Here is a 72,089-nt window from a genome sequence, read left to right on the forward strand (position 1 = left end):
ATAAGCTCCTTTTTGTATGCAACTTGCATGTCTTTCTTAATTAATTGTTTGTTTATATCATGTTTTTCAGGAAAAAGAAGAAGTTAAAGTCAAGTGGAAGCCTTGCTCAACATGGTATGTAGTAACAACTTTGTTGGACAGGAACAGACATTCATATTGTTGATAAATAGTTATCACCTCAATTTGAATTCATGTATTTGGACTAAAGTAAATTGAGAGCTTTTAGCTATCGAGCTCCTCTTCTGTGAGGAGCTTGATAGCTGTCCACCTCCAAAGTCCATTATGAGATTTGGAGGTGGACATGGTCAACACTTTTAAGAGTAGGCATAAGACTTTACTTCTTTATAGAGCTTATAGTTAGGGCTGGTTCAGCTCAGCCCTTAGTTATGCTGTAATGGGACCAGACTGCTGGGGGTTAGTGTCCCCCCCCCCCCCCCCCCTCTCTCTGTCTGTCTCTTTCAGGGTTATGCAGGCTCAGTATTGGTTGAAGATGCAGTCGCGTCTCGTTTTACTGAAAACTCTCCCCCTCTCCCTCACCATCTGTAAACATACATGTCTCAGTAATGCAGTTCATGCATGTTACTAACTAAACTTCTTCCCTGGAGTTTCTGTGCTCTCTCATCCAGCAGGTTCCGATGGATCGTGGCTGCTGCTGTGGTCCTGCTTGACATCTACTACATATATTATTACTGTCTGACTTGATTTGATTCATTTATATTACAATGAAGGTGTATAAAGCATGACATGAATATAGAAGATATTTCATCCTAAAAAATTGTCATATGTCACAACCTAAATTGTCCTATTTTGTGTGTGGTTGTTCTTTGTTATGTTTTTCTCCTGACAGTGGCAAAGTGTGGGATGACACATGGGAACCTGCACAGTTTTACACACAGTAAACCAGGCACCACAGGTCGCAGAGATCGCACAGTTCACAGCTTGTAGTTCAGCATAAAAGTTCAAAATAAAATATTTACTATACATTTCAACCAGTGTCAGTCTCTGTTTCACTCTCTAATTGTGGCTTAAGTACCTAACACATTCATGAATCTGATCCATCAATAATATCTTCCCTGCACTCGACATCTCATAGTTTTACATATCAGCCAACATTATTGTCTACATCCTCATAAATATAGAAGTGACTTGCTTATTATAACATATTACAAGGTAAAGTAATACTGCACTGCACGTAAGGTAAGTAACACCTACTGTGTATGGGAGCCTAAAGCAAAGTTAACTGCACCAGTACCAGCTTCAGAACATATTGTATATTATATGTTTCTACCTTTTTGTAATATGTCATGTTTAGATGCAGTGACAATTGCACATTTGGAGTTGTGGTCATATGTGGTTTTTATATACAGGGTATTAGAAAAAAATTGACATTTTTTGCTATTTTTCTTGTTTGTTTGCACATTATTATTGTGTACATATTACATATGTAACATTATTGTTAATATTATTATTAGATATCAAAGATACAATTTGATTAAGGGTTTTCCTGTCATAATTTCAATAAAAATGCAATTACACACGTAAACAATAGGATCAAAATAAACTTTTAAAAAGTCTGTTGATCAAATGCTGATTTTCAAAACATTCTAGAGGAAAACAGAGATGAAATAATCTGAACAGTAACAGTGATCGTGGATGATGATGGAGGCTTCAATGGATTATTCTGTTTCAATCAATAGGTTCGTATCTATGACAATAATTTGATAAGTTTAACAGGTTGGTTTAGGCCTGGCAATACAGCAAATATTCACAAACTTTTGTTTTTGAAGAATGTTTATCTTTTTTGGGATGAAGCTATCTGGCAAAATGATACAACCCCTTTAACCTCATCTTTATGTCTATGATACTGGATTTTGGTTTGATGCATATGCAGGTTACAGCTGGGGAATGGCAGTATGTTGTGGATTGATTTGGCATGTTCAACCACTGTTACACCAAACTCTCTCACTTATAACATGATAAAGGCCTCTTACTCAGTGTCATGGATTTTCTATACTTTTGGGGACACAGGGCCAAAGTCTGAGGCAATAAGTCAGATCAAAGAAGGCAATGATTGTAAAATGGGACTTTACTTATGTCATCATATATATCCAGGAATATGTGCCTGAGGATAGTTGTCATGAAATCAATATTAAATCAAAGTATTCCTTAATTACCACAGCTGACACGAGTTCTCCATAGCTGCCTGCTGTCTCAGGATCTGTCTCCAAAAAGGACCAGGGAGCGCTAACATGTTATGTTCAAAACTGATGAAGAAAATGCACATTAAACATAGTATAAACTTACTGAGTGAAGTAATGTCAAGAGGATTCCTTTAGCTCCTATTGGGTTGGTTCCTTGATCAATGCAATACAGAATCATTAATTTGGTTTTATGTAATGTTCTTAAAACATGTCAAAATGAGGCTCACTAGTCTGTGTGGCCTCCACATGCCTGTATGACCTCCCTACAACACCTGGACATGCTCCTGATGAAGTGGCAGATGCTCTCCTGATGGATCTCCTCCCAGACTCCAGGACTAAAGCATCTGCCCACTCCTGGACATTTTGTGGTGCAGTTGGTGGATGGAGCGAGACATGATGTCCCAGATGTCCTCAATTGGATTCAGGTCTGGGGAATGGGCGGGCCAGTCCACAGCATCATTGCCTTCATCTTGCAGGAACTGCTGACACACTCCAGCCACATGAGGTCTAGGATTGTCTTGCATTAGGAGGAACCCGGGGCCAACCGCACCAGCATATGGTCTCACAAGGGGTCTGAGGATCTCATCTCAGTACCTAATGGCAGTCAGGCTACCTCTGCCGAACACATGGAGGGCTGTGCAGCTCCCCAAAGAAATGCCACCCCACACCAAAACTGACCCACTGCCAAACTCATGCTGGAGGATGTTGCAGGCAGCAGAAGGTTCTCCACGGCGTCCCCAGACTCTGTCACAAGTGCTCAGTGTGAACCTGCTTTCATCTGTGAGGAGCACAGGGCGCCAGTGGCAAAGTTGCCAATCTTTGTGTTGTCTGGCAAATGCCAAACATCCGGCACGGTGTTGGGCTGTAAGCACAACCCCACCTGTGGACGTCGGGCCCTCATACCACCCTCATGGAGTCGGTTTCTGACCGTTTGAGCAGACGTGCACATTTGTAGCCTGCTGGAGGTCATTTTGCACAGCTCTGGCCTTTCTTTCCTACCCCACAGTACCTTCCCTTACCATTTGTTTCCTACTCTTTTACTTCTTCTTTGATGACGGTTGTCTTTCTAGATAAGCAATTTCATTTGCTCTGGGGCGAGTCACTGGCTCGGGTGCATTCTGGGACTGTCACTTCACCGGTGTGCTGGCATGCTTCTTAACAAACACACCACTACAGCAAACATCTCAATTGTACTTGTTGATTTCTTCGACAAAACACTGAACAAAAAATGTACTTGTGAGTGTGCTGCCTGGTGCTTTTAAATTTTGTGATCATTTGAGCAGCCCAGAAAGCATCCCATAAATTAAATTATGTTATCGTATCTGAACATGTACACTAGTCATTAAATTAGATGGGAAATAATGATTCAGGGTAAACAACTGCACCAAGGAAATTCCATTTTTCTTCTCAAAATGTAAAATGTCTGTTGAAAAATCACATTAAACAGAGATGTGATTAACTTTTTATTTTACCAAACATAACATCAATGATGACACAATCAGTCTTCAGCAGAAGTGCTCAAATCACTCTCAGTGGCATCGTCTGGAATGTCCTCCTCCGAGTCCATTTCCAGGAGTGGTTGGTGGCTGAGGATTCTCTTGTACACGTCCTTTACTTTGAGCATTTCAGCTTTCAGTTCACTTTGTTTTCTAAAACCAGGCTACAGAGTCCCTTCTGTGCATCCTCCGACATGCCAACAAAGGAGGCTGTAAAAAGAACAAAACAAATAAATATGAGAAAAGTTAAAAAACAAACAAACAAACAAAAAAAAAACCTCACCTCATAAACACAAGGAATTAGGATGCTGTAATTAAACATTTTTTTAAAAGGGAGAAGGCAGTGTTAGCTAGCAATCTAGATATAGGTAAAAGATCCAGTAAGACTTTAGCATCTGCTCTTATTTTCAATCGATTCATCAAAAAATTAATAAATAAATAAAGTGCTTACAGTCTGAGGAGATTGTTCCCAACACCACAGATGGCATTCGCAACACTGTCCAGTGATGCCGCATCTCCCTGCAAAGGATCATCTCCTCCTCTCTCAGGCGCCTCACAGCCATCACCTTCTCAAAGACTTTTCTCTTTGTCCGGAGGTCAGCAGCAGCTACAGTTTAACAACATCAGATGGGAAAACATAGTAGCATATTATGATTCAAGAACAAAACATTCAACTACTGCTCAGATACTGGGAGTTTGTTTAAAAAGGATATTTATATATCAAGAGCTTACGTTCACTTGTGCTCTGCCAGGGCCAAATATCGGTCTGCATGAGGGCATCACTGGATACGTGTATGTGTATATGGTTATGGCATTAACGTCATTTTAACAAGATTAACGCTAACAGCACTAATATATATATATATATATGTGTATCTTACATGATTTGTGTGTCTCTGGATGTATTTCACAAACTCAGCAACTTCCTCATCTTTTTCAATGAAGACACCTTCAAAGTCCCCCTGCTCTGAAGTGCTGAACGAACACAGTGACAGTTGTTTGAAAAGAAACATTAAAATACATTTTTCTACAAATCCATATTTGACTTATGTACACAATGCATAACGTACCTTGCATTTGACTGAAAGCGATAAAGCTTGCGGTTTCCATCAACTGAGACGGCAAGCATGTCTGGAGTGCAGGCAGGGCAGCTAAAGCATGGCTCCTTGCACATCCTGTCCACCTCAAACTTTACAGCACTCCACTCCACTCCAATAAATATACAATAACAGCACCCACTCATACTCATACAAAGCAAGAAATGCATAAGACTTAAAAACCGTACCTATTGGCTTGTGAAACTCTGATGAAGGCTGCAAAAACCCTCCTGTTACTGCCTCTCTGTTGTGCAGGACAAAGCGTGTGTGAACTGCAATATCACAGTCAGCACAAAGGAATGGAAGAGGCAGGCAGTCCAGACACCTCACAACTACTTGTTTGCCACACTGACACACACGGTGTGACTGTGGATCCAGAGTAGCTAACATATTGTCTATAAGACAAGGCCTGGCCTCTTTCCACTTTTGCAAGGACACCATATTTCTGATCGCCCAGTGAGTAGCAGCTGACTCAGACGACGTCTCACAAGTCATGGCTGCATCCTCTTCTCCATCCTCCAACAACTGAAGGAGCTCCTGATGAAGCACCATACACTAACAGAAAAAAAAGAAAGAAAGGAAGAAACTCTTCCACAAAGTGAAAAACACTCTAGGCAGTATGTTTCTTAGGACTGCACAAAAGCCCTGCATAACTCAACTATAACAACAAATATAAAAGTAAACAGAAATCACAATAAATACAAGAAGGTAAAGTACCTTTTGTTGGGTTGACACTGGCAACATAACTAGGTTCTTCACGTGGACATTGATGCTGCTCTCTGGACACTGGAGGGGGAAAAAAATTGAAGAATATTTACTTACTGAAATTCTTTGGTGAAAACAAGTTGTGAGATAAAATCAATGGTTGTGTGAACACTGAGCACGTGGCATGCAACTAGTACTTCGAGTGGTTGATGATCTTTGAGGAATAAAAGCTCCCTGTCTGTCACGTTTTTTCCAGCGCACTGGTCTTGGCTGAGGTTCACTCTGCATCATTCTACGCAATTAACAAGGAAAAAAGGGAACGCCTAAAATACAGTCTATGATTAAAGCAAAGATTATCAAACAGCTTAAGTTAACCAACTTAATGTGACATAAACTTTAAAAAAAAAATTAAAATAATATAACGTTTACTCCGTACAAAATATTAGACAAGCGTGTTCCCTCTTTAACAACTGATTCCACTAAAAATGTTACCTGCATATCTTGAAGGAGTTCGTCAGCAGCCTGAAGCTCAAACTAACAGGAGTGGTGAATGAATCTATAAATGTTTTACGTGTGAAATGAAAATAATAAACCTAACAAAGGATTATGTACGTTAGATCTGCACACTTTCAGATCGTGAATCAGTTCGGAAAACACTGTGTGGTGGCCAAAACATGAAGCGATTATAATTCAATTCAATTCAATTTGATTTATATAGCGCCAAATCACAACAAAAGTCGCATCAGCATCACTCTGAGACAGGATATTTCTAATTTTAGAGATGTTGCGCAAATGGAAGAAAGCAGTCTTACATATTTGTTTAATATGTGCGTTGAAGGACATGTCCTGGTCAAAAATGACTCCAAGCTTTTACTGTTGAATTATCAGTGATACTTTCATGTGTTTTTGTTGAGAAATGTTAACGATGTCATTAAAAGAAAGCATTAAATTAGGGAGAAAAACCCGTTCGCGGAGAGGGTCCCCGGTTCTCCAGTTAGATTGTGCTTCACGGTGTCATGTTTCGCCGTGACGGGGTTATTATTGGAGTAAAAGGATGGCTGGAGCCTCTGCTCGAAGCGTCTCCGATCGCCGCGAGCGGGTTCATATTGGAATGAATTGACAACCCACAGCGTCACATAAAAATGTGGAAGGGTACCTTAGGTGTCAGCATGAGAAGTTAAGGGACGTGACAAATCGTCATTATTTTACGCGTCCGGAGTGAGAACGAGCTGTCTCAGCATAAGCTGCTGTAAAGAAGAGAGACGCTTTACACACGTGTGTGGAAAGTGTCCATGTGGATAAATTAAGAATGTGAATGAAGAGAAGCTGTGTAGTTGAATAAAACTCACACATCAGCCTGCTGAGTTCATCCTGCGGCAGTGCATTGAAGGCATCGTCGTTGGGAGCGAAGAAGGTAAACACCTTCTCCTGGTTCAAAAGCTCAGTCATACCTGCTGTCTGGATGGCACTGACCAGCATGCAGAAACAGCATTAAATGATGTCAGCTTCAATAGAAACTACACAACAACACACTAACACCTCTGTTTGCTTTCAGTCCATATGCTACACCTGTGGGAAGCAGAAAGCTTGATGTGGTCTGCAGAGTTCATTACTAAGCAGACAACCACCCACAAACCAGACCTGGGACATGCTTCCTTTAGTTAGTTTGCCAAGTTCACACAACACAATACACAGCAAACTACCACTGACAATAAAAAAAACCCAACTATTTAAAATATTTTAAATGAACTAACTGAGGCAAAATTGACTCCAAAACAACTATAAAACTATAAAAACAGACGATTCTGTCCACGGGTGCAAGAAGAACAACCTCAGGCCTTGAAATTAAAACAGGAGTACCAGAATTAAAAGCCAAACATCTAAAATCTTCAACGTAAAAACCAAAAAAAACAACAGGAAGTATAACTGAAGAAATCGACTTTCTCCCTGGAAGGGCAGGAAAAGTCTCCTGTATCGGTTACCTGTGTCCTCTGGGCTTTGCTGCATGTATTTAGTGATTTCATGCGAACACGAGGATCAATTATTGTCCTGTGAAGGTCTCTGTAGCTTACAAAGAAAAATGAATTAAAGAGACACACACACACACACAGAGGCAGCTAGACGAGGTAAAAACACTCCTGACTTCCTCTGTGATTTGTGGACAGCTGCAGTGAAGAGCAGCGCTGTGTCTGATCAGACCACCTCAGTCGAGTTCAACACAAGTCCAGATCTGGAGTCGAGTATGAAGACCGAATGTATGAATCTCTACATGGCACCTCTCAGCGGTGCCTTGTAGAGATTTCTCAGTGGGGCTATTTTCCTGCTTTTTGATTGGACTGAACATGCTGAATGTTCACAAACTGTTTGTTTAGTCTGCTGCACAAATATCAGTAGCAGCTTCCACCCTAATAAAGACATGCAGAGACTCTGCTCTGATTCCAGTCATCTACAAACATGGGGCAAAGCAAGTTGTGGCTTATAGCAGAGCTTAGCATGAAGAAGGAAATGTGATCAGACCTGTTTGTGTTTCTGTGTCCAGGTGACCCTCAGCAGCTGTCAGGTATGCTCAAGTATCACCTGGGTGAGAGCATGCTGTTGAGCGGTGGCGTCTCTTCTCACACCAGATTCCAAACTCTGCAGGGGGAGAAGCAAGATGATCAGCCGGAGGCAGTAATGCTGCCAAGTGGGGGGACGAGAAGAAGAAAAGCAGAGGTTCTCTAGAGAGGGTCAAAGGTCATGTGTTAAATCCTCTGCTGCATTGCCATGAGAGGATCTGAAAGTGATTTTCTGGTGTCATTCATGTCTGGAGAAAAAGAAATGTGTGTGAAAACTTTTTAAATTGTTCCTTTTTTTGTTTAATCAAACCAATGTTGTGTGTGTGTGTGTGTGTGTGTGTGTGTGTGTGTGTGTGTGTGTGTGTGTGTGTGTGTGTGTGTGTGTGTGAGAGAGAGAGAACAGGTCACATGACAGCACAACATTTTCTACCCACAGTTTGAACTGAGTAAGAAATAACAAATGTATTTATTCAACTTACAGACAATAAAAAAACAGAAATCAGTGTAAAATTTAATAACTTTTATTGATGTTAACTTTTTTTTAAAAGTTATTAAAAAGAAAACCCCAACAGAAAAACCCCTCTGAGCAAGCACTTGGCGACAGTGGGGAAGAAAAACTCCCTTTTAAGAGGAAGAAACTTCCGGCAGAACCGGGCTCAGTGAGGGGACAGCCATCTGCCGCGACCGTTCCAAGGGCTTTCAAAAATATATAATCTATTTAAAGCCAATTTAAAGTCCCAATTTACTAGCCCCAGCAGGGGGGAGGTTATTACAGAGTGTTTTGATACAATTCATTCTTCACTGCCAAAATGTGTTCTTTGAAAACTAAGGCAACTAAAGCCATTACACCCTCTTCCCCAGATACAATTAATCTATTACAAAGATCAGTGGAAATGGCTTTAGCGATTCTGTCGCAATGTTCCTGGATTTCTGAGGGTAAATCTGTTCCCTGTAGTTCAGCCCTGATTGAATCCAAAAGACATTTTTGGAGAGAATCAGAAGGGTTGGACATTGATATCTTAGCAAGCTGTGAAATCACAGCCTGAATAAGATCTGTCAGCCATGCATTATCCTCTGAAGTCTGTGTAAGTTCTGGCGCTGTCTCTGTCTCCTTTAAGGCCAGTGCTTTTCTGCTATTTTCTGTGATGTTGAACATATCAGTGCTGGCTTCATGTTGAGCAGAGGATTTCTTTGGGGTTACATCCTTTTCCAAAGAGGTTCCTGCTTTATCTACAGCCTGAGTGTCATCACGATCTTTCTTGTCTACTGGAGTATTGGGCATGACAGTTATTTTTTCGGTTTTTCGTATTGAACTGAATTCCAGTTTTTTAAAGATGTTAAATTGAAAAACTTTGACATTATTGGTATTATGGATATTAGTGATATATGTGGCACCAGGGCAATTTTCTGCTGTGCTGTGAAAGTTGACTGTTGTTTTCTGTGAAATATCAGCTGGTATTTCCGTGTTACGGTCAACTGTGTTAGAGGTCTGTGCAAGTTCAGGAGCTGTCTGTGTCTCCATTGAGGCCACTGTTGTTGTGCTAGTGACAGCAGTGTCCTGGCAAAACCTCATTTCTGCACCTGCCGACAGTGAGCATAGGGCTATGACATTATCTACAAAATTACACAGCCTTCCTATGGTGCCATTTTCGGCGTAATCAGACCGCAACTGTTGCCACTGCTCATGTGTAACATTATTTAGCAATTCCTCTAGCAGTGGCCTAACATCATCTGCAGGAGTGGAATCACTCCTGACATTGTCTGGATTGCTCCTAGCTGTGCTGTTGTCCATTTTGCTTCAATAGCTATTTGTTTGCTGTTAATTTATTCTCTCCGTTTGTTAACGCTTGTGTTAGAAATTCAGAGTTGCAGAGGGCTATTTATAGACTTAAATCCTTTGAAGTGTATGACGTCACTGAAGGCTTTGCTCTAAGCCCCGCCCACTTCGAACCTTCCAGTTATTGGGAGGCTGTGATGAAATTAAGGGCGGAGACAAACACGCCACACACTTCGAGCGCATTCTTTTTTTTTCTCGAAGTGGGCGGGGCTTAGAGCAAAGGCTTCAGTGACGTCATACACTTCAAAGGATTTAAGTCTATAAATAGCCCTCTGCAGGAACGGATTTTCAAACGCTAGTTTTAACAAACGGAGAAAACAAATTATCTGCAAATAGATATTAAAACGCAATGGCCAATAAAGCATCAACTGTCACCAGCCCAACACAGGAGACACCACCTGAACTGGAATCTAGATTTAATAATCAAAAATGCAAAGTTGATGGCCAGTTGATGGCCAATAAAGCATCAACTGTCACCCACACACCGTCACCAACACAGGACCCAGCTCCTGAACCTGAATCTAGGCCAAACAATCAAAATTGCAAAAACCTGTTTGCATGCTTGTGTGTGTGCTGTATGGGGAGCCCAGATGACTCAGACACAGAAGATTCAAACCAGGGGCAACCTGCTATTTCACAGCAAAGTACGGTTGTGAACATAGTAAACAATTCCTTTGGTGGCACTAATACCATTAATGTCAGGAATGAAAATACTGCCCGGAATATTCAAGTTGATATCTTTAACAATCTGCAGCTAGGGCTCCCTCCGGGTTTAATGTAGTTTGCTTGAATCCTAGAAAACTAACGGGATTTTAAATTGGTTATTTTTACAATTAGAATGGCTCTTTTTAAATTGATCGAGTCACTTATGAGAACCCATTGACCAGTCGAGGCAGATGGCTGTCCCCTCACAGAGCCCGGTTCTGTCGGAGGTTTCTCCCTGTTAAAATGGAGTTTTTCCTTCCCACTGTCGCCTATTGCTTGCTCAGAGGGGTTTGTCTGTTTGGGTTTTCTTTTCTTTTTTTCCTTTCTTTTTATTTATTTTTACGATTTTTTTTTTACTTTTTTTTTTACTTTATATGGGTTTTCTTTTTTTAAATAACTTTTAAATTAACATCAATAAAAGTTTTCAAATTTTACTCTGTGATTTCTGTTTGTTTTCAGTTTGTGTAGGTTGTGTTATTTGTTATTCAGTTCAAACTGTGGGTAGAAAATGCAGAGAAAATGCTGTGCTGTCATGTGACCTGTTCTGTTGCGCTCTCCTCTCTGATGAGGTCTAGCAGCTCATCATTTCGGTCTCTTTTCCTCTTTCTCCCTGTTGTGGGCGGCTGACTTTTGGGAAACTCTTGGTTACCCATTGCTGCGCTTGGACCTGGAGTGTCCTCAGGGAGAGAGGAAATTAGGACAGGAGACAAATTATACAACACAACAACTCTTTGGAGAATACTGTCTGTACCAACCCGTTCTCATGCTAGCCGGCTAGCGACCCTTCGCTAAAAAACACCCTTTCAGTGAGGCTCCTTTCACCCCCGATCGCTCGCAAACAGTGTTTGTCTTAGCTGGACTTATTTTTCGTTTATATGGGCCGATGATGCTGGTCGATGTGGAAAAAATAACTGAGCTTTTTGGTGGTGGCTAACGCGGAGCTACAACACAGGGCAGCTAGCCACCGGCGAGGCGGCCGCCGATCGACCGGTGGTGGCTAACGCAGAGCTCAATCCCGGATCAGGGAAACCGAAGGCAGGAGAAGCAGGCGGCTGCCGGTCGGAGCGTGAGGTGAACTGAATTTCAGGTAAGAAGTTATGAACTGCACTCTATTTGGGTCAGATATAAACCGAGTTTAGGTGTAGTTTATTTTCGTTGTGCTGACAGTTACAATGACTCATACTGCGTGCTAGCTAGCACGACAGAGTTTCAACGCTACCCGATCCTTACCGGAAACCCGATCGGTACTTCCTCTCTTTGCCAACATTTTTTTTCCAAAATATTAAACTTTATTAACCCTTTACAGCCGATCGGAGCGGGCACGCTCTGTTTTGCGTAACTATTTTTAAATCCCGGTAGCTCTGCAACCAAGTAAGCTAGCGCAATACTTTTTTTTGCATATGAAACTGGAGGAGTTGTACTTACATCTTATGCCATCAGCTTGTCCTAGGTCACAGTTTCCTTCCACATATAGCTTTGCAAAAACTGCATAAAAATCACTTGCAGCAACAAAAACATGATATTCCAGAAACAGGCTTCGCCGATCCATCAGCTGTTTGTAACACTTCCTACGTCCATCAGCGCGAACTATCACATGACCGCATGACCTGCCCGAAACCGGAAGTGACGTAATTTTGCGGAAATGTAGTTTTTTACGATCGGGGCCTTATGAGCTTGTGTTTTACTTGTTATGTGTTTTAAAAAGTTATGTTTGACTTTATGACTTTCTGTGTCGTTTCTGGGATGCTTAAGACTCATATTGCACTGCTGGAAATAGTTTATTTTGATGCATATGCTGTTATTTTGCAAATTTGCACTATAATATTTATTTTCGTTTTTCCTGCAGTATATAAAAATTGGTGTATTTCAAAAATAAAACTATGAAGACACTCAAAATAAATTTCCTGTGGTGGGAAACTAGTTTGTGTAACTTTTTTGTATTTACAGTTTTGAGGGATAAGCCTCTTAAATTTCTCTAACTAGAAATATATGTTAAAAAAACAAAAACGATTTTCAATTTTTTTGTAGTTTATTGCACTTTTTTGCAATTTATGTAATTACTATGCACCTAATGCAGACATATTATTAAAGTTTGGGCTACTTATTATGTGTTTATGTGTACTGTACATTTTTTCAACCCATTTTAATGAATGTTTAATATTTAAAATTTTTCAGAATTACAAGCTTCACCTCCTGCTAAAAGGTCTACACCAGCAGCTGGACCATCCTCTGCTGACAGTGTCGATGCTGGACCAGTCCCAGACCCAGAGGCTCTAAACGAGGAATTTATTCTTCATTTAGAGCCTGTACCAACATCTTCCCTCTGTCAGCCTCCTGCATCCTCCTCTTCATCTCTGCTTCCTCCTGCATCCTCCTCTCCATCTCTGCTTCCTCCTCTTCGTCTGTGCTTCCTCCTGCATCTTCCTCTCTGTCTGTGCTTCCTCCTGCATCCTCCTCTCCATCTCTGCTTCCTCCTCTTCGTCTGTGCTTCCTCTTGCATCCTCCTCTCCGTCTCTGCTTCCTCTTGCATCCTCCTCTCCATCTCTGCTTCCTCCTGCATCCTCCTCTCCATCTCTGCTTCCTCCTCTTCGTCTGTGCTTCCTCCTGCATCCTCCTCTCTGTCTCTGCTTCCTCCTGCATCTTCCTCTCTGTCTCTGCTTCCTCCTGCATCCTCCTCTTCATCTCTGCTTCCTCCTGCATCTTTCTCTCTGTCTCTGATTCCTCCTGCATCCTCCTCTTCGTCTCTGCTTCCTCTTGCATCCTCCTCTTCATCTCTGCTTCCTCCTGCATCCTCCTCTCCATCTTTGCTTCCTCCTCTTCGTCTGTGCTTCCTCCTGCATCCTCCTCTCCGTCTCTGCTTCCTCCTGCATATTCCTCTCTGTCTCTGCTTCCTCCTGCATCCTCCTCTTCATCTCTGCTTCCTCCTGCATCCTCCTCTTCATCTCTGCTTCCTCCTGCATATTCCTCTCTGTCTCTGCTTCCTCCTGCATCCTCCTCTTCATCTCTGCTTCCTCCTGCATCCTCCTCTTCATCTCCACATCCTGCATCTCCCTCAATTTCTACTGTGTACACCTCGGATGTCCCAAACAAAAAAAGGACAAGGAAAGGTTAGACGTTATGGTATTGTAAATGTACGAAACACATGACATGTTCGTTAAGTTTGTTAAGATCTCTTTTTCTTAATTTTTGCATTTTTTTCCAGTTTTACAGAACTCATGTAAATATTTCATTTGTTATTTTTCAGAATGCCGAAAACACCGTACACAGAAGATTTTCAAATATGAAGAGATAGTAGACAGGAGAGTTGTAAATGTAAGTAATTTAGCCTGCTGTTGTGCAGATTTGTTTGCGTCTTTGGACTTCCCGGATTTGAACTGTGCCTGACTGAATATCCATAAGCTTTTGTATTTGATGAATCTACACTAATTCAGCCACTGAGTCAGGATTTCACTCCAAATAGGACATTAAATAAGAACAGACCACCTGATACGACCTAGTCGTGCTGCCTTCCTGATGTTTACGTTCTTTAAAGTCCTCCTGACATCATGCTCAGAAGGAGTGATTGATGTGGAGGTGCTCCTTCCCATTCAGTAACATCTGCTTCAGTTAGTTTTGCTTGTGAGCCACAATGTAAGCAGTGTTGCTTTGCTAACATGCACTCGATGCTGGCAGTACACGCATTGTAGTGGTTCTTATGTTTTTATTGAGCCATTCAATAGTACACAAATGTTTATAAGCTCCTTTTTGTATGCAACTTGCATGTCTTTCTTAATTAATTGTTTGTTTATATCATGTTTTTCAGGAAAAAGAAGAAGTTAAAGTCAAGTGGAAGCCTTGCTCAACATGGTATGTAGTAACAACTTTGTTGGACAGGAACAGACATTCATATTGTTGATAAATAGTTATCACCTCAATTTGAATTCATGTATTTGGACTAAAGTAAATTGAGAGCTTTTAGCTATCGAGCTCCTCTTCTGTGAGGAGCTTGATAGCTGTCCACCTCCAAAGTCCATTATGAGATTTGGAGGTGGACATGGTCAACACTTTTAAGAGTAGGCATAAGACTTTACTTCTTTATAGAGCTTATAGTTAGGGCTGGTTCAGCTCAGCCCTTAGTTATGCTGTAATGGGACCAGACTGCTGGGGGTTAGTGTCGTCCCCCCCCCCCCCCCCCCCCCTCTCTGTCTGTCTCTTTCAGGGTTATGCAGGCTCAGTATTGGTTGAAGATGCAGTCGCGTCTCGTTTTACTGAAAACTCTCCCCCTCTCCCTCACCATCTGTAAACATACATGTCTCAGTAATGCAGTTCATGCATGTTACTAACTAAACTTCTTCCCTGGAGTTTCTGTGCTCTCTCATCCAGCAGGTTCCGATGGATCGTGGCTGCTGCTGTGGTCCTGCTTGACATCTACTACATATATTATTACTGTCTGACTTGATTTGATTCATTTATATTACAATGAAGGTGTATAAAGCATGACATGAATATAGAAGATATTTCATCCTAAAAAATTGTCATATGTCACAACCTAAATTGTCCTATTTTGTGTGTGGTTGTTCTTTGTTATGTTTTTCTCCTGACAGTGGCAAAGTGTGGGATGACACATGGGAACCTGCACAGTTTTACACACAGTAAACCAGGCACCACAGGTCGCAGAGATCGCACAGTTCACAGCTTGTAGTTCAGCATAAAAGTTCAAAATAAAATATTTACTATACATTTCAACCAGTGTCAGTCTCTGTTTCACTCTCTAATTGTGGCTTAAGTACCTAACACATTCATGAATCTGATCCATCAATAATATCTTCCCTGCACTCGACATCTCATAGTTTTACATATCAGCCAACATTATTGTCTACATCCTCATAAATATAGAAGTGACTTGCTTATTATAACATATTACAAGGTAAAGTAATACTGCACTGCACGTAAGGTAAGTAACACCTACTGTGTATGGGAGCCTAAAGCAAAGTTAACTGCACCAGTACCAGCTTCAGAACATATTGTATATTATATGTTTCTACCTTTTTGTAATATGTCATGTTTAGATGCAGTGACAATTGCACATTTGGAGTTGTGGTCATATGTGGTTTTTATATACAGGGTATTAGAAAAAAATTGACATTTTTTGCTATTTTTCTTGTTTGTTTGCACATTATTATTGTGTACATATTACATATGTAACATTATTGTTAATATTATTATTAGATATCAAAGATACAATTTGATTAAGGGTTTTCCTGTCATAATTTCAATAAAAATGCAATTACACACGTAAACAATAGGATCAAAATAAACTTTTAAAAAGTCTGTTGATCAAATGCTGATTTTCAAAACATTCTAGAGGAAAACAGAGATAAAATAATCTGAACAGTAACAGTGATCGTGGATGATGATGGAGGCTTCAATGGATTATTCTGTTTCAATCAATAGGTTCGTATCTATGACAATAATTTGATAAGTTTAACAGGTTGGTTTAGGCCTGGCAATACAGCAAATATTCACAAACTTTTGTTTTTGAAGAATGTTTATCTTTTTTGGGATGAAGCTATCTGGCAAAATGATACAACCCCTTTAACCTCATCTTTATGTCTATGATACTGGATTTTGGTTTGATGCATATGCAGGTTACAGCTGGGGAATGGCAGTATGTTGTGGATTGATTTGGCATGTTCAACCACTGTTACACCAAACTCTCTCACTTATAACATGATAAAGGCCTCTTACTCAGTGTCATGGATTTTCTATACTTTTGGGGACACAGGGCCAAAGTCTGAGGCAATAAGTCAGATCAAAGAAGGCAATGATTGTAAAATGGGACTTTACTTATGTCATCATATATATCCAGGAATATGTGCCTGAGGATAGTTGTCATGAAATCAATATTAAATCAAAGTATTCCTTAATTACCACAGCTGACACGAGTTCTCCATAGCTGCCTGCTGTCTCAGGATCTGTCTCCAAAAAGGACCAGGGAGCGCTAACATGTTATGTTCAAAACTGATGAAGAAAATGCACATTAAACATAGTATAAACTTACTGAGTGAAGTAATGTCAAGAGGATTCCTTTAGCTCCTATTGGGTTGGTTCCTTGATCAATGCAATACAGAATCATTAATTTGGTTTTATGTAATGTTCTTAAAACATGTCAAAATGAGGCTCACTAGTCTGTGTGGCCTCCACATGCCTGTATGACCTCCCTACAACACCTGGACATGCTCCTGATGAAGTGGCAGATGCTCTCCTGATGGATCTCCTCCCAGACTCCAGGACTAAAGCATCTGCCCACTCCTGGACATTTTGTGGTGCAGTTGGTGGATGGAGCGAGACATGATGTCCCAGATGTCCTCAATTGGATTCAGGTCTGGGGAATGGGCGGGCCAGTCCACAGCATCATTGCCTTCATCTTGCAGGAACTGCTGACACACTCCAGCCACATGAGGTCTAGGATTGTCTTGCATTAGGAGGAACCCGGGGCCAACCGCACCAGCATATGGTCTCACAAGGGGTCTGAGGATCTCATCTCAGTACCTAATGGCAGTCAGGCTACCTCTGCCGAACACATGGAGGGCTGTGCAGCTCCCCAAAGAAATGCCACCCCACACCAAAACTGACCCACTGCCAAACTCATGCTGGAGGATGTTGCAGGCAGCAGAAGGTTCTCCACGGCGTCCCCAGACTCTGTCACAAGTGCTCAGTGTGAACCTGCTTTCATCTGTGAGGAGCACAGGGCGCCAGTGGCAAAGTTGCCAATCTTTGTGTTGTCTGGCAAATGCCAAACATCCGGCACGGTGTTGGGCTGTAAGCACAACCCCACCTGTGGACGTCGGGCCCTCATACCACCCTCATGGAGTCGGTTTCTGACCGTTTGAGCAGACGTGCACATTTGTAGCCTGCTGGAGGTCATTTTGCACAGCTCTGGCCTTTCTTTCCTACCCCACAGTACCTTCCCTTACCATTTGTTTCCTACTCTTTTACTTCTTCTTTGATGACGGTTGTCTTTCTAGATAAGCAATTTCATTTGCTCTGGGGCGAGTCACTGGCTCGGGTGCATTCTGGGACTGTCACTTCACCGGTGTGCTGGCATGCTTCTTAACAAACACACCACTACAGCAAACATCTCAATTGTACTTGTTGATTTCTTCGACAAAACACTGAACAAAAAATGTACTTGTGAGTGTGCTGCCTGGTGCTTTTAAATTTTGTGATCATTTGAGCAGCCCAGAAAGCATCCCATAAATTAAATTATGTTATCGTATCTGAACATGTACACTAGTCATTAAATTAGATGGGAAATAATGATTCAGGGTAAACAACTGCACCAAGGAAATTCCATTTTTCTTCTCAAAATGTAAAATGTCTGTTGAAAAATCACATTAAACAGAGATGTGATTAACTTTTTATTTTACCAAACATAACATCAATGATGACACAATCAGTCTTCAGCAGAAGTGCTCAAATCACTCTCAGTGGCATCGTCTGGAATGTCCTCCTCCGAGTCCATTTCCAGGAGTGGTTGGTGGCTGAGGATTCTCTTGTACACGTCCTTTACTTTGAGCATTTCAGCTTTCAGTTCACTTTGTTTTCTAAAACCAGGCTACAGAGTCCCTTCTGTGCATCCTCCGACATGCCAACAAAGGAGGCTGTAAAAAGAACAAAACAAATAAATATGAGAAAAGTTAAAAAACAAACAAACAAACAAAAAAAAAACCTCACCTCATAAACACAAGGAATTAGGATGCTGTAATTAAACATTTTTTTAAAAGGGAGAAGGCAGTGTTAGCTAGCAATCTAGATATAGGTAAAAGATCCAGTAAGACTTTAGCATCTGCTCTTATTTTCAATCGATTCATCAAAAAATTAATAAATAAATAAAGTGCTTACAGTCTGAGGAGATTGTTCCCAACACCACAGATGGCATTCGCAACACTGTCCAGTGATGCCGCATCTCCCTGCAAAGGATCATCTCCTCCTCTCTCAGGCGCCTCACAGCCATCACCTTCTCAAAGACTTTTCTCTTTGTCCGGAGGTCAGCAGCAGCTACAGTTTAACAACATCAGATGGGAAAACATAGTAGCATATTATGATTCAAGAACAAAACATTCAACTACTGCTCAGATACTGGGAGTTTGTTTAAAAAGGATATTTATATATCAAGAGCTTACGTTCACTTGTGCTCTGCCAGGGCCAAATATCGGTCTGCATGAGGGCATCACTGGATACGTGTATGTGTATATGGTTATGGCATTAACGTCATTTTAACAAGATTAACGCTAACAGCACTAATATATATATATATATGTGTATCTTACATGATTTGTGTGTCTCTGGATGTATTTCACAAACTCAGCAACTTCCTCATCTTTTTCAATGAAGACACCTTCAAAGTCCCCCTGCTCTGAAGTGCTGAACGAACACAGTGACAGTTGTTTGAAAAGAAACATTAAAATACATTTTTCTACAAATCCATATTTGACTTATGTACACAATGCATAACGTACCTTGCATTTGACTGAAAGCGATAAAGCTTGCGGTTTCCATCAACTGAGACGGCAAGCATGTCTGGAGTGCAGGCAGGGCAGCTAAAGCATGGCTCCTTGCACATCCTGTCCACCTCAAACTTTACAGCACTCCACTCCACTCCAATAAATATACAATAACAGCACCCACTCATACTCATACAAAGCAAGAAATGCATAAGACTTAAAAACCGTACCTATTGGCTTGTGAAACTCTGATGAAGGCTGCAAAAACCCTCCTGTTACTGCCTCTCTGTTGTGCAGGACAAAGCGTGTGTGAACTGCAATATCACAGTCAGCACAAAGGAATGGAAGAGGCAGGCAGTCCAGACACCTCACGACTACTTGTTTGCCACACTGACACACACGGTGTGACTGTGGATCCAGAGTAGCTAACATATTGTCTATAAGACAAGGCCTGGCCTCTTTCCACTTTTGCAAGGACACCATATTTCTGATCGCCCAGTGAGTAGCAGCTGACTCAGACGACGTCTCACAAGTCATGGCTGCATCCTCTTCTCCATCCTCCAACAACTGAAGGAGCTCCTGATGAAGCACCATACACTAACAGAAAAAAAAGAAAGAAAGGAAGAAACTCTTCCACAAAGTGAAAAACACTCTAGGCAGTATGTTTCTTAGGACTGCACAAAAGCCCTGCATAACTCAACTATAACAACAAATATAAAAGTAAACAGAAATCACAATAAATACAAGAAGGTAAAGTACCTTTTGTTGGGTTGACACTGGCAACATAACTAGGTTCTTCACGTGGACATTGATGCTGCTCTCTGGACACTGGAGGGGGAAAAAAATTGAAGAATATTTACTTACTGAAATTCTTTGGTGAAAACAAGTTGTGAGATAAAATCAATGGTTGTGTGAACACTGAGCACGTGGCATGCAACTAGTACTTCGAGTGGTTGATGATCTTTGAGGAATAAAAGCTCCCTGTCTGTCACGTTTTTTCCAGCGCACTGGTCTTGGCTGAGGTTCACTCTGTGCATCATTCTACGCAATTAACAAGGAAAAAAGGGAACGCCTAAAATACAGTCTATGATTAAAGCAAAGATTATCAAACAGCTTAAGTTAACCAACTTAATGTGACATAAACTTTAAAAAAAAATTTAAAATAATATAACGTTTACTCCGTACAAAATATTAGACAAGCGTGTTCCCTCTTTAACAACTGATTCCACTAAAAATGTTACCTGCATATCTTGAAGGAGTTCGTCAGCAGCCTGAAGCTCAAACTAACAGGAGTGGTGAATGAATCTATAAATGTTTTACGTGTGAAATGAAAATAATAAACCTAACAAAGGATTATGTACGTTAGATCTGCACACTTTCAGATCGTGAATCAGTTCGGAAAACACTGTGTGGTGGCCAAAACATGAAGCGATTTTAATTCAATTCAATTCAATTTGATTTATATAGCGCCAAATCACAACAAAAGTCGCCTCAAGGCGCTTCATAGATACAGAGAAAAACCCAACAATCATATGACCCCCTATGAGCAAGCGACAGTGGGAAGGAAAAACTCCCTTTTAACAGGAAGAAACCTCCGGCAGAACCAGGCTCAGGGAGGGGCGGCCATCTGCTGCGACCGGTTGGGGTGAGAGAAGGAAGACAGGATAAAGACATGCTGTGGAAGAGAGACAGAGATTAATAACAGATATGATTCAATGCAGAGAGGTCTGTTAATACATAGTGAGTGAGAAAGGTGACTGGAAAGGAAAAACTCAATGCATCATGGGAATCCCCCGGCAGCCTACGTCTATTGCAGCATAACTAAGGGAGGATTCAGGGTCACCTGGTCCAGCCCTAACTATATGCTTTAGCAAAAAGGAAAGTTTTAAGCCTAATCTTAAAAGTAGAGATAGTGTCTGTCTCCCGAATCCAAACTGGAAGCTGGTTCCACAGAAGTGGGGCCTGAAAACTGAAGGCTCTCCCTCCCATTCTACTTTTAAATACTCCAGGAACAACAAGTAGGCCTGCAGAGCGAGAGCAAAGTGCTCTAATAGGGTGATATGGTACTACAAGGTCATTAAGATAAGATGGGGCCTGATTATTTAAGACCTTGTATGTGAGGAGCAGGATTTTGAATTCAATTCTGGACTTAACAGGAAGCCAATGAAGGGAAGCCAAAACAGGAGAAATCTGCTCTCTCTTTCTAGTCCCTGTCAGGACTCTTGCTGCAGCATTTTGGATTAGCTGGAGGCTTTTCAGTGAGTTTTTTGGACATCCTGATAATAATGAATTGCAGTAGTCCAGCCTGGAAGTAATAAATGCATGAACTAGTTTTTCAGCATCACTCTGAGACAGGATATTTCTAATTTTAGAGATGTTGCGCAAATGGAAGAAAGCAGTCTTACATATTTGTTTAATATGTGCGTTGAAGGACATGTCCTGGTCAAAAATGACTCCAAGCTTTTACTGTTGAATTATCAGTGATACTTTCATGTGTTTTTGTTGAGAAATGTTAACGATGTCATTAAAAGAAAGCATTAAATTAGGAAGAAAAACCCGTTCGCGGAGAGGGTCCCCGGTTCTCCAGTTAGATTGTGCTTCACGGTGTCATGTTTCGCCGTGACGGGGTTATTATTATTTTTTTTTTTTTTTGCCTGTCCCATTTGGTTCTTTAGCCATCAGAATTGTTGTCTGAAGACCAACAAGGATACCCAATGGATTTACTTTGCCAAATGGATCATCGTGGCATTGCCGTATTGGTCCATTTGGTCGATCTTTGTTTTTATTATTTATTATATTTTATTTTCAGATGTTACAGATGGGACAGACATGAGTGAGGGATAGGAAAGGGAGAAAGAAAGAGGAAGGAAAGGAAAAACAGAAGGGGAGAGGGACAGTGAGAAAGGGGGGGAGAAAAAAAAATAAAAATCTCCTGGATCACCTGTTGAGAGAAAAATAGAAAACAAGCAAAAAAAACCAAAGCAACATACTAAACACAACACCATCGCATTAATCTAGCTAAGTGTAAACAGCAGTAAATACTAAATATTCAATGTTGTTGTGCAGCACGCAGGACAGATGTGCTTCGAAGTAGCGGCCAAGAAAGGTGTAATTTGGGTCTACGAGCAGTGAACACCCGTGTGCATACCTGTGTGGATCAGCGCGCTTGTATTCCAAAGGTTTCTCCATGTAACGATCTGCTAGGGAGTGTGGGGGGGCCACAGCCCCGTCCTCCAGGGTGTGAAGCGGGTATGGAGGAGATCAAAACTCCAGACATCCAGAGGCCCCCAGAACACAAGAGACCATGGAAGACCAACAGAGGGGCAGCCGCGCCAAATGACTCCAAGCTTTTATTGTTGAATTATCAGTGATACTTTCATGTGTTTTTGTTGAGAAATGTTAACGATGTCATTAAAAGAAAGCATTAAATTAGGGAGAAAAACCCGTTCGCGGAGAGGGTCCCCGGTTCTCCAGTTAGATTGTGCTTCACGGTGTCATGTTTCGCCGTGACGGGGTTATTATTGGAGTAAAAGGATGGCTGGAGCCTCTGCTCGAAGCGTCTCCGATCGCCGCGAGCGGGTTCATATTGGAATGAATTGACAACCCACAGCGTCACATAAAAATGTGGAAGGGTACCTTAGGTGTCAGCATGAGAAGTTAAGGGACGTGACAAATCGTCATTATTTTACGCGTCCGGAGTGAGAACGAGCTGTCTCAGCATAAGCTGCTGTAAAGAAGAGAGACGCTTTACACACGTGTGTGGAAAGTGTCCATGTGGATAAATTAAGAATGTGAATGAAGAGAAGCTGTGTAGTTGAATAAAACTCACACATCAGCCTGCTGAGTTCATCCTGCGGCAGTGCATTGAAGGCATCGTCGTTGGGAGCGAAGAAGGTAAACACCTTCTCCTGGTTCAAAAGCTCAGTCATACCTGCTGTCTGGATGGCACTGACCAGCATGCAGAAACAGCATTAAATGATGTCAGCTTCAATAGAAACTACACAACAACACACTAACACCTCTGTTTGCTTTCAGTCCATATGCTACACCTGTGGGAAGCAGAAAGCTTGATGTGGTCTGCAGAGTTCATTACTAAGCAGACAACCACCCACAAACCAGACCTGGGACATGCTTCCTTTAGTTAGTTTGCCAAGTTCACACAACACAATACACAGCAAACTACCACTGACAATAAAAAAAACCCAACTATTTAAAATATTTTAAATGAACTAACTGAAGCAAAATTGACTCCAAAACAACTATAAAACTATAAAAACAGACGATTCTGTCCACGGGTGCAAGAAGAACAACCTCAGGCCTTGAAATTAAAACAGGAGTACCAGAATTAAAAGCCAAACATCTAAAATCTTCAACGTAAAAACCAAAAAAAACAACAGGAAGTATAACTGAAGAAATCGACTTTCTCCCTGGAAGGGCAGGAAAAGTCTCCTGTATCGGTTACCTGTGTCCTCTGGGCTTTGCTGCATGTATTTAGTGATTTCATGCGAACACGAGGATCAATTATTGTCCTGTGAAGGTCTCTGTAGCTTACAAAGAAAAATGAATTAAAGAGACACACACACACACACACACAGAGGCAGCTAGACGAGGTAAAAACACTCCTGACTTCCTCTGTGATTTGTGGACAGCTGCAGTGAAGAGCAGCGCTGTGTCTGATCAGACCACCTCAGTCGAGTTCAACACAAGTCCAGATCTGGAGTCGAGTATGAAGACCGAATGTATGAATCTCTACATGGCACCTCTCAGCGGTGCCTTGTAGAGATTTCTCAGTGGGGCTATTTTCCTGCTTTTTGATTGGACTGAACATGCTGAATGTTCACAAACTGTTTGTTTAGTCTGCTGCACAAATATCAGTAGCAGCTTCCACCCTAATAAAGACATGCAGAGACTCTGCTCTGATTCCAGTCATCTACAAACATGGGGCAAAGCAAGTTGTGGCTTATAGCAGAGCTTAGCATGAAGAAGGAAATGTGATCAGACCTGTTTGTGTTTCTGTGTCCAGGTGACCCTCAGCAGCTGTCAGGTATGCTCAAGTATCACCTGGGTGAGAGCATGCTGTTGAGCGGTGGCGTCTCTTCTCACACCAGATTCCAAACTCTGCAGGGGGAGAAGCAAGATGATCAGCCGGAGGCAGTAATGCTGCCAAGTGGGGGGACGAGAAGAAGAAAAGCAGAGGTTCTCTAGAGAGGGTCAAAGGTCATGTGTTAAATCCTCTGCTGCATTGCCATGAGAGGATCTGAAAGTGATTTTCTGGTGTCATTCATGTCTGGAGAAAAAGAAATGTGTGTGAAAACTTTTTAAATTGTTCCTTTTTTTGTTTAATCAAACCAATGTTGGTGTGTGTGTGTGTGTGTGTGTGTGTGTGAACAGGTCACATGACAGCACAGCATTTTCTACCCACAGTTTGAACTGAGTAAGAAATAACAAATGTATTTATTCAACTTATAGACAATAAAAAAACAGAAATCAGTGTAAAATTTAATAACTTTTATTGATGTTAACTTTTTTAAAAGTTATTAAAAAGAAAACCCCAACAGAAAAACCCCTCTGAGCAAGCACTTGGCGACAGTGGGGAAGAAAAACTCCCTTTTAAGAGGAAGAAACTTCCGGCAGAACCAGGCTCAGTGAGGGGACAGCCATCTGCCGCGACCGTTCCAAGGGGTTATCACAATTTTTTCTACAGTGCATCAGGGGCGATCGTGGCTCAAGACACTTCACCCTACGCCTACTGGTGGTGGTCAGAGGGCCCGGCGGCGCCAGTGTCCGGCAGCCTCGCCTCTGTCAGTGCGCCCCAGGGCGGCTGTGGCTACAACGTAGCTTGCCATCACCAGTGTGTGAATGTGTGTGTGAATGGGTGGATGACTGGACGCGTGAAGCGCTTTGGGGTCCTTAGGGACTAGGAAAGCGCTACACAAATACAGGCCATTTACCATTTTACAGTGCATCAACCTTGTTTTGTCTCCTGGTGAAACAAAACAGTCGGCCTATAGATGAGAAAAACCGACGTATGCAACTTGGCTTCTTCGAGAGTTTGGCTGCCTCTTCTGTGAAAATTTTAACAATCGTATTGTCGACTGTTGGTTCATTTAATTCCATGTTTCGCAGAACTACTTCTGCCTCTTGCCACTGTTTACACAGGGCTTTGAAAATCACCTTCTCAAAGTTTTTGAACTTCCTTAAGGGGATTTGATCAATTTCATCCCCGATCTTAGCCCAGATCTTTTTGCTAAGCCTCTTGTAGATGGCTAAAACTCTTTCTGGACTTGTGACTTTACCTGATTTTTTTATAACCCGCTTAACTAGTTCTTCCATACATATTTCCACAAAAAATCTGTATTTTTCTTTGTTTTGAGGCAATTCATCCTTTGCTGCCAAAGGGTGTTTTTTGAATTGATTTTGCATGCTGGCTTCATGTTGAGCAGAGGAATTCTTTGGGGTTACATTATTTTCCAAAGAGGTTCCTGCTTTATCTACAGCCTGCGTGGTGTCACGGTTTTTCTTGTCTATTAGAGTTCTGGGCTCGTCAGTTGTATCAATGATATTTGTGGCAACATTTTCTGCTGTGTTGTTCATGTTGTCTGTTGTTTTCTGTTGTTCAGGAGCTGTCTGTGTCTCCTTTGAGGCCACTGTTGTTGTGCTATTTTCCCTGATGTTGAACAAATCCCTTGTTTTCTGTAGAATCACAGCCTGAATTTGATCTGCCAGCGATGCATTATCCTCTGAGTTTTCAGGTCTTTCCGTGGTATTTTGGACATTAGTGATAAGTGTGGCACCAGCGGAATTTTCTGCTGTGCTGTTCACGTTGACTGTTGCTTTCTGTACAATAACAACTGGCACACAGATTAGATTTTCCATGATGCGGTCAACTGTGTTAGAGGTCTGTGCACGTTCAGGAGCTGTTTCTGTCTCCTTTGAGGCCACTGTTGTTGTGCTATTTTCTGGGATGTTTAACAAATCCATTTCTTTCTGTAGAATCACAGCCTGAATTTGATCTGCCAGCGATGCATAATCCTCTGAGTTGTCAGGTGTTTCCGTGGTATTATGGATATTAGTGATATATGTCATATACAAACACGCCACACACTTCGAGCGCATTCTTTTTTTTTCTCGAAATGGGCGGGGCTTAGAGCAAAGGCTTCAGTGACGTCATACACTTCAAAGGATTTAAGTCTATAAATAGCCCTCTGCAGGAACACCCCGGCCTAGGCAACCGGAGTGCAACACGAAAAAAGTAAAAATAAAGGAAAAAAAAAACACACACAAAAAACCCCCACTAAAGCTCACCACCAAAATCCCGAAACGAAAGTATCGACAAATCTATTTACAACAAACTATTTATTTACAACAAAACACCAAACTATTTACAACACGGGGGAGATCGCGACCATGACACACTGAAACACAGGGTTTAAATACCTAGAGGGAGCAATCAGGAAAATGGACAACAAGAGGGAAACACAGCTGGGGCAACTCAGAACTGACGAGACAGGGAAACGTAAACAAAAAAGACTAAGATAACACAGACTTTCAAAGTAACACAGGAAACACATAACAGTCACGCCAAAAACAACACACTGACAACACCGAAACGTAACAGTTCCCCCCACCCAAAAATCAAACATTTAACACCAAGTGAAAAGTTTGATCCAGACAGACGAAGCCGACGAAGGCTGGAGCGGTACCACGGACCCTCCAGCGAAGGCGGATGAAGGCTGGAGCGGTCCCACGGACCCTCCAGCGACGACAAAGGCTGGGGCGGTCCCACGGACCCTCCCCTCAGCGAAGGCAGACGAAGCTGATGAAGGCTGGAGCGGTCCCACTGACCCTCCAGCAGACGACGAAGGCTGGAGCGGTCCCTCGGACCCTCCAGCGAAGGCGGATGAAGGCTGGAGCGGTCCCACGGACCCTCCAGCGAAGGCGGATGAAGGCTGGAGCGGTCCCACGGACCCTCCAGCGACGACAAAGGCTGGGGCGGTCCCACGGACCCTCCCCTCAGCGAAGGCAGACGAAGCTGATGAAGGCTGGAGCGGTCCCACTGACCCTCCAGCAGACGACGAAGGCTGGAGCGGTCCCTCGGACCCTCCAGCGACGACAAAGGCTGGGGCGGTCCCCAGACCCCCCAGCGAAGGCAATCCCGGACGAGCCCCCATATGTTACACCCCGGCCATGACACACTGAAACACAGGGTTTAAATACCTAGAGGGAGCAATCAGGAAAATGGACAACAAGAGGGAAACACAGCTGGGGCAACTCAGAACTGACGAGACAGGGAAACGTAAACTAAAAAGACTAAGATAACACAGACTTTCAAAGTAACACAGGAAACACATAACAGTCACGCCAAAAACAACACACTGACAACACCGAAACGTAACACGCTAGTTTTAACAAACGGAGAAAACAAATTATCTGCAAATAGATATTAAAACGCAATGGCCAATAAACCATCAACTGTCACCAGCCCAACACAGGAGACACCACCTGAACTGGAATCTAGATTCAATAATCAAAAATGCAAAGTTGATGGCCAGTTGATGGCCAATAAAGCATCAACTGTCACCCACACACCGTCACCAACACAGGACCCAGCTCCTGAACCTGAATCTAGGCCAAACAATCAAAATTGCAAAAACCTGTTTGCATGCTTGTGTGTGTGCTGTATGGGGAGCCCAGATGACTCAGACACAGAAGATTCAAACCAGGGGCAACCTGCTATTTCACAGCAAAGTACGGTTGTGAACATAGTAAACAATTCCTTTGGTGGCACTAATACCATTAATGTCAGGAATGAAAATACTGCCCGGAATATTCAAGTTGATATCTTTAACAATCTGCAGCTAGGGCTCCCTCCGGGTTTAATGTAGTTTGCTTGAATCCTAGAAAACTAACTGGATTTTAAATTGGTTATTTTTACAATTAGAATGGCTCTTTTTAAATTGATCGAGTCACTTATGAGAACCCATTGACCAGTCGAGGCAGATGGCTGTCCCCTCACAGAGCCCGGTTCTGTCGGAGGTTTCTCCCTGTTAAAATGGAGTTTTTCCTTCCCACTGTCGCCTATTGCTTGCTCAGAGGGGTTTGTCTGTTTGGGTTTTCTTTTTTTTTTCCTTTCTTTTTATTTATTTTTACGATTTTTTTTTTACTTTTTTTTTTACTTTATATGGGTTTTCTTTTTTTAAATAACTTTTAAATTAACATCAATAAAAGTTTTCAAATTTTACTCTGTGATTTCTGTTTGTTTTCAGTTTGTGTAGGTTGTGTTATTTGTTATTTAGTTCAAACTGTGGGTAGAAAATGCAGAGAAAATGCTGTGCTGTCATGTGACCTGTTCTGTTGCGCTCTCCTCTCTGATGAGGTCTAGCAGCTCATCATTTCGGTCTCTTTTCCTCTTTCTCCCTGTTGTGGGCGGCTGACTTTCTGGAAACTCTTGGTTACCCATTGCTGCGCTTGGACCTGGAGTGTCCTCAGGGAGAGAGGAAATTAGGACAGGAGACAAATTATACAACACAACAACTCTTTGGAGAATACTGTCTGTACCAACCCGTTCTCATGCTAGCCGGCTAGCGACCCTTCGCTAAAAAACACCCTTTCAGTGAGGCTCCTTTCACCCCCGATCGCTCGCAAACAGTGTTTGTCTTAGCTGGACTTATTTTTCGTTTATATGGGCCGATGATGCTGGTCGATGTGGAAAAAATAACTGAGCTTTTTGGTGGTGGCTAACGCGGAGCTACAACACAGGGCAGCTAGCCACCGGCGAGGCGGCCGCCGATCGACCGGTGGTGGCTAACGCAGAGCTCAATCCCGGATCAGGGAAACCGAAGGCAGGAGAAGCAGGCGGCTGCCGGTCGGAGCGTGAGGTGAACTGAATTTCAGGTAAGAAGTTATGAACTGCACTCTATTTGGGTCAGATATAAACCGAGTTTAGGTGTAGTTTATTTTCGTTGTGCTGACAGTTACAATGACTCATACTGCGTGCTAGCTAGCACGACAGAGTTTCAACGCTACCCGATCCTTACCGGAAACCCGATCGGTACCCCGCATGCGCAAATCTTACGTCACTTCCTCTCTTTGCCAACATTTTTTTTCCAAAATATTAAACTTTATTAACCCTTTACAGCCGATCGGAGCGGGCACGCTCTGTTTTGCGTAACTATTTTTAAATCCCGGTAGCTCTGCAACCAAGTAAGCTAGCGCAATAATTTTTTTTGCATATGAAACTGGAGGAGTTGTACTTACATCTTATGCCATCAGCTTGTCCTAGGTCACAGTTTCCTTCCACATATAGCTTTGCAAAAACTGCATAAAAATCACTTGCAGCAACAAAAACATGATATTCCAGAAACACGCTTCGCCGATCCATCAGCTGTTTGTAACACTTCCTACGTCCATCAGCGCGAACTATCACATGACCGCATGACCTGCCCGAAACCGGAAGTGACGTAATTTTGCGGAAATGTAGTTTTTTACGATCGGGGCCTTATGACCTTGTGTTTTACTTGTTATGTGTTTTAAAAAGTTATGTTTGACTTTATGACTTTCTGTGTCGTTTCTGGGATGCTTAAGACTCATATTGCACTGCTGGAAATAGTTTATTTTGATGCATATGCTGTTATTTTGCAAATTTGCACTATAATATTTATTTTCGTTTTTCCTGCAGTATATAAAAATTGGTGTATTTCAAAAATAAAACTATGAAGACACTCAAAATAAATTTCCTGTGGTGGGAAACTAGTTTGTGTAACTTTTTTGTATTTACAGTTTTGAGGGATAAGCCTCTTAAATTTCTCTAACTAGAAATATATGTTAAAAAAACAAAAACGATTTTCAATTTTTTTGTAGTTTATTGCACTTTTTTGCAATTTATGTAATTACTATGCACCTAATGCAGACATATTATTAAAGTTTGGGCTACTTATTATGTGTTTATGTGTACTGTACATTTTTTCAACCCATTTTAATGAATGTTTAATATTTAAAATTTTTCAGAATTACAAGCTTCACCTCCTGCTAAAAGGTCTACACCAGCAGCTGGACCATCCTCTGCTGACAGTGTCGATGCTGGACCAGTCCCAGACCCAGAGGCTCTAAACGAGGAATTTATTCTTCATTTAGAGCCTGTACCAACATCTTCCCTCTGTCAGCCTCCTGCATCCTCCTCTTCATCTCTGCTTCCTCCTGCATCCTCCTCTCCATCTCTGCTTCCTCCTCTTCGTCTGTGCTTCCTCCTGCATCTTCCTCTCTGTCTGTGCTTCCTCCTGCATCCTCCTCTCCATCTCTGCTTCCTCCTCTTCGTCTGTGCTTCCTCTTGCATCCTCCTCTCCGTCTCTGCTTCCTCTTGCATCCTCCTCTCCATCTCTGCTTCCTCCTGCATCCTCCTCTCCATCTCTGCTTCCTCCTCTTCGTCTGTGCTTCCTCCTGCATCCTCCTCTCTGTCTCTGCTTCCTCCTGCATCTTCCTCTCTGTCTCTGCTTCCTCCTGCATCCTCCTCTTCATCTCTGCTTCCTCCTGCATCTTTCTCTCTGTCTCTGATTCCTCCTGCATCCTCCTCTTCGTCTCTGCTTCCTCTTGCATCCTCCTCTTCATCTCTGCTTCCTCCTGCATCCTCCTCTCCATCTTTGCTTCCTCCTCTTCGTCTCTGCTTCCTCCTGCATATTCCTCTCTGTCTCTGCTTCCTCCTGCATCCTCCTCTTCATCTCTGCTTCCTCCTGCATCCTCCTCTTCATCTCTGCTTCCTCCTGCATCCTCCTCTTCATCTCTGCTTCCTCCTGCATATTCCTCTCTGTCTATGCTTCCTCCTGCATCCTCCTCTTCATCTCTGCTTCCTCCTGCATCCTCCTCTTCATCTCCACATCCTGCATCTCCCTCAATTTCTACTGTGTACACCTCGGATGTCCCAAACAAAAAAAGGACAAGGAAAGGTTAGACGTTATGGTATTGTAAATGTACGAAACACATGACATGTTCGTTAAGTTTGTTAAGATCTCTTTTTCTTAATTTTTGCATTTTTTTCCAGTTTTACAGAACTCATGTAAATATTTCATTTGTTATTTTTCAGAATGCCGAAAACACCGTACACAGAAGATTTTCAAATATGAAGAGATAGTAGACAGGAGAGTTGTAAATGTAAGTAATTTAGCCTGCTGTTGTGCAGATTTGTTTGCGTCTTTGGACTTCCTGGATTTGAACTGTGCCTGACTGAATATCCATAAGCTTTTGTATTTGATGAATCTACACTAATTCAGCCACTGAGTCAGGATTTCACTCCAAATAGGACATTAAATAAGAACAGACCACCTGATACGACCTAGTCGTGCTGCCTTCCTGATGTTTACGTTCTTTAAAGTCCTCCTGACATCATGCTCAGAAGGAGTGATTGATGTGGAGGTGCTCCTTCCCATTCAGTAACATCTGCTTCAGTTAGTTTTGCTTGTGAGCCACAATGTAAGCAGTGTTGCTTTGCTAACATGCACTCGATGCTGGCAGTACACGCATTGTAGTGGTTCTTATGTTTTTATTGAGCCATTCAATAGTACACAAATGTTTATAAGCTCCTTTTTGTATGCAACTTGCATGTCTTTCTTAATTAATTGTTTGTTTATATCATGTTTTTCAGGAAAAAGAAGAAGTTAAAGTCAAGTGGAAGCCTTGCTCAACATGGTATGTAGTAACAACTTTGTTGGACAGGAACAGACATTCATATTGTTGATAAATAGTTATCACCTCAATTTGAATTCATGTATTTGGACTAAAGTAAATTGAGAGCTTTTAGCTATCGAGCTCCTCTTCTGTGAGGAGCTTGATAGCTGTCCACCTCCAAAGTCCATTATGAGATTTGGAGGTGGACATGGTCAACACTTTTAAGAGTAGGCATAAGACTTTACTTCTTTATAGAGCTTATAGTTAGGGCTGGTTCAGCTCAGCCCTTAGTTATGCTGTAATGGGACCAGACTGCTGGGGGTTAGTGTCCCCCCCCCCTCTCTCTGTCTGTCTCTTTCAGGGTTATGCAGGCTCAGTATTGGTTGAAGATGCAGTCGCGTCTCGTTTTACTGAAAACTCTCCCCCTCTCCCTCACCATCTGTAAACATACATGTCTCAGTAATGCAGTTCATGCATGTTACTAACTAAACTTCTTCCCTGGAGTTTCTGTGCTCTCTCATCCAGCAGGTTCCGATGGATCGTGGCTGCTGCTGTGGTCCTGCTTGACATCTACTACATATATTATTACTGTCTGACTTGATTTGATTCATTTATATTACAATGAAGGTGTATAAAGCATGACATGAATATAGAAGATATTTCATCCTAAAAAATTGTCATATGTCACAACCTAAATTGTCCTATTTTGTGTGTGGTTGTTCTTTGTTATGTTTTTCTCCTGACAGTGGCAAAGTGTGGGATGACACATGGGAACCTGCACAGTTTTACACACAGTAAACCAGGCACCACAGGTCGCAGAGATCGCACAGTTCACAGCTTGTAGTTCAGCATAAAAGTTCAAAATAAAATATTTACTATACATTTCAACCAGTGTCAGTCTCTGTTTCACTCTCTAATTGTGGCTTAAGTACCTAACACATTCATGAATCTGATCCATCAATAATATCTTCCCTGCACTCGACATCTCATAGTTTTACATATCAGCCAACATTATTGTCTACATCCTCATAAATATAGAAGTGACTTGCTTATTATAACATATTACAAGGTAAAGTAATACTGCACTGCACGTAAGGTAAGTAACACCTACTGTGTATGGGAGCCTAAAGCAAAGTTAACTGCACCAGTACCAGCTTCAGAACATATTGTATATTATATGTTTCTACCTTTTTGTAATATGTCATGTTTAGATGCAGTGACAATTGCACATTTGGAGTTGTGGTCATATGTGGTTTTTATATACAGGGTATTAGAAAAAAATTGACATTTTTTGCTATTTTTCTTGTTTGTTTGCACATTATTATTGTGTACATATTACATATGTAACATTATTGTTAATATTATTATTAGATATCAAAGATACAATTTGATTAAGGGTTTTCCTGTCATAATTTCAATAAAAATGCAATTACACACGTAAACAATAGGATCAAAATAAACTTTTAAAAAGTCTGTTGATCAAATGCTGATTTTCAAAACATTCTAGAGGAAAACAGAGATGAAATAATCTGAACAGTAACAGTGATCGTGGATGATGATGGAGGCTTCAATGGATTATTCTGTTTCAATCAATAGGTTCGTATCTATGACAATAATTTGATAAGTTTAACAGGTTGGTTTAGGCCTGGCAATACAGCAAATATTCACAAACTTTTGTTTTTGAAGAATGTTTATCTTTTTTGGGATGAAGCTATCTGGCAAAATGATACAACCCCTTTAACCTCATCTTTATGTCTATGATACTGGATTTTGGTTTGATGCATATGCAGGTTACAGCTGGGGAATGGCAGTATGTTGTGGATTGATTTGGCATGTTCAACCACTGTTACACCAAACTCTCTCACTTATAACATGATAAAGGCCTCTTACTCAGTGTCATGGATTTTCTATACTTTTGGGGACACAGGGCCAAAGTCTGAGGCAATAAGTCAGATCAAAGAAGGCAATGATTGTAAAATGGGACTTTACTTATGTCATCATATATATCCAGGAATATGTGCCTGAGGATAGTTGTCATGAAATCAATATTAAATCAAAGTATTCCTTAATTACCACAGCTGACACGAGTTCTCCATAGCTGCCTGCTGTCTCAGGATCTGTCTCCAAAAAGGACCAGGGAGCGCTAACATGTTATGTTCAAAACTGATGAAGAAAATGCACATTAAACATAGTATAAACTTACTGAGTGAAGTAATGTCAAGAGGATTCCTTTAGCTCCTATTGGGTTGGTTCCTTGATCAATGCAATACAGAATCATTAATTTGGTTTTATGTAATGTTCTTAAAACATGTCAAAATGAGGCTCACTAGTCTGTGTGGCCTCCACATGCCTGTATGACCTCCCTACAACACCTGGACATGCTCCTGATGAAGTGGCAGATGCTCTCCTGATGGATCTCCTCCCAGACTCCAGGACTAAAGCATCTGCCCACTCCTGGACATTTTGTGGTGCAGTTGGTGGATGGAGCGAGACATGATGTCCCAGATGTCCTCAATTGGATTCAGGTCTGGGGAATGGGCGGGCCAGTCCACAGCATCATTGCCTTCATCTTGCAGGAACTGCTGACACACTCCAGCCACATGAGGTCTAGGATTGTCTTGCATTAGGAGGAACCCGGGGCCAACCGCACCAGCATATGGTCTCACAAGGGGTCTGAGGATCTCATCTCAGTACCTAATGGCAGTCAGGCTACCTCTGCCGAACACATGGAGGGCTGTGCAGCTCCCCAAAGAAATGCCACCCCACACCAAAACTGACCCACTGCCAAACTCATGCTGGAGGATGTTGCAGGCAGCAGAAGGTTCTCCACGGCGTCCCCAGACTCTGTCACAAGTGCTCAGTGTGAACCTGCTTTCATCTGTGAGGAGCACAGGGCGCCAGTGGCAAAGTTGCCAATCTTTGTGTTGTCTGGCAAATGCCAAACATCCGGCACGGTGTTGGGCTGTAAGCACAACCCCACCTGTGGACGTCGGGCCCTCATACCACCCTCATGGAGTCGGTTTCTGACCGTTTGAGCAGACGTGCACATTTGTAGCCTGCTGGAGGTCATTTTGCACAGCTCTGGCCTTTCTTTCCTACCCCACAGTACCTTCCCTTACCATTTGTTTCCTACTCTTTTACTTCTTCTTTGATGACGGTTGTCTTTCTAGATAAGCAATTTCATTTGCTCTGGGGCGAGTCACTGGCTCGGGTGCATTCTGGGACTGTCACTTCACCGGTGTGCTGGCATGCTTCTTAACAAACACACCACTACAGCAAACATCTCAATTGTACTTGTTGATTTCTTCGACAAAACACTGAACAAAAAATGTACTTGTGAGTGTGCTGCCTGGTGCTTTTAAATTTTGTGATCATTTGAGCAGCCCAGAAAGCATCCCATAAATTAAATTATGTTATCGTATCTGAACATGTACACTAGTCATTAAATTAGATGGGAAATAATGATTCAGGGTAAACAACTGCACCAAGGAAATTCCATTTTTCTTCTCAAAATGTAAAATGTCTGTTGAAAAATCACATTAAACAGAGATGTGATTAACTTTTTATTTTACCAAACATAACATCAATGATGACACAATCAGTCTTCAGCAGAAGTGCTCAAATCACTCTCAGTGGCATCGTCTGGAATGTCCTCCTCCGAGTCCATTTCCAGGAGTGGTTGGTGGCTGAGGATTCTCTTGTACACGTCCTTTACTTTGAGCATTTCAGCTTTCAGTTCACTTTGTTTTCTAAAACCAGGCTACAGAGTCCCTTCTGTGCATCCTCCGACATGCCAACAAAGGAGGCTGTAAAAAGAACAAAACAAATAAATATGAGAAAAGTTAAAAAACAAACAAACAAACAAAAAAAAAACCTCACCTCATAAACACAAGGAATTAGGATGCTGTAATTAAACATTTTTTTAAAAGGGAGAAGGCAGTGTTAGCTAGCAATCTAGATATAGGTAAAAGATCCAGTAAGACTTTAGCATCTGCTCTTATTTTCAATCGATTCATCAAAAAATTAATAAATAAATAAAGTGCTTACAGTCTGAGGAGATTGTTCCCAACACCACAGATGGCATTCGCAACACTGTCCAGTGATGCCGCATCTCCCTGCAAAGGATCATCTCCTCCTCTCTCAGGCGCCTCACAGCCATCACCTTCTCAAAGACTTTTCTCTTTGTCCGGAGGTCAGCAGCAGCTACAGTTTAACAACATCAGATGGGAAAACATAGTAGCATATTATGATTCAAGAACAAAACATTCAACTACTGCTCAGATACTGGGAGTTTGTTTAAAAAGGATATTTATATATCAAGAGCTTACGTTCACTTGTGCTCTGCCAGGGCCAAATATCGGTCTGCATGAGGGCATCACTGGATACGTGTATGTGTATATGGTTATGGCATTAACGTCATTTTAACAAGATTAACGCTAACAGCACTAATATATATATATATATATGTGTATCTTACATGATTTGTGTGTCTCTGGATGTATTTCACAAACTCAGCAACTTCCTCATCTTTTTCAATGAAGACACCTTCAAAGTCCCCCTGCTCTGAAGTGCTGAACGAACACAGTGACAGTTGTTTGAAAAGAAACATTAAAATACATTTTTCTACAAATCCATATTTGACTTATGTACACAATGCATAACGTACCTTGCATTTGACTGAAAGCGATAAAGCTTGCGGTTTCCATCAACTGAGACGGCAAGCATGTCTGGAGTGCAGGCAGGGCAGCTAAAGCATGGCTCCTTGCACATCCTGTCCACCTCAAACTTTACAGCACTCCACTCCACTCCAATAAATATACAATAACAGCACCCACTCATACTCATACAAAGCAAGAAATGCATAAGACTTAAAAACCGTACCTATTGGCTTGTGAAACTCTGATGAAGGCTGCAAAAACCCTCCTGTTACTGCCTCTCTGTTGTGCAGGACAAAGCGTGTGTGAACTGCAATATCACAGTCAGCACAAAGGAATGGAAGAGGCAGGCAGTCCAGACACCTCACAACTACTTGTTTGCCACACTGACACACACGGTGTGACTGTGGATCCAGAGTAGCTAACATATTGTCTATAAGACAAGGCCTGGCCTCTTTCCACTTTTGCAAGGACACCATATTTCTGATCGCCCAGTGAGTAGCAGCTGACTCAGACGACGTCTCACAAGTCATGGCTGCATCCTCTTCTCCATCCTCCAACAACTGAAGGAGCTCCTGATGAAGCACCATACACTAACAGAAAAAAAAGAAAGAAAGGAAGAAACTCTTCCACAAAGTGAAAAACACTCTAGGCAGTATGTTTCTTAGGACTGCACAAAAGCCCTGCATAACTCAACTATAACAACAAATATAAAAGTAAACAGAAATCACAATAAATACAAGAAGGTAAAGTACCTTTTGTTGGGTTGACACTGGCAACATAACTAGGTTCTTCACGTGGACATTGATGCTGCTCTCTGGACACTGGAGGGGGAAAAAAATTGAAGAATATTTACTTACTGAAATTCTTTGGTGAAAACAAGTTGTGAGATAAAATCAATGGTTGTGTGAACACTGAGCACGTGGCATGCAACTAGTACTTCGAGTGGTTGATGATCTTTGAGGAATAAAAGCTCCCTGTCTGTCACGTTTTTTCCAGCGCACTGGTCTTGGCTGAGGTTCACTCTGCATCATTCTACGCAATTAACAAGGAAAAAAGGGAACGCCTAAAATACAGTCTATGATTAAAGCAAAGATTATCAAACAGCTTAAGTTAACCAACTTAATGTGACATAAACTTTAAAAAAAAAATTAAAATAATATAACGTTTACTCCGTACAAAATATTAGACAAGCGTGTTCCCTCTTTAACAACTGATTCCACTAAAAATGTTACCTGCATATCTTGAAGGAGTTCGTCAGCAGCCTGAAGCTCAAACTAACAGGAGTGGTGAATGAATCTATAAATGTTTTACGTGTGAAATGAAAATAATAAACCTAACAAAGGATTATGTACGTTAGATCTGCACACTTTCAGATCGTGAATCAGTTCGGAAAACACTGTGTGGTGGCCAAAACATGAAGCGATTATAATTCAATTCAATTCAATTTGATTTATATAGCGCCAAATCACAACAAAAGTCGCATCAGCATCACTCTGAGACAGGATATTTCTAATTTTAGAGATGTTGCGCAAATGGAAGAAAGCAGTCTTACATATTTGTTTAATATGTGCGTTGAAGGACATGTCCTGGTCAAAAATGACTCCAAGCTTTTACTGTTGAATCATCAGTGATACTTTCATGTGTTTTTGTTGAGAAATGTTAACGATGTCATTAAAAGAAAGCATTAAATTAGGGAGAAAAACCCGTTCGCGGAGAGGGTCCCCGGTTCTCCAGTTAGATTGTGCTTCACGGTGTCATGTTTCGCCGTGACGGGGTTATTATTGGAGTAAAAGGATGGCTGGAGCCTCTGCTCGAAGCGTCTCCGATCGCCGCGAGCGGGTTCATATTGGAATGAATTGACAACCCACAGCGTCACATAAAAATGTGGAAGGGTACCTTAGGTGTCAGCATGAGAAGTTAAGGGACGTGACAAATCGTCATTATTTTACGCGTCCGGAGTGAGAACGAGCTGTCTCAGCATAAGCTGCTGTAAAGAAGAGAGACGCTTTACACACGTGTGTGGAAAGTGTCCATGTGGATAAATTAAGAATGTGAATGAAGAGAAGCTGTGTAGTTGAATAAAACTCACACATCAGCCTGCTGAGTTCATCCTGCGGCAGTGCATTGAAGGCATCGTCGTTGGGAGCGAAGAAGGTAAACACCTTCTCCTGGTTCAAAAGCTCAGTCATACCTGCTGTCTGGATGGCACTGACCAGCATGCAGAAACAGCATTAAATGATGTCAGCTTCAATAGAAACTACACAACAACACACTAACACCTCTGTTTGCTTTCAGTCCATATGCTACACCTGTGGGAAGCAGAAAGCTTGATGTGGTCTGCAGAGTTCATTACTAAGCAGACAACCACCCACAAACCAGACCTGGGACATGCTTCCTTTAGTTAGTTTGCCAAGTTCACACAACACAATACACAGCAAACTACCACTGACAATAAAAAAAACCCAACTATTTAAAATATTTTAAATGAACTAACTGAGGCAAAATTGACTCCAAAACAACTATAAAACTATAAAAACAGACGATTCTGTCCACGGGTGCAAGAAGAACAACCTCAGGCCTTGAAATTAAAACAGGAGTACCAGAATTAAAAGCCAAACATCTAAAATCTTCAACGTAAAAACCAAAAAAAACAACAGGAAGTATAACTGAAGAAATCGACTTTCTCCCTGGAAGGGCAGGAAAAGTCTCCTGTATCGGTTACCTGTGTCCTCTGGGCTTTGCTGCATGTATTTAGTGATTTCATGCGAACACGAGGATCAATTATTGTCCTGTGAAGGTCTCTGTAGCTTACAAAGAAAAATGAATTAAAGAGACACACACACACACACAGAGGCAGCTAGACGAGGTAAAAACACTCCTGACTTCCTCTGTGATTTGTGGACAGCTGCAGTGAAGAGCAGCGCTGTGTCTGATCAGACCACCTCAGTCGAGTTCAACACAAGTCCAGATCTGGAGTCGAGTATGAAGACCGAATGTATGAATCTCTACATGGCACCTCTCAGCGGTGCCTTGTAGAGATTTCTCAGTGGGGCTATTTTCCTGCTTTTTGATTGGACTGAACATGCTGAATGTTCACAAACTGTTTGTTTAGTCTGCTGCACAAATATCAGTAGCAGCTTCCACCCTAATAAAGACATGCAGAGACTCTGCTCTGATTCCAGTCATCTACAAACATGGGGCAAAGCAAGTTGTGGCTTATAGCAGAGCTTAGCATGAAGAAGGAAATGTGATCAGACCTGTTTGTGTTTCTGTGTCCAGGTGACCCTCAGCAGCTGTCAGGTATGCTCAAGTATCACCTGGGTGAGAGCATGCTGTTGAGCGGTGGCGTCTCTTCTCACACCAGATTCCAAACTCTGCAGGGGGAGAAGCAAGATGATCAGCCGGAGGCAGTAATGCTGCCAAGTGGGGGGACGAGAAGAAGAAAAGCAGAGGTTCTCTAGAGAGGGTCAAAGGTCATGTGTTAAATCCTCTGCTGCATTGCCATGAGAGGATCTGAAAGTGATTTTCTGGTGTCATTCATGTCTGGAGAAAAAGAAATGTGTGTGAAAACTTTTTAAATTGTTCCTTTTTTTGTTTAATCAAACCAATGTTGGTGTGTGTGTGTGTGTGTGTGTGTGTGTGTGTGTGTGTGTGTGTGTGTGTGTGTGTGTGTGTGTGTGTGTGTGTGTGAGAGAGAGAGAACAGGTCACATGACAGCACAACATTTTCTACCCACAGTTTGAACTGAGTAAGAAATAACAAATGTATTTATTCAACTTACAGACAATAAAAAAACAGAAATCAGTGTAAAATTTAATAACTTTTATTGATGTTAACTTTTTTTTAAAAGTTATTAAAAAGAAAACCCCAACAGAAAAACCCCTCTGAGCAAGCACTTGGCGACAGTGGGGAAGAAAAACTCCCTTTTAAGAGGAAGAAACTTCCGGCAGAACCGGGCTCAGTGAGGGGACAGCCATCTGCCGCGACCGTTCCAAGGGCTTTCAAAAATATATAATCTATTTAAAGCCAATTTAAAGTCCCAATTTACTAGCCCCAGCAGGGGGGAGGTTATTACAGAGTGTTTTGATACAATTCATTCTTCACTGCCAAAATGTGTTCTTTGAAAACTAAGGCAACTAAAGCCATTACACCCTCTTCCCCAGATACAATTAATCTATTACAAAGATCAGTGGAAATGGCTTTAGCGATTCTGTCGCAATGTTCCTGGATTTCTGAGGGTAAATCTGTTCCCTGTAGTTCAGCCCTGATTGAATCCAAAAGACATTTTTGGAGAGAATCAGAAGGGTTGGACATTGATATCTTAGCAAGCTGTGAAATCACAGCCTGAATAAGATCTGTCAGCCATGCATTATCCTCTGAAGTCTGTGTAAGTTCTGGCGCTGTCTCTGTCTCCTTTAAGGCCAGTGCTTTTCTGCTATTTTCTGTGATGTTGAACATATCAGTGCTGGCTTCATGTTGAGCAGAGGATTTCTTTGGGGTTACATCCTTTTCCAAAGAGGTTCCTGCTTTATCTACAGCCTGAGTGTCATCACGATCTTTCTTGTCTACTGGAGTATTGGGCATGACAGTTATTTTTTCGGTTTTTCGTATTGAACTGAATTCCAGTTTTTTAAAGATGTTAAATTGAAAAACTTTGACATTATTGGTATTATGGATATTAGTGATATATGTGGCACCAGGGCAATTTTCTGCTGTGCTGTGAAAGTTGACTGTTGTTTTCTGTGAAATATCAGCTGGTATTTCCGTGTTACGGTCAACTGTGTTAGAGGTCTGTGCAAGTTCAGGAGCTGTCTGTGTCTCCATTGAGGCCACTGTTGTTGTGCTAGTGACAGCAGTGTCCTGGCAAAACCTCATTTCTGCACCTGCCGACAGTGAGCATAGGGCTATGACATTATCTACAAAATTACACAGCCTTCCTATGGTGCCATTTTCGGCGTAATCAGACCGCAACTGTTGCCACTGCTCATGTGTAACATTATTTAGCAATTCCTCTAGCAGTGGCCTAACATCATCTGCAGGAGTGGAATCACTCCTGACATTGTCTGGATTGCTCCTAGCTGTGCTGTTGTCCATTTTGCTTCAATAGCTATTTGTTTGCTGTTAATTTATTCTCTCCGTTTGTTAACGCTTGTGTTAGAAATTCAGAGTTGCAGAGGGCTATTTATAGACTTAAATCCTTTGAAGTGTATGACGTCACTGAAGGCTTTGCTCTAAGCCCCGCCCACTTCGAACCTTCCAGTTATTGGGAGGCTGTGATGAAATTAAGGGCGGAGACAAACACGCCACACACTTCGAGCGCATTCTTTTTTTTTCTCGAAGTGGGCGGGGCTTAGAGCAAAGGCTTCAGTGACGTCATACACTTCAAAGGATTTAAGTCTATAAATAGCCCTCTGCAGGAACGGATTTTCAAACGCTAGTTTTAACAAACGGAGAAAACAAATTATCTGCAAATAGATATTAAAACGCAATGGCCAATAAAGCATCAACTGTCACCAGCCCAACACAGGAGACACCACCTGAACTGGAATCTAGATTTAATAATCAAAAATGCAAAGTTGATGGCCAGTTGATGGCCAATAAAGCATCAACTGTCACCCACACACCGTCACCAACACAGGACCCAGCTCCTGAACCTGAATCTAGGCCAAACAATCAAAATTGCAAAAACCTGTTTGCATGCTTGTGTGTGTGCTGTATGGGGAGCCCAGATGACTCAGACACAGAAGATTCAAACCAGGGGCAACCTGCTATTTCACAGCAAAGTACGGTTGTGAACATAGTAAACAATTCCTTTGGTGGCACTAATACCATTAATGTCAGGAATGAAAATACTGCCCGGAATATTCAAGTTGATATCTTTAACAATCTGCAGCTAGGGCTCCCTCCGGGTTTAATGTAGTTTGCTTGAATCCTAGAAAACTAACGGGATTTTAAATTGGTTATTTTTACAATTAGAATGGCTCTTTTTAAATTGATCGAGTCACTTATGAGAACCCATTGACCAGTCGAGGCAGATGGCTGTCCCCTCACAGAGCCCGGTTCTGTCGGAGGTTTCTCCCTGTTAAAATGGAGTTTTTCCTTCCCACTGTCGCCTATTGCTTGCTCAGAGGGGTTTGTCTGTTTGGGTTTTCTTTTCTTTTTTTCCTTTCTTTTTATTTATTTTTACGATTTTTTTTTTACTTTTTTTTTTACTTTATATGGGTTTTCTTTTTTTAAATAACTTTTAAATTAACATCAATAAAAGTTTTCAAATTTTACTCTGTGATTTCTGTTTGTTTTCAGTTTGTGTAGGTTGTGTTATTTGTTATTCAGTTCAAACTGTGGGTAGAAAATGCAGAGAAAATGCTGTGCTGTCATGTGACCTGTTCTGTTGCGCTCTCCTCTCTGATGAGGTCTAGCAGCTCATCATTTCGGTCTCTTTTCCTCTTTCTCCCTGTTGTGGGCGGCTGACTTTTGGGAAACTCTTGGTTACCCATTGCTGCGCTTGGACCTGGAGTGTCCTCAGGGAGAGAGGAAATTAGGACAGGAGACAAATTATACAACACAACAACTCTTTGGAGAATACTGTCTGTACCAACCCGTTCTCATGCTAGCCGGCTAGCGACCCTTCGCTAAAAAACACCCTTTCAGTGAGGCTCCTTTCACCCCCGATCGCTCGCAAACAGTGTTTGTCTTAGCTGGACTTATTTTTCGTTTATATGGGCCGATGATGCTGGTCGATGTGGAAAAAATAACTGAGCTTTTTGGTGGTGGCTAACGCGGAGCTACAACACAGGGCAGCTAGCCACCGGCGAGGCGGCCGCCGATCGACCGGTGGTGGCTAACGCAGAGCTCAATCCCGGATCAGGGAAACCGAAGGCAGGAGAAGCAGGCGGCTGCCGGTCGGAGCGTGAGGTGAACTGAATTTCAGGTAAGAAGTTATGAACTGCACTCTATTTGGGTCAGATATAAACCGAGTTTAGGTGTAGTTTATTTTCGTTGTGCTGACAGTTACAATGACTCATACTGCGTGCTAGCTAGCACGACAGAGTTTCAACGCTACCCGATCCTTACCGGAAACCCGATCGGTACTTCCTCTCTTTGCCAACATTTTTTTTCCAAAATATTAAACTTTATTAACCCTTTACAGCCGATCGGAGCGGGCACGCTCTGTTTTGCGTAACTATTTTTAAATCCCGGTAGCTCTGCAACCAAGTAAGCTAGCGCAATACTTTTTTTTGCATATGAAACTGGAGGAGTTGTACTTACATCTTATGCCATCAGCTTGTCCTAGGTCACAGTTTCCTTCCACATATAGCTTTGCAAAAACTGCATAAAAATCACTTGCAGCAACAAAAACATGATATTCCAGAAACAGGCTTCGCCGATCCATCAGCTGTTTGTAACACTTCCTACGTCCATCAGCGCGAACTATCACATGACCGCATGACCTGCCCGAAACCGGAAGTGACGTAATTTTGCGGAAATGTAGTTTTTTACGATCGGGGCCTTATGAGCTTGTGTTTTACTTGTTATGTGTTTTAAAAAGTTATGTTTGACTTTATGACTTTCTGTGTCGTTTCTGGGATGCTTAAGACTCATATTGCACTGCTGGAAATAGTTTATTTTGATGCATATGCTGTTATTTTGCAAATTTGCACTATAATATTTATTTTCGTTTTTCCTGCAGTATATAAAAATTGGTGTATTTCAAAAATAAAACTATGAAGACACTCAAAATAAATTTCCTGTGGTGGGAAACTAGTTTGTGTAACTTTTTTGTATTTACAGTTTTGAGGGATAAGCCTCTTAAATTTCTCTAACTAGAAATATATGTTAAAAAAACAAAAACGATTTTCAATTTTTTTGTAGTTTATTGCACTTTTTTGCAATTTATGTAATTACTATGCACCTAATGCAGACATATTATTAAAGTTTGGGCTACTTATTATGTGTTTATGTGTACTGTACATTTTTTCAACCCATTTTAATGAATGTTTAATATTTAAAATTTTTCAGAATTACAAGCTTCACCTCCTGCTAAAAGGTCTACACCAGCAGCTGGACCATCCTCTGCTGACAGTGTCGATGCTGGACCAGTCCCAGACCCAGAGGCTCTAAACGAGGAATTTATTCTTCATTTAGAGCCTGTACCAACATCTTCCCTCTGTCAGCCTCCTGCATCCTCCTCTTCATCTCTGCTTCCTCCTGCATCCTCCTCTCCATCTCTGCTTCCTCCTCTTCGTCTGTGCTTCCTCCTGCATCTTCCTCTCTGTCTGTGCTTCCTCCTGCATCCTCCTCTCCATCTCTGCTTCCTCCTCTTCGTCTGTGCTTCCTCTTGCATCCTCCTCTCCGTCTCTGCTTCCTCTTGCATCCTCCTCTCCATCTCTGCTTCCTCCTGCATCCTCCTCTCCATCTCTGCTTCCTCCTCTTCGTCTGTGCTTCCTCCTGCATCCTCCTCTCTGTCTCTGCTTCCTCCTGCATCTTCCTCTCTGTCTCTGCTTCCTCCTGCATCCTCCTCTTCATCTCTGCTTCCTCCTGCATCTTTCTCTCTGTCTCTGATTCCTCCTGCATCCTCCTCTTCGTCTCTGCTTCCTCTTGCATCCTCCTCTTCATCTCTGCTTCCTCCTGCATCCTCCTCTCCATCTTTGCTTCCTCCTCTTCGTCTGTGCTTCCTCCTGCATCCTCCTCTCCGTCTCTGCTTCCTCCTGCATATTCCTCTCTGTCTCTGCTTCCTCCTGCATCCTCCTCTTCATCTCTGCTTCCTCCTGCATCCTCCTCTTCATCTCTGCTTCCTCCTGCATATTCCTCTCTGTCTCTGCTTCCTCCTGCATCCTCCTCTTCATCTCTGCTTCCTCCTGCATCCTCCTCTTCATCTCCACATCCTGCATCTCCCTCAATTTCTACTGTGTACACCTCGGATGTCCCAAACAAAAAAAGGACAAGGAAAGGTTAGACGTTATGGTATTGTAAATGTACGAAACACATGACATGTTCGTTAAGTTTGTTAAGATCTCTTTTTCTTAATTTTTGCATTTTTTTCCAGTTTTACAGAACTCATGTAAATATTTCATTTGTTATTTTTCAGAATGCCGAAAACACCGTACACAGAAGATTTTCAAATATGAAGAGATAGTAGACAGGAGAGTTGTAAATGTAAGTAATTTAGCCTGCTGTTGTGCAGATTTGTTTGCGTCTTTGGACTTCCCGGATTTGAACTGTGCCTGACTGAATATCCATAAGCTTTTGTATTTGATGAATCTACACTAATTCAGCCACTGAGTCAGGATTTCACTCCAAATAGGACATTAAATAAGAACAGACCACCTGATACGACCTAGTCGTGCTGCCTTCCTGATGTTTACGTTCTTTAAAGTCCTCCTGACATCATGCTCAGAAGGAGTGATTGATGTGGAGGTGCTCCTTCCCATTCAGTAACATCTGCTTCAGTTAGTTTTGCTTGTGAGCCACAATGTAAGCAGTGTTGCTTTGCTAACATGCACTCGATGCTGGCAGTACACGCATTGTAGTGGTTCTTATGTTTTTATTGAGCCATTCAATAGTACACAAATGTTTATAAGCTCCTTTTTGTATGCAACTTGCATGTCTTTCTTAATTAATTGTTTGTTTATATCATGTTTTTCAGGAAAAAGAAGAAGTTAAAGTCAAGTGGAAGCCTTGCTCAACATGGTATGTAGTAACAACTTTGTTGGACAGGAACAGACATTCATATTGTTGATAAATAGTTATCACCTCAATTTGAATTCATGTATTTGGACTAAAGTAAATTGAGAGCTTTTAGCTATCGAGCTCCTCTTCTGTGAGGAGCTTGATAGCTGTCCACCTCCAAAGTCCATTATGAGATTTGGAGGTGGACATGGTCAACACTTTTAAGAGTAGGCATAAGACTTTACTTCTTTATAGAGCTTATAGTTAGGGCTGGTTCAGCTCAGCCCTTAGTTATGCTGTAATGGGACCAGACTGCTGGGGGTTAGTGTCGTCCCCCCCCCCCCCCCCCCCCCTCTCTGTCTGTCTCTTTCAGGGTTATGCAGGCTCAGTATTGGTTGAAGATGCAGTCGCGTCTCGTTTTACTGAAAACTCTCCCCCTCTCCCTCACCATCTGTAAACATACATGTCTCAGTAATGCAGTTCATGCATGTTACTAACTAAACTTCTTCCCTGGAGTTTCTGTGCTCTCTCATCCAGCAGGTTCCGATGGATCGTGGCTGCTGCTGTGGTCCTGCTTGACATCTACTACATATATTATTACTGTCTGACTTGATTTGATTCATTTATATTACAATGAAGGTGTATAAAGCATGACATGAATATAGAAGATATTTCATCCTAAAAAATTGTCATATGTCACAACCTAAATTGTCCTATTTTGTGTGTGGTTGTTCTTTGTTATGTTTTTCTCCTGACAGTGGCAAAGTGTGGGATGACACATGGGAACCTGCACAGTTTTACACACAGTAAACCAGGCACCACAGGTCGCAGAGATCGCACAGTTCACAGCTTGTAGTTCAGCATAAAAGTTCAAAATAAAATATTTACTATACATTTCAACCAGTGTCAGTCTCTGTTTCACTCTCTAATTGTGGCTTAAGTACCTAACACATTCATGAATCTGATCCATCAATAATATCTTCCCTGCACTCGACATCTCATAGTTTTACATATCAGCCAACATTATTGTCTACATCCTCATAAATATAGAAGTGACTTGCTTATTATAACATATTACAAGGTAAAGTAATACTGCACTGCACGTAAGGTAAGTAACACCTACTGTGTATGGGAGCCTAAAGCAAAGTTAACTGCACCAGTACCAGCTTCAGAACATATTGTATATTATATGTTTCTACCTTTTTGTAATATGTCATGTTTAGATGCAGTGACAATTGCACATTTGGAGTTGTGGTCATATGTGGTTTTTATATACAGGGTATTAGAAAAAAATTGACATTTTTTGCTATTTTTCTTGTTTGTTTGCACATTATTATTGTGTACATATTACATATGTAACATTATTGTTAATATTATTATTAGATATCAAAGATACAATTTGATTAAGGGTTTTCCTGTCATAATTTCAATAAAAATGTAATTACACACGTAAACAATAGGATCAAAATAAACTTTTAAAAAGTCTGTTGATCAAATGCTGATTTTCAAAACATTCTAGAGGAAAACAGAGATGAAATAATCTGAACAGTAACAGTGATCGTGGATGATGATGGAGGCTTCAATGGATTATTCTGTTTCAATCAATAGGTTCGTATCTATGACAATAATTTGATAAGTTTAACAGGTTGGTTTAGGCCTGGCAATACAGCAAATATTCACAAACTTTTGTTTTTGAAGAATGTTTATCTTTTTTGGGATGAAGCTATCTGGCAAAATGATACAACCCCTTTAACCTCATCTTTATGTCTATGATACTGGATTTTGGTTTGATGCATATGCAGGTTACAGCTGGGGAATGGCAGTATGTTGTGGATTGATTTGGCATGTTCAACCACTGTTACACCAAACTCTCTCACTTATAACATGATAAAGGCCTCTTACTCAGTGTCATGGATTTTCTATACTTTTGGGGACACAGGGCCAAAGTCTGAGGCAATAAGTCAGATCAAAGAAGGCAATGATTGTAAAATGGGACTTTACTTATGTCATCATATATATCCAGGAATATGTGCCTGAGGATAGTTGTCATGAAATCAATATTAAATCAAAGTATTCCTTAATTACCACAGCTGACACGAGTTCTCCATAGCTGCCTGCTGTCTCAGGATCTGTCTCCAAAAAGGACCAGGGAGCGCTAACATGTTATGTTCAAAACTGATGAAGAAAATGCACATTAAACATAGTATAAACTTACTGAGTGAAGTAATGTCAAGAGGATTCCTTTAGCTCCTATTGGGTTGGTTCCTTGATCAATGCAATACAGAATCATTAATTTGGTTTTATGTAATGTTCTTAAAACATGTCAAAATGAGGCTCACTAGTCTGTGTGGCCTCCACATGCCTGTATGACCTCCCTACAACACCTGGACATGCTCCTGATGAAGTGGCAGATGCTCTCCTGATGGATCTCCTCCCAGACTCCAGGACTAAAGCATCTGCCCACTCCTGGACATTTTGTGGTGCAGTTGGTGGATGGAGCGAGACATGATGTCCCAGATGTCCTCAATTGGATTCAGGTCTGGGGAATGGGCGGGCCAGTCCACAGCATCATTGCCTTCATCTTGCAGGAACTGCTGACACACTCCAGCCACATGAGGTCTAGGATTGTCTTGCATTAGGAGGAACCCGGGGCCAACCGCACCAGCATATGGTCTCACAAGGGGTCTGAGGATCTCATCTCAGTACCTAATGGCAGTCAGGCTACCTCTGCCGAACACATGGAGGGCTGTGCAGCTCCCCAAAGAAATGCCACCCCACACCAAAACTGACCCACTGCCAAACTCATGCTGGAGGATGTTGCAGGCAGCAGAAGGTTCTCCACGGCGTCCCCAGACTCTGTCACAAGTGCTCAGTGTGAACCTGCTTTCATCTGTGAGGAGCACAGGGCGCCAGTGGCAAAGTTGCCAATCTTTGTGTTGTCTGGCAAATGCCAAACATCCGGCACGGTGTTGGGCTGTAAGCACAACCCCACCTGTGGACGTCGGGCCCTCATACCACCCTCATGGAGTCGGTTTCTGACCGTTTGAGCAGACGTGCACATTTGTAGCCTGCTGGAGGTCATTTTGCACAGCTCTGGCCTTTCTTTCCTACCCCACAGTACCTTCCCTTACCATTTGTTTCCTACTCTTTTACTTCTTCTTTGATGACGGTTGTCTTTCTAGATAAGCAATTTCATTTGCTCTGGGGCGAGTCACTGGCTCGGGTGCATTCTGGGACTGTCACTTCACCAGTGTGCTGGCATGCTTCTTAACAAACACACCACTACAGCAAACATCTCAATTGTACTTGTTGATTTCTTCGACAAAACACTGAACAAAAAATGTACTTGTGAGTGTGCTGCCTGGTGCTTTTAAATTTTGTGATCATTTGAGCAGCCCAGAAAGCATCCCATAAATTAAATTATGTTATCGTATCTGAACATGTACACTAGTCATTAAATTAGATGGGAAATAATGATTCAGGGTAAACAACTGCACCAAGGAAATTCCATTTTTCTTCTCAAAATGTAAAATGTCTGTTGAAAAATCACATTAAACAGAGATGTGATTAACTTTTTATTTTACCAAACATAACATCAATGATGACACAATCAGTCTTCAGCAGAAGTGCTCAAATCACTCTCAGTGGCATCGTCTGGAATGTCCTCCTCCGAGTCCATTTCCAGGAGTGGTTGGTGGCTGAGGATTCTCTTGTACACGTCCTTTACTTTGAGCATTTCAGCTTTCAGTTCACTTTGTTTTCTAAAACCAGGCTACAGAGTCCCTTCTGTGCATCCTCCGACATGCCAACAAAGGAGGCTGTAAAAAGAACAAAACAAATAAATATGAGAAAAGTAAAAAACAAACAAACAAACAAAAAAAAAACCTCACCTCATAAACACAAGGAATTAGGATGCTGTAATTAAACATTTTTTTAAAAGGGAGAAGGCAGTGTTAGCTAGCAATCTAGATATAGGTAAAAGATCCAGTAAGACTTTAGCATCTGCTCTTATTTTCAATCGATTCATCAAAAAATTAATAAATAAATAAAGTGCTTACAGTCTGAGGAGATTGTTCCCAACACCACAGATGGCATTCGCAACACTGTCCAGTGATGCCGCATCTCCCTGCAAAGGATCATCTCCTCCTCTCTCAGGCGCCTCACAGCCATCACCTTCTCAAAGACTTTTCTCTTTGTCCGGAGGTCAGCAGCAGCTACAGTTTAACAACATCAGATGGGAAAACATAGTAGCATATTATGATTCAAGAACAAAACATTCAACTACTGCTCAGATACTGGGAGTTTGTTTAAAAAGGATATTTATATATCAAGAGCTTACGTTCACTTGTGCTCTGCCAGGGCCAAATATCGGTCTGCATGAGGGCATCACTGGATACGTGTATGTGTATATGGTTATGGCATTAACGTCATTTTAACAAGATTAACGCTAACAGCACTAATATATATATATATGTGTGTATCTTACATGATTTGTGTGTCTCTGGATGTATTTCACAAACTCAGCAACTTCCTCATCTTTTTCAATGAAGACACCTTCAAAGTCCCCCTGCTCTGAAGTGCTGAACGAACACAGTGACAGTTGTTTGAAAAGAAACATTAAAATACATTTTTCTACAAATCCATATTTGACTTATGTACACAATGCATAACGTACCTTGCATTTGACTGAAAGCGATAAAGCTTGCGGTTTCCATCAACTGAGACGGCAAGCATGTCTGGAGTGCAGGCAGGGCAGCTAAAGCATGGCTCCTTGCACATCCTGTCCACCTCAAACTTTACAGCACTCCACTCCACTCCAATAAATATACAATAACAGCACCCACTCATACTCATACAAAGCAAGAAATGCATAAGACTTAAAAACCGTACCTATTGGCTTGTGAAACTCTGATGAAGGCTGCAAAAACCCTCCTGTTACTGCCTCTCTGTTGTGCAGGACAAAGCGTGTGTGAACTGCAATATCACAGTCAGCACAAAGGAATGGAAGAGGCAGGCAGTCCAGACACCTCACAACTACTTGTTTGCCACACTGACACACACGGTGTGACTGTGGATCCAGAGTAGCTAACATATTGTCTATAAGACAAGGCCTGGCCTCTTTCCACTTTTGCAAGGACACCATATTTCTGATCGCCCAGTGAGTAGCAGCTGACTCAGACGACGTCTCACAAGTCATGGCTGCATCCTCTTCTCCATCCTCCAACAACTGAAGGAGCTCCTGATGAAGCACCATACACTAACAGAAAAAAAAGAAAGAAAGGAAGAAACTCTTCCACAAAGTGAAAAACACTCTAGGCAGTATGTTTCTTAGGACTGCACAAAAGCCCTGCATAACTCAACTATAACAACAAATATAAAAGTAAACAGAAATCACAATAAATACAAGAAGGTAAAGTACCTTTTGTTGGGTTGACACTGGCAACATAACTAGGTTCTTCACGTGGACATTGATGCTGCTCTCTGGACACTGGAGGGGGAAAAAAATTGAAGAATATTTACTTACTGAAATTCTTTGGTGAAAACAAGTTGTGAGATAAAATCAATGGTTGTGTGAACACTGAGCACGTGGCATGCAACTAGTACTTCGAGTGGTTGATGATCTTTGAGGAATAAAAGCTCCCTGTCTGTCACGTTTTTTCCAGCGCACTGGTCTTGGCTGAGGTTCACTCTGTGCATCATTCTACGCAATTAACAAGGAAAAAAGGGAACGCCTAAAATACAGTCTATGATTAAAGCAAAGATTATCAAACAGCTTAAGTTAACCAACTTAATGTGACATAAACTTAAAAAAAAAATTTAAAATAATATAACGTTTACTCCGTACAAAATATTAGACAAGCGTGTTCCCTCTTTAACAACTGATTCCACTAAAAATGTTACCTGCATATCTTGAAGGAGTTCGTCAGCAGCCTGAAGCTCAAACTAACAGGAGTGGTGAATGAATCTATAAATGTTTTACGTGTGAAATGAAAATAATAAACCTAACAAAGGATTATGTACGTTAGATCTGCACACTTTCAGATCGTGAATCAGTTTGGAAAACACTGTGTGGTGGCCAAAACATGAAGCGATTTTAATTCAATTCAATTCAATTTGATTTATATAGCGCCAAATCACAACAAAAGTCGCCTCAAGGCGCTTCATAGATACAGAGAAAAACCCAACAATCATATGACCCCCTATGAGCAAGCGACAGTGGGAAGGAAAAACTCCCTTTTAACAGGAAGAAACCTCCGGCAGAACCAGGCTCAGGGAGGGGCGGCCATCTGCTGCGACCGGTTGGGGTGAGAGAAGGAAGACAGGATAAAGACATGCTGTGGAAGAGAGACAGAGATTAATAACAGATATGATTCAATGCAGAGAGGTCTGTTAATACATAGTGAGTGAGAAAGGTGACTGGAAAGGAAAAACTCAATGCATCATGGGAATCCCCCGGCAGCCTACGTCTATTGCAGCATAACTAAGGGAGGATTCAGGGTCACCTGGTCCAGCCCTAACTATATGCTTTAGCAAAAAGGAAAGTTTTAAGCCTAATCTTAAAAGTAGAGATAGTGTCTGTCTCCCGAATCCAAACTGGAAGCTGGTTCCACAGAAGTGGGGCCTGAAAACTGAAGGCTCTCCCTCCCATTCTACTTTTAAATACTCCAGGAACAACAAGTAGGCCTGCAGAGCGAGAGCAAAGTGCTCTAATAGGGTGATATGGTACTACAAGGTCATTAAGATAAGATGGGGCCTGATTATTTAAGACCTTGTATGTGAGGAGCAGGATTTTGAATTCAATTCTGGACTTAACAGGAAGCCAATGAAGGGAAGCCAAAACAGGAGAAATCTGCTCTCTCTTTCTAGCCCCTGTCAGGACTCTTGCTGCAGCATTTTGGATTAGCTGGAGGCTTTTCAGTGAGTTTTTTGGACATCCTGATAATAATGAATTACAGTAGTCCAGCCTGGAAGTAATAAATGCATGAACTAGTTTTTCAGCATCACTCTGAGACAGGATATTTCTAATTTTAGAGATGTTGCGCAAATGGAAGAAAGCAGTCTTACATATTTGTTTAATATGTGCGTTGAAGGACATGTCCTGGTCAAAAATGACTCCAAGCTTTTACTGTTGAATTATCAGTGATACTTTCATGTGTTTTTGTTGAGAAATGTTAACGATGTCATTAAAAGAAAGCATTAAATTAGGAAGAAAAACCCGTTCGCGGAGAGGGTCCCCGGTTCTCCAGTTAGATTGTGCTTCACGGTGTCATGTTTCGCCGTGACGGGGTTATTATTATTATTTTTTTTTTTTTGCCTGTCCCATTTGGTTCTTTAGCCATCAGAATTGTTGTCTGAAGACCAACAAGGATACCCAATGGATTTACTTTGCCAAATGGATCATCGTGGCATTGCCGTATTGGTCCATTTGGTCGATCTTTGTTTTTATTATTTATTATATTTTATTTTCAGATGTTACAGATGGGACAGACATGAGTGAGGGATAGGAAAGGGAGAAAGAAAGAGGAAGGAAAGGAAAAACAGAAGGGGAGAGGGACAGTGAGAAAGGGGGGGAGAAAAAAAAATAAAAATCTCCTGGATCACCTGTTGAGAGAAAAATAGAAAACAAGCAAAAAAAACCAAAGCAACATACTAAACACAACACCATCGCATTAATCTAGCTAAGTGTAAACAGCAGTAAATACTAAATATTCAATGTTGTTGTGCAGCACGCAGGACAGATGTGCTTCGAAGTAGCGGCCAAGAAAGGTGTAATTTGGGTCTACGAGCAGTGAACACCCGTGTGCATACCTGTGTGGATCAGCGCGCTTGTATTCCAAAGGTTTCTCCATGTAACGATCTGCTAGGGAGTGTGGGGGGGCCACAGCCCCGTCCTCCAGGGTGTGAAGCGGGTATGGAGGAGATCAAAACTCCAGACATCCAGAGGCCCCCAGAACACAAGAGACCATGGAAGACCAACAGAGGGGCAGCCGCGCCAAATGACTCCAAGCTTTTATTGTTGAATTATCAGTGATACTTTCATGTGTTTTTGTTGAGAAATGTTAACGATGTCATTAAAAGAAAGCATTAAATTAGGGAGAAAAACCTCTCTGTCTCTGCTTCCTCCTGCATCCTCCTCTTCATCTCTGCTTCCTCCTGCATCCTCCTCTTCATCTCTGCTTCCTCCTGCATATTCCTCTCTGTCTCTGCTTCCTCCTGCATCCTCCTCTTCATCTCTGCTTCCTCCTGCATCCTCCTCTTCATCTCCACATCCTGCATCTCCCTCAATTTCTACTGTGTACACCTCGGATGTCCCAAACAAAAAAAGGACAAGGAAAGGTTAGACGTTATGGTATTGTAAATGTACGAAACACATGACATGTTCGTTAAGATTTCTTTTTCTTAATTTTTGCATTTTTTTCCAGTTTTACAGAACTCATGTAAATATTTCATTTGTTATTTTTCAGAATGCCGAAAACACCGTACACAGAAGATTTTCAAATATGAAGAGATAGTAGACAGGAGAGTTGTAAATGTAAGTAATTTAGCCTGCTGTTGTGCAGATTTGTTTGCGTCTTTGGACTTCCTGGATTTGAACTGTGCCTGACTGAATATCCATAAGCTTTTGTATTTGATGAATCTACACTAATTCAGCCACTGAGTCAGGATTTCACTCCAAATAGGACATTAAATAAGAACAGACCACCTGATACGACCTAGTCGTGCTGCCTTCCTGATGTTTACGTTCTTTAAAGTCCTCCTGACATCATGCTCAGAAGGAGTGATTGATGTGGAGGTGCTCCTTCCCATTCAGTAACATCTGCTTCAGTTAGTTTTGCTTGTGAGCCACAATGTAAGCAGTGTTGCTTTGCTAACATGCACTCGATGCTGGCAGTACACGCATTGTAGTGGTTCTTATGTTTTTATTGAGCCATTCAATAGTACACAAATGTTTATAAGCTCCTTTTTGTATGCAACTTGCATGTCTTTCTTAATTAATTGTTTGTTTATATCATGTTTTTCAGGAAAAAGAAGAAGTTAAAGTCAAGTGGAAGCCTTGCTCAACATGGTATGTAGTAACAACTTTGTTGGACAGGAACAGACATTCATATTGTTGATAAATAGTTATCACCTCAATTTGAATTCATGTATTTGGACTAAAGTAAATTGAGAGCTTTTAGCTATCGAGCTCCTCTTCTGTGAGGAGCTTGATAGCTGTCCACCTCCAAAGTCCATTATGAGATTTGGAGGTGGACATGGTCAACACTTTTAAGAGTAGGCATAAGACTTTACTTCTTTATAGAGCTTATAGTTAGGGCTGGTTCAGCTCAGCCCTTAGTTATGCTGTAATGGGACCAGACTGCTGGGGGTTAGTGTCCCCCCCCCCTCTCTCTCTGTCTGTCTCTTTCAGGGTTATGCAGGCTCAGTATTGGTTGAAGATGCAGTCGCGTCTCGTTTTACTGAAAACTCTCCCCCTCTCCCTCACCATCTGTAAACATACATGTCTCAGTAATGCAGTTCATGCATGTTACTAACTAAACTTCTTCCCTGGAGTTTCTGTGCTCTCTCATCCAGCAGGTTCCGATGGATCGTGGCTGCTGCTGTGGTCCTGCTTGACATCTACTACATATATTATTACTGTCTGACTTGATTTGATTCATTTATATTACAATGAAGGTGTATAAAGCATGACATGAATATAGAAGATATTTCATCCTAAAAAATTGTCATATGTCACAACCTAAATTGTCCTATTTTGTGTGTGGTTGTTCTTTGTTATGTTTTTCTCCTGACAGTGGCAAAGTGTGGGATGACACATGGGAACCTGCGCAGTTTTACACACAGTAAACCAGGCACCACAGGTCGCAGAGATCGCACAGTTCACAGCTTGTAGTTCAGCATAAAAGTTCAAAATAAAATATTTACTATACATTTCAACCAGTGTCAGTCTCTGTTTCACTCTCTAATTGTGGCTTAAGTACCTAACACATTCATGAATCTGATCCATCAATAATATCTTCCCTGCACTCGACATCTCATAGTTTTACATATCAGCCAACATTATTGTCTACATCCTCATAAATATAGAAGTGACTTGCTTATTATAACATATTACAAGGTAAAGTAATACTGCACTGCACGTAAGGTAAGTAACACCTACTGTGTATGGGAGCCTAAAGCAAAGTTAACTGCACCAGTACCAGCTTCAGAACATATTGTATATTATATGTTTCTACCTTTTTGTAATATGTCATGTTTAGATGCAGTGACAATTGCACATTTGGAGTTGTGGTCATATGTGGTTTTTATATACAGGGTATTAGAAAAAAATTGACATTTTTTGCTATTTTTCTTGTTTGTTTGCACATTATTATTGTGTACATATTACATATGTAACATTATTGTTAATATTATTATTAGATATCAAAGATACAATTTGATTAAGGGTTTTCCTGTCATAATTTCAATAAAAATGCAATTACACACGTAAACAATAGGATCAAAATAAACTTTTAAAAAGTCTGTTGATCAAATGCTGATTTTCAAAACATTCTAGAGGAAAACAGAGATGAAATAATCTGAACAGTAACAGTGATCGTGGATGATGATGGAGGCTTCAATGGATTATTCTGTTTCAATCAATAGGTTCGTATCTATGACAATAATTTGATAAGTTTAACAGGTTGGTTTAGGCCTGGCAATACAGCAAATATTCACAAACTTTTGTTTTTGAAGAATGTTTATCTTTTTTGGGATGAAGCTATCTGGCAAAATGATACAACCCCTTTAACCTCATCTTTATGTCTATGATACTGGATTTTGGTTTGATGCATATGCAGGTTACAGCTGGGGAATGGCAGTATGTTGTGGATTGATTTGGCATGTTCAACCACTGTTACACCAAACTCTCTCACTTATAACATGATAAAGGCCTCTTACTCAGTGTCATGGATTTTCTATACTTTTGGGGACACAGGGCCAAAGTCTGAGGCAATAAGTCAGATCAAAGAAGGCAATGATTGTAAAATGGGACTTTACTTATGTCATCATATATATCCAGGAATATGTGCCTGAGGATAGTTGTCATGAAATCAATATTAAATCAAAGTATTCCTTAATTACCACAGCTGACACGAGTTCTCCATAGCTGCCTGCTGTCTCAGGATCTGTCTCCAAAAAGGACCAGGGAGCGCTAACATGTTATGTTCAAAACTGATGAAGAAAATGCACATTAAACATAGTATAAACTTACTGAGTGAAGTAATGTCAAGAGGATTCCTTTAGCTCCTATTGGGTTGGTTCCTTGATCAATGCAATACAGAATCATTAATTTGGTTTTATGTAATGTTCTTAAAACATGTCAAAATGAGGCTCACTAGTCTGTGTGGCCTCCACATGCCTGTATGACCTCCCTACAACACCTGGACATGCTCCTGATGAAGTGGCAGATGCTCTCCTGATGGATCTCCTCCCAGACTCCAGGACTAAAGCATCTGCCCACTCCTGGACATTTTGTGGTGCAGTTGGTGGATGGAGCGAGACATGATGTCCCAGATGTCCTCAATTGGATTCAGGTCTGGGGAATGGGCGGGCCAGTCCACAGCATCATTGCCTTCATCTTGCAGGAACTGCTGACACACTCCAGCCACATGAGGTCTAGGATTGTCTTGCATTAGGAGGAACCCGGGGCCAACCGCACCAGCATATGGTCTCACAAGGGGTCTGAGGATCTCATCTCAGTACCTAATGGCAGTCAGGCTACCTCTGCCAAACACATGGAGGGCTGTGCAGCTCCCCAAAGAAATGCCACCCCACACCAAAACTGACCCACTGCCAAACTCATGCTGGAGGATGTTGCAGGCAGCAGAAGGTTCTCCACGGCGTCCCCAGACTCTGTCACAAGTGCTCAGTGTGAACCTGCTTTCATCTGTGAGGAGCACAGGGCGCCAGTGGCAAAGTTGCCAATCTTTGTGTTGTCTGGCAAATGCCAAACATCCGGCACGGTGTTGGGCTGTAAGCACAACCCCACCTGTGGACGTCGGGCCCTCATACCACCCTCATGGAGTCGGTTTCTGACCGTTTGAGCAGACGTGCACATTTGTAGCCTGCTGGAGGTCATTTTGCACAGCTCTGGCCTTTCTTTCCTACCCCACAGTACCTTCCCTTACCATTTGTTTCCTACTCTTTTACTTCTTCTTTGATGACGGTTGTCTTTCTAGATAAGCAATTTCATTTGCTCTGGGGCGAGTCACTGGCTCGGGTGCATTCTGGGACTGTCACTTCACCGGTGTGCTGGCATGCTTCTTAACAAACACACCACTACAGCAAACATCTCAATTGTACTTGTTGATTTCTTCGACAAAACACTGAACAAAAAATGTACTTGTGAGTGTGCTGCCTGGTGCTTTTAAATTTTGTGATCATTTGAGCAGCCCAGAAAGCATCCCATAAATTAAATTATGTTATCGTATCTGAACATGTACACTAGTCATTAAATTAGATGGGAAATAATGATTCAGGGTAAACAACTGCACCAAGGAAATTCCATTTTTCTTCTCAAAATGTAAAATGTCTGTTGAAAAATCACATTAAACAGAGATGTGATTAACTTTTTATTTTACCAAACATAACATCAATGATGACACAATCAGTCTTCAGCAGAAGTGCTCAAATCACTCTCAGTGGCATCGTCTGGAATGTCCTCCTCCGAGTCCATTTCCAGGAGTGGTTGGTGGCTGAGGATTCTCTTGTACACGTCCTTTACTTTGAGCATTTCAGCTTTCAGTTCACTTTGTTTTCTAAAACCAGGCTACAGAGTCCCTTCTGTGCATCCTCCGACATGCCAACAAAGGAGGCTGTAAAAAGAACAAAACAAATAAATATGAGAAAAGTTAAAAAACAAACAAACAAACAAAAAAAAAACCTCACCTCATAAACACAAGGAATTAGGATGCTGTAATTAAACATTTTTTTAAAAGGGAGAAGGCAGTGTTAGCTAGCAATCTAGATATAGGTAAAAGATCCAGTAAGACTTTAGCATCTGCTCTTATTTTCAATCGATTCATCAAAAAATTAATAAATAAATAAAGTGCTTACAGTCTGAGGAGATTGTTCCCAACACCACAGATGGCATTCGCAACACTGTCCAGTGATGCCGCATCTCCCTGCAAAGGATCATCTCCTCCTCTCTCAGGCGCCTCACAGCCATCACCTTCTCAAAGACTTTTCTCTTTGTCCGGAGGTCAGCAGCAGCTACAGTTTAACAACATCAGATGGGAAAACATAGTAGCATATTATGATTCAAGAACAAAACATTCAACTACTGCTCAGATACTGGGAGTTTGTTTAAAAAGGATATTTATATATCAAGAGCTTACGTTCACTTGTGCTCTGCCAGGGCCAAATATCGGTCTGCATGAGGGCATCACTGGATACGTGTATGTGTATATGGTTATGGCATTAACGTCATTTTAACAAGATTAACGCTAACAGCACTAATATATATATATATATATGTGTATCTTACATGATTTGTGTGTCTCTGGATGTATTTCACAAACTCAGCAACTTCCTCATCTTTTTCAATGAAGACACCTTCAAAGTCCCCCTGCTCTGAAGTGCTGAACGAACACAGTGACAGTTGTTTGAAAAGAAACATTAAAATACATTTTTCTACAAATCCATATTTGACTTATGTACACAATGCATAACGTACCTTGCATTTGACTGAAAGCGATAAAGCTTGCGGTTTCCATCAACTGAGACGGCAAGCATGTCTGGAGTGCAGGCAGGGCAGCTAAAGCATGGCTCCTTGCACATCCTGTCCACCTCAAACTTTACAGCACTCCACTCCACTCCAATAAATATACAATAACAGCACCCACTCATACTCATACAAAGCAAGAAATGCATAAGACTTAAAAACCGTACCTATTGGCTTGTGAAACTCTGATGAAGGCTGCAAAAACCCTCCTGTTACTGCCTCTCTGTTGTGCAGGACAAAGCGTGTGTGAACTGCAATATCACAGTCAGCACAAAGGAATGGAAGAGGCAGGCAGTCCAGACACCTCACAACTACTTGTTTGCCACACTGACACACACGGTGTGACTGTGGATCCAGAGTAGCTAACATATTGTCTATAAGACAAGGCCTGGCCTCTTTCCACTTTTGCAAGGACACCATATTTCTGATCGCCCAGTGAGTAGCAGCTGACTCAGACGACGTCTCACAAGTCATGGCTGCATCCTCTTCTCCATCCTCCAACAACTGAAGGAGCTCCTGATGAAGCACCATACACTAACAGAAAAAAAAGAAAGAAAGGAAGAAACTCTTCCACAAAGTGAAAAACACTCTAGGCAGTATGTTTCTTAGGACTGCACAAAAGCCCTGCATAACTCAACTATAACAACAAATATAAAAGTAAACAGAAATCACAATAAATACAAGAAGGTAAAGTACCTTTTGTTGGGTTGACACTGGCAACATAACTAGGTTCTTCACGTGGACATTGATGCTGCTCTCTGGACACTGGAGGGGGAAAAAAATTGAAGAATATTTACTTACTGAAATTCTTTGGTGAAAACAAGTTGTGAGATAAAATCAATGGTTGTGTGAACACTGAGCACGTGGCATGCAACTAGTACTTCGAGTGGTTGATGATCTTTGAGGAATAAAAGCTCCCTGTCTGTCACGTTTTTTCCAGCGCACTGGTCTTGGCTGAGGTTCACTCTGTGCATCATTCTACGCAATTAACAAGGAAAAAAGGGAACGCCTAAAATACAGTCTATGATTAAAGCAAAGATTATCAAACAGCTTAAGTTAACCAACTTAATGTGACATAAACTTTAAAAAAAAATTTAAAATAATATAACGTTTACTCCGTACAAAATATTAGACAAGCGTGTTCCCTCTTTAACAACTGATTCCACTAAAAATGTTACCTGCATATCTTGAAGGAGTTCGTCAGCAGCCTGAAGCTCAAACTAACAGGAGTGGTGAATGAATCTATAAATGTTTTACGTGTGAAATGAAAATAATAAACCTAACAAAGGATTATGTACGTTAGATCTGCACACTTTCAGATCGTGAATCAGTTTGGAAAACACTGTGTGGTGGCCAAAACATGAAGCGATTTTAATTCAATTCAATTCAATTTGATTTATATAGCGCCAAATCACAACAAAAGTCGCCTCAAGGCGCTTCATAGATACAGAGAAAAACCCAACAATCATATGACCCCCTATGAGCAAGCGACAGTGGGAAGGAAAAACTCCCTTTTAACAGGAAGAAACCTCCGGCAGAACCAGGCTCAGGGAGGGGCGGCCATCTGCTGCGACCGGTTGGGGTGAGAGAAGGAAGACAGGATAAAGACATGCTGTGGAAGAGAGACAGAGATTAATAACAGATATGATTCAATGCAGAGAGGTCTGTTAATACATAGTGAGTGAGAAAGGTGACTGGAAAGGAAAAACTCAATGCATCATGGGAATCCCCCGGCAGCCTACGTCTATTGCAGCATAACTAAGGGAGGATTCAGGGTCACCTGGTCCAGCCCTAACTATATGCTTTAGCAAAAAGGAAAGTTTTAAGCCTAATCTTAAAAGTAGAGATAGTGTCTGTCTCCCGAATCCAAACTGGAAGCTGGTTCCACAGAAGTGGGGCCTGAAAACTGAAGGCTCTCCCTCCCATTCTACTTTTAAATACTCCAGGAACAACAAGTAGGCCTGCAGAGCGAGAGCAAAGTGCTCTAATAGGGTGATATGGTACTACAAGGTCATTAAGATAAGATGGGGCCTGATTATTTAAGACCTTGTATGTGAGGAGCAGGATTTTGAATTCAATTCTGGACTTAACAGGAAGCCAATGAAGGGAAGCCAAAACAGGAGAAATCTGCTCTCTCTTTCTAGCCCCTGTCAGGACTCTTGCTGCAGCATTTTGGATTAGCTGGAGGCTTTTCAGTGAGTTTTTTGGACATCCTGATAATAATGAATTACAGTAGTCCAGCCTGGAAGTAATAAATGCATGAACTAGTTTTTCAGCATCACTCTGAGACAGGATATTTCTAATTTTAGAGATGTTGCGCAAATGGAAGAAAGCAGTCTTACATATTTGTTTAATATGTGCGTTGAAGGACATGTCCTGGTCAAAAATGACTCCAAGCTTTTACTGTTGAATTATCAGTGATACTTTCATGTGTTTTTGTTGAGAAATGTTAACGATGTCATTAAAAGAAAGCATTAAATTAGGAAGAAAAACCCGTTCGCGGAGAGGGTCCCCGGTTCTCCAGTTAGATTGTGCTTCACGGTGTCATGTTTCGCCGTGACGGGGTTATTATTTTATTATTTTTTTTTTGCCTGTCCCATTTGGTTCTTTAGCCATCAGAATTGTTGTCTGAAGACCAACAAGGATACCCAATGGATTTACTTTGCCAAATGGATCATCGTGGCATTGCCGTATTGGTCCATTTGGTCGATCTTTGTTTTTATTATTTATTATATTTTATTTTCAGATGTTACAGATGGGACAGACATGAGTGAGGGATAGGAAAGGGAGAAAGAAAGAGGAAGGAAAGGAAAAACAGAAGGGGAGAGGGACAGTGAGAAAGGGGGGGAGAAAAAAAAATAAAAATCTCCTGGATCACCTGTTGAGAGAAAAATAGAAAACAAGCAAAAAAAACCAAAGCAACATACTAAACACAACACCATCGCATTAATCTAGCTAAGTGTAAACAGCAGTAAATACTAAATATTCAATGTTGTTGTGCAGCACGCAGGACAGATGTGCTTCGAAGTAGCGGCCAAGAAAGGTGTAATTTGGGTCTACGAGCAGTGAACACCCGTGTGCATACCTGTGTGGATCAGCGCGCTTGTATTCCAAAGGTTTCTCCATGTAACGATCTGCTAGGGAGTGTGGGGGGGCCACAGCCCCGTCCTCCAGGGTGTGAAGCGGGTATGGAGGAGATCAAAACTCCAGACATCCAGAGGCCCCCAGAACACAAGAGACCATGGAAGACCAACAGAGGGGCAGCCGCGCCAAATGACTCCAAGCTTTTATTGTTGAATTATCAGTGATACTTTCATGTGTTTTTGTTGAGAAATGTTAACGATGTCATTAAAAGAAAGCATTAAATTAGGGAGAAAAACCTCTCTGTCTCTGCTTCCTCCTGCATCCTCCTCTTCATCTCTGCTTCCTCCTGCATCCTCCTCTTCATCTCTGCTTCCTCCTGCATATTCCTCTCTGTCTCTGCTTCCTCCTGCATCCTCCTCTTCATCTCTGCTTCCTCCTGCATCCTCCTCTTCATCTCCACATCCTGCATCTCCCTCAATTTCTACTGTGTACACCTCGGATGTCCCAAACAAAAAAAGGACAAGGAAAGGTTAGACGTTATGGTATTGTAAATGTACGAAACACATGACATGTTCGTTAAGATTTCTTTTTCTTAATTTTTGCATTTTTTTCCAGTTTTACAGAACTCATGTAAATATTTCATTTGTTATTTTTCAGAATGCCGAAAACACCGTACACAGAAGATTTTCAAATATGAAGAGATAGTAGACAGGAGAGTTGTAAATGTAAGTAATTTAGCCTGCTGTTGTGCAGATTTGTTTGCGTCTTTGGACTTCCTGGATTTGAACTGTGCCTGACTGAATATCCATAAGCTTTTGTATTTGATGAATCTACACTAATTCAGCCACTGAGTCAGGATTTCACTCCAAATAGGACATTAAATAAGAACAGACCACCTGATACGACCTAGTCGTGCTGCCTTCCTGATGTTTACGTTCTTTAAAGTCCTCCTGACATCATGCTCAGAAGGAGTGATTGATGTGGAGGTGCTCCTTCCCATTCAGTAACATCTGCTTCAGTTAGTTTTGCTTGTGAGCCACAATGTAAGCAGTGTTGCTTTGCTAACATGCACTCGATGCTGGCAGTACACGCATTGTAGTGGTTCTTATGTTTTTATTGAGCCATTCAATAGTACACAAATGTTTATAAGCTCCTTTTTGTATGCAACTTGCATGTCTTTCTTAATTAATTGTTTGTTTATATCATGTTTTTCAGGAAAAAGAAGAAGTTAAAGTCAAGTGGAAGCCTTGCTCAACATGGTATGTAGTAACAACTTTGTTGGACAGGAACAGACATTCATATTGTTGATAAATAGTTATCACCTCAATTTGAATTCATGTATTTGGACTAAAGTAAATTGAGAGCTTTTAGCTATCGAGCTCCTCTTCTGTGAGGAGCTTGATAGCTGTCCACCTCCAAAGTCCATTATGAGATTTGGAGGTGGACATGGTCAACACTTTTAAGAGTAGGCATAAGACTTTACTTCTTTATAGAGCTTATAGTTAGGGCTGGTTCAGCTCAGCCCTTAGTTATGCTGTAATGGGACCAGACTGCTGGGGGTTAGTGTCCCCCCCCCCTCTCTCTCTGTCTGTCTCTTTCAGGGTTATGCAGGCTCAGTATTGGTTGAAGATGCAGTCGCGTCTCGTTTTACTGAAAACTCTCCCCCTCTCCCTCACCATCTGTAAACATACATGTCTCAGTAATGCAGTTCATGCATGTTACTAACTAAACTTCTTCCCTGGAGTTTCTGTGCTCTCTCATCCAGCAGGTTCCGATGGATCGTGGCTGCTGCTGTGGTCCTGCTTGACATCTACTACATATATTATTACTGTCTGACTTGATTTGATTCATTTATATTACAATGAAGGTGTATAAAGCATGACATGAATATAGAAGATATTTCATCCTAAAAAATTGTCATATGTCACAACCTAAATTGTCCTATTTTGTGTGTGGTTGTTCTTTGTTATGTTTTTCTCCTGACAGTGGCAAAGTGTGGGATGACACATGGGAACCTGCACAGTTTTACACACAGTAAACCAGGCACCACAGGTCGCAGAGATCGCACAGTTCACAGCTTGTAGTTCAGCATAAAAGTTCAAAATAAAATATTTACTATACATTTCAACCAGTGTCAGTCTCTGTTTCACTCTCTAATTGTGGCTTAAGTACCTAACACATTCATGAATCTGATCCATCAATAATATCTTCCCTGCACTCGACATCTCATAGTTTTACATATCAGCCAACATTATTGTCTACATCCTCATAAATATAGAAGTGACTTGCTTATTATAACATATTACAAGGTAAAGTAATACTGCACTGCACATAAGGTAAGTAACACCTACTGTGTATGGGAGCCTAAAGCAAAGTTAACTGCACCAGTACCAGCTTCAGAACATATTGTATATTATATGTTTCTACCTTTTTGTAATATGTCATGTTTAGATGCAGTGACAATTGCACATTTGGAGTTGTGGTCATATGTGGTTTTTATATACAGGGTATTAGAAAAAAATTGACATTTTTTGCTATTTTTCTTGTTTGTTTGCACATTATTATTGTGTACATATTACATATGTAACATTATTGTTAATATTATTATTAGATATCAAAGATACAATTTGATTAAGGGTTTTCCTGTCATAATTTCAATAAAAATGCAATTACACACGTAAACAATAGGATCAAAATAAACTTTTAAAAAGTCTGTTGATCAAATGCTGATTTTCAAAACATTCTAGAGGAAAACAGAGATGAAATAATCTGAACAGTAACAGTGATCGTGGATGATGATGGAGGCTTCAATGGATTATTCTGTTTCAATCAATAGGTTCGTATCTATGACAATAATTTGATAAGTTTAACAGGTTGGTTTAGGCCTGGCAATACAGCAAATATTCACAAACTTTTGTTTTTGAAGAATGTTTATCTTTTTTGGGATGAAGCTATCTGGCAAAATGATACAACCCCTTTAACCTCATCTTTATGTCTATGATACTGGATTTTGGTTTGATGCATATGCAGGTTACAGCTGGGGAATGGCAGTATGTTGTGGATTGATTTGGCATGTTCAACCACTGTTACACCAAACTCTCTCACTTATAACATGATAAAGGCCTCTTACTCAGTGTCATGGATTTTCTATACTTTTGGGGACACAGGGCCAAAGTCTGAGGCAATAAGTCAGATCAAAGAAGGCAATGATTGTAAAATGGGACTTTACTTATGTCATCATATATATCCAGGAATATGTGCCTGAGGATAGTTGTCATGAAATCAATATTAAATCAAAGTATTCCTTAATTACCACAGCTGACACGAGTTCTCCATAGCTGCCTGCTGTCTCAGGATCTGTCTCCAAAAAGGACCAGGGAGCGCTAACATGTTATGTTCAAAACTGATGAAGAAAATGCACATTAAACATAGTATAAACTTACTGAGTGAAGTAATGTCAAGAGGATTCCTTTAGCTCCTATTGGGTTGGTTCCTTGATCAATGCAATACAGAATCATTAATTTGGTTTTATGTAATGTTCTTAAAACATGTCAAAATGAGGCTCACTAGTCTGTGTGGCCTCCACATGCCTGTATGACCTCCCTACAACACCTGGACATGCTCCTGATGAAGTGGCAGATGCTCTCCTGATGGATCTCCTCCCAGACTCCAGGACTAAAGCATCTGCCCACTCCTGGACATTTTGTGGTGCAGTTGGTGGATGGAGCGAGACATGATGTCCCAGATGTCCTCAATTGGATTCAGGTCTGGGGAATGGGCGGGCCAGTCCACAGCATCATTGCCTTCATCTTGCAGGAACTGCTGACACACTCCAGCCACATGAGGTCTAGGATTGTCTTGCATTAGGAGGAACCCGGGGCCAACCGCACCAGCATATGGTCTCACAAGGGGTCTGAGGATCTCATCTCAGTACCTAATGGCAGTCAGGCTACCTCTGCCGAACACATGGAGGGCTGTGCAGCTCCCCAAAGAAATGCCACCCCACACCAAAACTGACCCACTGCCAAACTCATGCTGGAGGATGTTGCAGGCAGCAGAAGGTTCTCCACGGCGTCCCCAGACTCTGTCACAAGTGCTCAGTGTGAACCTGCTTTCATCTGTGAGGAGCACAGGGCGCCAGTGGCAAAGTTGCCAATCTTTGTGTTGTCTGGCAAATGCCAAACATCCGGCACGGTGTTGGGCTGTAAGCACAACCCCACCTGTGGACGTCGGGCCCTCATACCACCCTCATGGAGTCGGTTTCTGACCGTTTGAGCAGACGTGCACATTTGTAGCCTGCTGGAGGTCATTTTGCACAGCTCTGGCCTTTCTTTCCTACCCCACAGTACCTTCCCTTACCATTTGTTTCCTACTCTTTTACTTCTTCTTTGATGACGGTTGTCTTTCTAGATAAGCAATTTCATTTGCTCTGGGGCGAGTCACTGGCTCGGGTGCATTCTGGGACTGTCACTTCACCGGTGTGCTGGCATGCTTCTTAACAAACACACCACTACAGCAAACATCTCAATTGTACTTGTTGATTTCTTCGACAAAACACTGAACAAAAAATGTACTTGTGAGTGTGCTGCCTGGTGCTTTTAAATTTTGTGATCATTTGAGCAGCCCAGAAAGCATCCCATAAATTAAATTATGTTATCGTATCTGAACATGTACACTAGTCATTAAATTAGATGGGAAATAATGATTCAGGGTAAACAACTGCACCAAGGAAATTCCATTTTTCTTCTCAAAATGTAAAATGTCTGTTGAAAAATCACATTAAACAGAGATGTGATTAACTTTTTATTTTACCAAACATAACATCAATGATGACACAATCAGTCTTCAGCAGAAGTGCTCAAATCACTCTCAGTGGCATCGTCTGGAATGTCCTCCTCCGAGTCCATTTCCAGGAGTGGTTGGTGGCTGAGGATTCTCTTGTACACGTCCTTTACTTTGAGCATTTCAGCTTTCAGTTCACTTTGTTTTCTAAAACCAGGCTACAGAGTCCCTTCTGTGCATCCTCCGACATGCCAACAAAGGAGGCTGTAAAAAGAACAAAACAAATAAATATGAGAAAAGTTAAAAAACAAACAAACAAACAAAAAAAAAACCTCACCTCATAAACACAAGGAATTAGGATGCTGTAATTAAACATTTTTTTAAAAGGGAGAAGGCAGTGTTAGCTAGCAATCTAGATATAGGTAAAAGATCCAGTAAGACTTTAGCATCTGCTCTTATTTTCAATCGATTCATCAAAAAATTAATAAATAAATAAAGTGCTTACAGTCTGAGGAGATTGTTCCCAACACCACAGATGGCATTCGCAACACTGTCCAGTGATGCCGCATCTCCCTGCAAAGGATCATCTCCTCCTCTCTCAGGCGCCTCACAGCCATCACCTTCTCAAAGACTTTTCTCTTTGTCCGGAGGTCAGCAGCAGCTACAGTTTAACAACATCAGATGGGAAAACATAGTAGCATATTATGATTCAAGAACAAAACATTCAACTACTGCTCAGATACTGGGAGTTTGTTTAAAAAGGATATTTATATATCAAGAGCTTACGTTCACTTGTGCTCTGCCAGGGCCAAATATCGGTCTGCATGAGGGCATCACTGGATACGTGTATGTGTATATGGTTATGGCATTAACGTCATTTTAACAAGATTAACGCTAACAGCACTAATATATATATATATATATGTGTATCTTACATGATTTGTGTGTCTCTGGATGTATTTCACAAACTCAGCAACTTCCTCATCTTTTTCAATGAAGACACCTTCAAAGTCCCCCTGCTCTGAAGTGCTGAACGAACACAGTGACAGTTGTTTGAAAAGAAACATTAAAATACATTTTTCTACAAATCCATATTTGACTTATGTACACAATGCATAACGTACCTTGCATTTGACTGAAAGCGATAAAGCTTGCGGTTTCCATCAACTGAGACGGCAAGCATGTCTGGAGTGCAGGCAGGGCAGCTAAAGCATGGCTCCTTGCACATCCTGTCCACCTCAAACTTTACAGCACTCCACTCCACTCCAATAAATATACAATAACAGCACCCACTCATACTCATACAAAGCAAGAAATGCATAAGACTTAAAAACCGTACCTATTGGCTTGTGAAACTCTGATGAAGGCTGCAAAAACCCTCCTGTTACTGCCTCTCTGTTGTGCAGGACAAAGCGTGTGTGAACTGCAATATCACAGTCAGCACAAAGGAATGGAAGAGGCAGGCAGTCCAGACACCTCACAACTACTTGTTTGCCACACTGACACACACGGTGTGACTGTGGATCCAGAGTAGCTAACATATTGTCTATAAGACAAGGCCTGGCCTCTTTCCACTTTTGCAAGGACACCATATTTCTGATCGCCCAGTGAGTAGCAGCTGACTCAGACGACGTCTCACAAGTCATGGCTGCATCCTCTTCTCCATCCTCCAACAACTGAAGGAGCTCCTGATGAAGCACCATACACTAACAGAAAAAAAAGAAAGAAAGGAAGAAACTCTTCCACAAAGTGAAAAACACTCTAGGCAGTATGTTTCTTAGGACTGCACAAAAGCCCTGCATAACTCAACTATAACAACAAATATAAAAGTAAACAGAAATCACAATAAATACAAGAAGGTAAAGTACCTTTTGTTGGGTTGACACTGGCAACATAACTAGGTTCTTCACGTGGACATTGATGCTGCTCTCTGGACACTGGAGGGGGAAAAAAATTGAAGAATATTTACTTACTGAAATTCTTTGGTGAAAACAAGTTGTGAGATAAAATCAATGGTTGTGTGAACACTGAGCACGTGGCATGCAACTAGTACTTCGAGTGGTTGATGATCTTTGAGGAATAAAAGCTCCCTGTCTGTCACGTTTTTTCCAGCGCACTGGTCTTGGCTGAGGTTCACTCTGTGCATCATTCTACGCAATTAACAAGGAAAAAAGGGAACGCCTAAAATACAGTCTATGATTAAAGCAAAGATTATCAAACAGCTTAAGTTAACCAACTTAATGTGACATAAACTTTAAAAAAAAATTTAAAATAATATAACGTTTACTCCGTACAAAATATTAGACAAGCGTGTTCCCTCTTTAACAACTGATTCCACTAAAAATGTTACCTGCATATCTTGAAGGAGTTCGTCAGCAGCCTGAAGCTCAAACTAAAAGGAGTGGTGAATGAATCTATAAATGTTTTACGTGTGAAATGAAAATAATAAACCTAACAAAGGATTATGTACGTTAGATCTGCACACTTTCAGATCGTGAATCAGTTTGGAAAACACTGTGTGGTGGCCAAAACATGAAGCGATTTTAATTCAATTCAATTCAATTTGATTTATATAGCGCCAAATCACAACAAAAGTCGCCTCAAGGCGCTTCATAGATACAGAGAAAAACCCAACAATCATATGACCCCCTATGAGCAAGCGACAGTGGGAAGGAAAAACTCCCTTTTAACAGGAAGAAACCTCCGGCAGAACCAGGCTCAGGGAGGGGCGGCCATCTGCTGCGACCGGTTGGGGTGAGAGAAGGAAGACAGGATAAAGACATGCTGTGGAAGAGAGACAGAGGTTAATAACAGATATGATTCAATGCAGAGAGGTCTGTTAATACATAGTGAGTGAGAAAGGTGACTGGAAAGGAAAAACTCAATGCATCATGGGAATCCCCCGGCAGCCTACGTCTATTGCAGCATAACTAAGGGAGGATTCAGGGTCACCTGGTCCAGCCCTAACTATATGCTTTAGCAAAAAGGAAAGTTTTAAGCCTAATCTTAAAAGTAGAGATAGTGTCTGTCTCCCGAATCCAAACTGGAAGCTGGTTCCACAGAAGTGGGGCCTGAAAACTGAAGGCTCTCCCTCCCATTCTACTTTTAAATACTCCAGGAACAACAAGTAGGCCTGCAGAGCGAGAGCAAAGTGCTCTAATAGGGTGATATGGTACTACAAGGTCATTAAGATAAGATGGGGCCTGATTATTTAAGACCTTGTATGTGAGGAGCAGGATTTTGAATTCAATTCTGGACTTAACAGGAAGCCAATGAAGGGAAGCCAAAACAGGAGAAATCTGCTCTCTCTTTCTAGCCCCTGTCAGGACTCTTGCTGCAGCATTTTGGATTAGCTGGAGGCTTTTCAGTGAGTTTTTTGGACATCCTGATAATAATGAATTACAGTAGTCCAGCCTGGAAGTAATAAATGCATGAACTAGTTTTTCAGCATCACTCTGAGACAGGATATTTCTAATTTTAGAGATGTTGCGCAAATGGAAGAAAGCAGTCTTACATATTTGTTTAATATGTGCGTTGAAGGACATGTCCTGGTCAAAAATGACTCCAAGCTTTTACTGTTGAATTATCAGTGATACTTTCATGTGTTTTTGTTGAGAAATGTTAACGATGTCATTAAAAGAAAGCATTAAATTAGGAAGAAAAACCCGTTCGCGGAGAGGGTCCCCGGTTCTCCAGTTAGATTGTGCTTCACGGTGTCATGTTTCGCCGTGACGGGGTTATTATTATTATTTTTTTTTTTGCCTGTCCCATTTGGTTCTTTAGCCATCAGAATTGTTGTCTGAAGACCAACAAGGATACCCAATGGATTTACTTTGCCAAATGGATCATCGTGGCATTGCCGTATTGGTCCATTTGGTCGATCTTTGTTTTTATTATTTATTATATTTTATTTTCAGATGTTACAGATGGGACAGACATGAGTGAGGGATAGGAAAGGGAGAAAGAAAGAGGAAGGAAAGGAAAAACAGAAGGGGAGAGGGACAGTGAGAAAGGGGGGGAGAAAAAAAAATAAAAATCTCCTGGATCACCTGTTGAGAGAAAAATAGAAAACAAGCAAAAAAAACCAAAGCAACATACTAAACACAACACCATCGCATTAATCTAGCTAAGTGTAAACAGCAGTAAATACTAAATATTCAATGTTGTTGTGCAGCACGCAGGACAGATGTGCTTCGAAGTAGCGGCCAAGAAAGGTGTAATTTGGGTCTACGAGCAGTGAACACCCGTGTGCATACCTGTGTGGATCAGCGCGCTTGTATTCCAAAGGTTTCTCCATGTAACGATCTGCTAGGGAGTGTGGGGGGGCCACAGCCCCGTCCTCCAGGGTGTGAAGCGGGTATGGAGGAGATCAAAACTCCAGACATCCAGAGGCCC

The 72,089-nt window shown here is 41.5% G+C and overlaps 1 protein-coding gene and 2 long non-coding RNA genes across 7 annotated transcripts; all 3 read right to left on the reverse strand.

The window, feature by feature from the left end:
• Positions 1 to 5,398: 5,398 nt before the first annotated feature.
• Positions 5,399 to 12,195, reverse strand: LOC146573488 (uncharacterized). Of its 2 annotated transcripts, none has more exons than XR_014892847.1 (3): positions 11,136 to 12,007; positions 6,849 to 8,133; positions 5,399 to 5,791 (listed from the first exon to the last, which is right to left on the reverse strand). It is a non-coding gene; the product is annotated as an uncharacterized LOC146573488 (long non-coding RNA). The 2 variants fall into 2 exon arrangements; XR_014892846.1 differs by lacking the exon at positions 11,136 to 12,007 and adding an exon at positions 12,022 to 12,195 and having other exon boundaries at positions 5,409 to 5,791.
• A 9,855-nt stretch (positions 12,196 to 22,050) lies between these two features.
• LOC146573489 (uncharacterized) lies at positions 22,051 to 29,688 on the reverse strand. Of its 3 annotated transcripts, XR_014892848.1 has the most exons (3): positions 28,645 to 29,329; positions 28,429 to 28,556; positions 22,051 to 24,200 (listed from the first exon to the last, which is right to left on the reverse strand). XR_014892848.1 is itself a non-coding variant. In XM_085278389.1 (2 exons), the coding sequence occupies exon 2, from the start codon at positions 26,196 to 26,198 to the stop codon at positions 25,038 to 25,040; it is 1,161 nt and encodes a 386-aa protein (XP_085134515.1). In that variant the 5' UTR covers positions 26,199 to 28,556; positions 29,340 to 29,688; the 3' UTR covers positions 24,223 to 25,037. The 3 variants fall into 3 exon arrangements, 2 of the variants coding, with proteins under 2 accessions (XP_085134515.1, XP_085134514.1); XM_085278389.1 differs by lacking the exons at positions 22,051 to 24,200; positions 28,645 to 29,329 and adding an exon at positions 29,340 to 29,688 and having other exon boundaries at positions 24,223 to 28,556; XM_085278388.1 differs by lacking the exon at positions 22,051 to 24,200 and having other exon boundaries at positions 24,223 to 28,556; positions 28,645 to 29,328.
• A 7,348-nt stretch (positions 29,689 to 37,036) lies between these two features.
• Positions 37,037 to 43,840, reverse strand: LOC146573490 (uncharacterized). 2 transcript variants are annotated; one of them, XR_014892850.1, is made up of 3 exons: positions 42,781 to 43,652; positions 38,487 to 39,771; positions 37,037 to 37,429 (listed from the first exon to the last, which is right to left on the reverse strand). It is a non-coding gene; the product is annotated as an uncharacterized LOC146573490 (long non-coding RNA). The 2 variants fall into 2 exon arrangements; XR_014892849.1 differs by lacking the exon at positions 42,781 to 43,652 and adding an exon at positions 43,667 to 43,840 and having other exon boundaries at positions 37,047 to 37,429.
• Between the last annotated feature and the right edge of the window lie 28,249 nt (positions 43,841 to 72,089).

The sequence above is a fragment of the Mchenga conophoros genome, linkage group LG6 (genome assembly GCF_057382185.1).
Source record: "Mchenga conophoros isolate Kocher_MC1m ecotype Shallow Benthic linkage group LG6, M_conophoros_male_GT1.1, whole genome shotgun sequence".
Lineage (NCBI taxonomy): Eukaryota > Metazoa > Chordata > Actinopteri > Cichliformes > Cichlidae > Mchenga > Mchenga conophoros.

What these genes read in the sequence shown, in the direction of transcription:
- LOC146573489 (XM_085278389.1), bottom strand. Translation starts at nt 26,198, where the DNA reads ATGCGCTCGAAGTGTGTGGCGTGTTTGTATATGACATATATCACTAAT.